At 52.3% G+C, this 70,354-nt stretch overlaps 1 protein-coding gene and 1 long non-coding RNA gene across 2 annotated transcripts in view; one reads left to right on the plus strand and one right to left on the minus strand.

The window, feature by feature from the left end:
- Positions 1 to 30,093: 30,093 nt before the first annotated feature.
- Positions 30,094 to 48,115, plus strand: SLC6A1 (solute carrier family 6 member 1). Its single transcript, XM_004443170.3, has 14 exons — positions 30,094 to 30,396; positions 30,791 to 30,922; positions 31,470 to 31,570; positions 32,385 to 32,494; positions 34,216 to 34,348; positions 37,339 to 37,473; positions 37,699 to 37,802; positions 38,095 to 38,219; positions 39,453 to 39,565; positions 39,942 to 40,073; positions 41,535 to 41,637; positions 42,710 to 42,810; positions 43,954 to 44,121; positions 45,886 to 48,115. Exons 1-14 carry the CDS (start codon positions 30,159 to 30,161, stop codon positions 45,988 to 45,990), a joined length of 1,800 nt encoding a protein of 599 aa, XP_004443227.1. The 5' UTR covers positions 30,094 to 30,158; the 3' UTR covers positions 45,991 to 48,115.
- A 17,254-nt stretch (positions 48,116 to 65,369) lies between these two features.
- The window catches only part of LOC147917138 (uncharacterized), an 8,804-nt gene continuing 3,819 nt past the window's right edge, over positions 65,370 to 70,354 (minus strand). Inside the window, exon 3 of the long non-coding RNA XR_015552302.1 lies at positions 65,370 to 66,610. This is a non-coding gene — a long non-coding RNA (uncharacterized LOC147917138). The remainder of the gene's footprint in view (positions 66,611 to 70,354) is intronic.

Genomic DNA, 70,354 nt, shown 5'->3' on the forward strand with positions numbered 1-70,354 from the left:
GAACTTCAAGAAGAGCCTGTTTCAAGGGCTCCTTTTTTCCAGTTGAAAGAGGCAGGTCTTGGTTCTTAGTAACAAGGACGCAGAGCTCTTAAATGGGCTGCTGGCATATCTACCAAAGTCACACACACACCCAGGACCAGCAATCCCACTGGAGGGATTGGAGAGACAATTCTGCAAGTGAGTCTTGGCTTCAAAATGCATGACGCTTTATTAGTGAATCTGTAAGTGTGAAAGAAAACTGCCAAACGAAATGCGTTCATATGTGCACCAAAAGGCACATATAAAAATGTTCTCAGCAGCACTATTTATAATAGCCCCAGATGGGAGAAAGCATAAACATGCATCAACAGGAAAGTACATAAATTGTAGCATATCCATACAACAGAATACTACACAGCCCCAAATAAGAATGAACTATTGTTACACCTACCAGCAAGGATGAATCTCACAGACATGATGCTGAGTGAAAGAAGCAAGACACACAAGACTATGACTCTATATGAAGTTCAAGAACAGGCAAAACTAATGGATGATGCCAGAAGTCAGAAGAGTGGTTACCTCTTGGGGTGATGTATTGACTGGGAATCTCTGGGAGGCTCAAAATGCTCTATATCTTGCTCTGGGTGGTAGTTACATGCAAGTGTGCACACGTAAAATGTCATCGAGCTATACACGCAGGATCAGTCTCTCCATGCGCTTTAATGTACACATACTATACCTCAATTTGAAAAATTACAGGGTGGGCCAGCAGGCAAGCTGTGTTGGCTGCTATGGGTGGCTACATAGGCAGGCCAGCAGGTAAGCTGTGTTGGTGGCTATGGGTGGTCCGTGGACAGGCAGGGAAGTGAGACTGGTGATATCTGGCTGCTGGTGGCTCCTCTCACCCAAGTGTGGGCAAGACTGGGGTCAGAGAGGCACCCAAGGGCCTGCAGCTGGGGAAGTGTTCCCCCACTTCCTCCTTAGAAGCAGCCTATTCCTCATAGACGTTTATCTCAAAAGCTGCACCCAAGGTGCCATAATTTTTAAAGCCACCGAAAGCCCTCTGCGGGGGCTGCCATCACGGGGAGATGGCAGCGTCTGAACCGCCACTTTGGCTGGACACAAGGCACTCAGTAGCCATCACCTTGCTGAACCCAGACAACCAGCCCAAGAAGCAGAGACACAGCAGAGAGTTCGAGCAACTCACCCGAGGTCACACAGCTGGTAAGAGGTGATGTGCTTTTTACTCCTTTCTTACTTAACTCTGGAGCTCATGCTCGCATCTGCACCACGTAGCGATGCTCAATAGATAAGGGGAAAAAAATCCTTACCTAGATGTGACACTTTCTACATCTTATGAAAATGGTTAGAAGCCCCAGATAAACTGCCTGGTTTCAAATCCCAGCTCTAGCACTTCTAGGTGTGCTCTTGGGCAAGTTACTTAACTTCTCTGTGCCTCAGTTTCCTTACTTGTAAAATGGAGATGTTAGTAGTACCTCCCTCACAGGCTCATTGGAGGATTACTGTCAGTAAAGCAGCTAGAACAGTCTCTGACACAGTACGCTCTGAGCATGTTAGCTATCTGTGCTATTCAATAAAAACCAGCATTTCCTGAGCCCTTTCCAGTGCTGCAAACCCTCCCAGCCTGTCATTCAGCTTTCAAGATGCCACTGGGAGGCTCCTAGCTCGTTCCCAGTTCACAGACCACGAATCAGAGGTCAAGAGAGATGAGTGACTCTTCCAGACAGAGGCCCCCCAGAGAGTAGGCGGCAGACCTGGGTCCAAACCAGGTCATACTGGCTGTGTGACCTTGGACAAGTCATTTGAGTCCCCAGTGTGTACAGGCTCCACGGGACAGCAGTCCCTGCCTCCACCCAGGGGAGAACGGAAGAACCTACAGAGAGGCAGGAACAAGACCTGTAGGAATTCAAGGGAAGAGGAAATCATACAGAATTGGGCAAAAGTCAGGGGAGATTCCTGGAGACGGCAGCGTCTGAGATCACCTTCGACCCTCAAGTACAGTCTTGTCGACTGGGGCAGCAGAGAGGACGAGTCCTTGCTCATGGCCCCTGAATAATAAAAGGCTATCGAGCATTCACCAGGCACCCGAGCGTTACCTGGCTTTCTCCTAGCAATGTTGTCGGGTAGATGCTCTCACTATTCCCATTTTATAGACGAGAAAACGGAGGCCCAGAATGGGAAAGTCCCTCATCCAAGGTCTGTCCAGCTCTGAAGCCTGTACATTCCTCCCAATGCTGCACGTTGTGGAGAAATGTTCATCGAGCCATCTCCAGGGGGATAGGCTCAGGCTCCACCGAGCACGGGCTGCTCCCCACTCATCTTTTGGGGGGTGCCCTTTGGAAGTGGCTGTCTGTCAAGGCGTTTAGTGTTGATCCCAGCATAGTACGACACACACAAATATTTGAACATTCAGCAAAGAGGCTGCTGCCAGGGAACTGCCCCAGGGTGACTTGGGGACAGGATAACAAAAGGATCTTCGGGCCTATTATCCCCCAAGAGGTTTATTGTGGTTTTTCAAGTGGTTACGCAAATTAATGCAGCGGCTCTTTTGCTAATGGAATTTCTGGCCCGGAGGGGGGTGTGGTTAGGGTAACAGCATCCCTTCTGAAAACAAAACATGAAGTCCTGTTTCCCTATGGGGGGGTATTTTCTTAGGTCGAAGAAGGGAGGCTTCTCGGTTTTACTATAATTTTAGAGAACTTAGAAGATGGAATTCTGTTGTCCGTGGAGACAGAGTCTGCTAGAAGCAGCTGACAGGGGTTCAGGGTGGGAGGCCTGGGCAATTTGCTGGGAGCAGACTCGGGCCTGGCCTTCCTCCTAAGCCCCTCGCCCAGCAGCCTGTGACTGGGGATGGCAGAGGGAACTGCAGGCTCTTTAATTTACAGGTGAGGAGACTGGGGCTCAGAGAGGGGGAGGGACTCGCGCAAGGTCACTCAGAGGATCCGTGACAGATCTGGGCATCCTGACCCCCCTCTTCCCACAGTATCACTTATGGCCAATAGGAGGCTGCCTGGGGAGGCAGAAGAATGAGCTTCATGGCCCAGAGCACTGCCTTTGGAGGTGGCCAGGCATGACTTGGGACCCCCACTGTGTGAGTTTGGGCCAGTGTCTTTCTGGGCCCATTTCCCCGTGTGTCAGCGATCAGCATGCAGCAAGTACCCCAAAATGTAGCTGGTAGTCATCATCTTCCTGGCTCTGCCACCAGATAGCTAAGTGCCCTCAGGCAAGTCACTGCCTCCCTCTGAGCCTCGGTTTACCTATTTTAAAATAGAACTGTTCAACTGGGTAATATCTAAGGGCCATTTCCAGTCTGGCGCCCTGTAGGTTTGTGACTCAGTGAATTACCCCAAGTCAAGGAAAGGAGAGGACTACAACAATAATATTCACAATAATAGTTTCAACCACGTATTGGTGCCTCCTGTGTGCTGGGAACCCTGCAAGGTGCCAGCCCTCCTCAAGTCACAGCTACAACACTACAGCAGCTTCCTGCTGGTCTCCTGGCTTCTAATCTGTCCCCTTCAATCCACCTGGCAGATCTGGCCAGTCTCGGCTCTCTTAAAGTCTACCTGACTCGTCTGCTCCAGCACATGCAATGGCTCCCCAGTGCCCGCCAAGGTCAAATCCCAATTCTTTAATGTGGTGGTAAGCCTTCCACGCTCAGGCCCTGCCCTCTCAAATGGAATCTCCCATCAACCGTGTTGTCTCATCTAGCCCTCCCCATGCCTCGTACTCAGAGGTGTTTTGTTGAGTGAATGAACACATGGGTGAAATGTTTCTCTAAATTAGGTTACTCAAACTTTAGTCATTTGCAAACCAGCCACAAGAGTTCTGCAAAAATCTGTGCACTGTGTCTATTTTTATTTACTTAAATATTTTCCTTTTTTAGATTAAATAAATTTATCTCAAAAAGAAACTGTACATCATACTATAACTAGAAGATCAGGATTACTTGCCAGAAATAGGTCTCCATTAAAATAAACAGAGACAAGAGAGCAATGCATTCAATTCTAACTAGATATTGTTGTCTCCCAAGGCTGGAATCCTAGTTAAAATGGGATTAGTCAGTGGTACAAGAGATGTTAAAGACAAATTAGCACCAACCTGAGACTTGCTCATGCACAGAAATCACAAGGATGTTACAGGGAGACGAATATGAAAGAGCTTTTTCATGCCAAGTTATTCTACTCTATTGAAAATTATCCTATCTACTACCCATGATTGCCAGCCCTCACTCAGGGCACTGTTCTAACAGAACCCATCACTCTAGCCCGTGGGAGATGCAGGCGAGTTCTCTGGAAGACTTTCACCTGGGCTCTTAGGAAGGACATAGAGACCCTGCACGCAGCCGCCTCAACTTTATAGTACAATGTCCCTTACCCTCAGCACCACTGCACAGGAGACAGTTCTCAGAGCTCCGCTGAGACACAGTTTGTTGTTTGAAACCACCTACCTGGTGGAATAATGAGCTCCCCAGCACTGGGGATGTACAGGCAGATGCTGGACAGTCATGGGGGTGGGGAGCAGGGAATGCTGTGGAGAGAATTCAGCATCAGATAGTCAGCCTATGAGATTGACCTGACAGCCAGAGTCTGCTTCCATCTGTAGGCAAAACACATTTAGAGCAATGATAGCAGAGGGGAATTAACTTCTGATCAGGAATATACAAAAAAAGAGACAAATTGTGAGCGAGGTTATCGAGGAGAACTGAAGGAAGAAAGGGGAATAGAAATGGTTACTATTCCTTTAAATAAGTAATCCTTAACATAAAGTAATTTCTCAATCCAGCACTGGCTGGATTTATCAGGACTATTTTGGTTTTAAGCAACATAAACTGAACTTAAACTTGCCTAAGTGACAAAAAGGAACTTAATGAGATTTAAATAACTGATCTCCCTTCAGGCATGGCTGGACTCAGGGACTCAAACAATATTCATCAGGACTCAGCCCACTCTCCGTCTCTCAGTTCTGCCTTCCTCTATGTTGGCTTCATTTTCAGGTAGAGTCTGCTCAGGGTGTGACAAAGATGGCTGCCAGCAGCTCCAGGCTTGGGAACCGTGGTGGAGATCAAGCTTCTGTTTGACAATAGTTGTAGCAAAAGTCCCAGGGAGAGTTCTCATTGACCCAGCATATGTCACATGTCCCCCCACTGAGATCAGGGTGATGTGCTCTGACTGTGCCTGGGTCACCTGGCCACCTCTGGAAGGAGGGAACCCCACCCAACTAAGGGAATGTGAGTGGAGGAGAGGAAGTTCCCAAAATCAAAATTGAGGTGCTGTCACCTGAAGAAGTTGAAATGAATGTCAGGCAAGCAAAAATAGCTTCCATTTTTGCTCCCCTCATATCTTTGCTCAGAGCTGTGCCCCACATCTCCACCAGACAGCTCCTATTCATCCTGTGGCCCTCAGCTTGAAGGGCGCTTCCTTGAAGAAGGCTTCCTCTGCCATCTCAAGCTGGACGGGGGTCCCTCCAATGAGCGCTCCTGGCAGAGCTTGTCAATCTGAGCTTGTGTGGTTATTTGACAGAAGCCTGTCTCCCATGTTGGACCAGGACCACCTTGAGGTCTGCGGCCTGTCTTGTCCACCACCGTATCCCTAGAGCCTAGGCCAGCGCTGGCAGGTAGAAGGAGCTCAGTAAGTATTTACCTGAAGTGCCAGTGGAGGGAATAAGCACATGGGAGCTAGTGCACAGTGAGGGGGAGGAATGGATGGTCAAGGAAGACATCCAGATGCCCAGTCTGTGGATGCGAGTGCGGGGAAAGAGGCAGGAGTCAGGGGCACCTGGGGGAGCACTGCGTGCTGTGGGACCCCAGGATGGCCCAGAGGGAGGGGCAATATGGGGTGGGGGTGGCAAATCAGTCAGCAAATGCCAGCCCTGGGCACACAGAGAGGAGGGGAAGGGTAGGTCGGGGCTGGAGAGAAGGAATCCTGTCTGTGAGTCCTTGCAGAACCCAGAGGGAAGGGCAGTCGTGGCCTCATTCCCAGGAGCCTTTGTGAAGGGCTGGTGGTCAGGACTTGGCAAGGAGAGGGAGGGGGGTCCTCAGACGCTGGGCTGGGATTGGCTGCCAGAGAGGCTTCTCTGGGACAATCCCTCAAACCTCGAGAACTGGAAGGAGGAAGATGTCTTGGGGATTCTGCCGCCCTCCCTGGGTATTTTTCCAGGCTGTGTTTGCCTTTTTGGTCATCTGTTTACCTACCTGTCCATCCACACACACAGCCACTTGTGTGTCCACGTCCAACCCCTGGCAGCAGACAGGGAGTCCTGCCCAGCGCGCCGCACCGCCACATGCACACACCCAACCTAGTACCAAGAGCCTGTCAGCTCCAGGTCAGCAGCCGGGTTCCCCGTGTAACAGGCAGGGGAGGCTGCCCCGGGGAGGAGAGCACAGAGGGGGCAGGAGCCACCCCCCCACCCACACTTCGGGGCCTTGTGACCCACCAAGAGAGAAGAGGGTGACAGAGAGAGAGAAACAAAAGGACAGAGCAACAGAAGCAGACCTGCAAGGCTGGAAAGAGAAAAGCCGAAAGGGCAATCCAAGTAGAAAAGGACTGAGAAACAGAGACCGAGACAGACCGACTGACGACCCCAGGCTAAGGCGGGGAAGAGGCCAACGGACTGAACGACAAGGAAGGCGAGAGTGAGAGGAGGAGGGGAGGGGGGAGCAGGCGAGAAGGATGGGGTGGGGGCTGGGAGAGGGAGGGAGGGAGAGAGAGAAGAAAGGAGAGAGAAGGGGAGCAGGAGGGGAGCGGGAGAAGGGAGAATTGGGGGGAATGGGAGCGAGAAAGAGGGAGCAGAGGGGGCGAAGGGAGAGGGGCCGAAGCGAAAGGGGAGACGCTGCTGACGGGGATGCTGCGCGGAGGCAGCTGGGGAGGGAGGCGCGCGGGCCGGGGGAGCGCAGGGGCCGGCGGGCGGCGGGGTCGAGGGGGGGCCCTCCCCGGCTGGGCGGGCTCGGGCGCAGCGGCCCCGCCCCCGCCCGCCCGCCCGCACTCCTCTGTCCCTCCTTCCCCAGCCCCCCTCCCCCGCGTCCCTCCGCCCGCCCTCGAAAGACCGAGCGAGCGGCGAGGCTGCGGGGAGCTGCGCCGAGCCGAGCGGCCGAGGAGCCGGGAGCGGCCCCGCGCCCCGAGCGCACGGAGCGGCCGAGCTGCCCGCGCAGCGCCCGCCGCGGGCAGCGCAGCCCCGGCCGCAGGTAGGAACGGGCGGCCGGCGTCGGGGCGCGGGGCACAGAGCCCGGGACGGCCCGGACAGGACGGGCGGGCACCCCGAGACTCCGACTCCCGAGACTCGCTTCGGCCCACATGCAGGAGCCAGGGGCGCCGCTCCGCCCGACGACCCGCGCTCGGGCCGTTCCCCTGGGACGCGCGGGGGATGGGGGGCGGGGGGTGGGGGGCAGGGGGACTCGCGCCAGGGTCGCGAGAATCTCGTGCCCTTTCCTCGTCGCCGGGCTCCTTGGACCCCTCAGCTGGCGCTGGCCTCTGCTGCAGCCGTCGAAGCGCCGCGTTCATTCCCCGGGGCATGGCGGGGGACCGGGACAGAATGATAGGAGCGTTTGGGGGCCTGCGCCACTTCTCCGTCTCGGGGTCAGCTGCGCCGAGGCAGAGCTGTGCCCTTGATTTGTTCTCCGAGGGCTATGGGGGACAGGCGACTCGGGAATGGGACGCCTCCTTTCTGTCCTGGGGCAGCTCAAGCTCTTAAGAAATGTTGGCTAAAAAGCCGACCACAGCTTGTCGGGCTGAGTGCACACACACTGGCGCCGCGCTCCCAACTCCTTTACCCGAGGAATGTGGGGTAAGGGGCTCCCCCAGAGGGGTTGAGGACTGGCTCTCCTTGCTACCGCGGGGACCCTTCTCACCTTCTTGCCTTGTGTGCCGGCATTTACTTCCTGGGGGTGGGGAAAAGGGGCGACCCTGCCCGCCGCGGTTACCCCTGGGGCAATGACCATCACATCTTCATGCGTGGGGTTCCTCTGTACCCTCACGTTCCCAGGGGTGGCACCCACGGATGCCCTGTTCTAGCTTGGCTTGGTCGTCATACCAGGAACTCAGACCGGGCAGCCCCCCACTGGGGCTCTGAGCTAATCTCCCCAAATAGACGTGGACCCCAAGGAGAAAATCAGATTTTCAAAAGACAAATGATAATGCCCAGTTTCTTCCCTGTGTGGGGCTGGAGCTCTCCCTGCCTCTCCCAGGAAGCTCAGCCTCATCCCGTGAAGAACTGGGGGGGGGGCTGAATAAAATGGCTCCTGAGCTTTGGTGACACCCCCAAAATCAGAGACTGTCAGGCTGTGTGATTGGACTTTGGGATCGACCTTCATTTTTCTGTGACACACAAGGTGAATGTTTGGCGACAGAGGGGCTGTTGGGTGCTGAGTATTGCCTAGATTCCCTCTTTGGAACTTTGGGGAAAATGCATCCATAAGGGAGTCTGAAAAGGCTGCCCCAACTTCCAGATTCCAGAACAAAGGAGGCCAGTGGAAACTACAGGCATCTCGCACTCTGTCTCTCTTTCTCTTTGGAGCTCTCTCGCTGGGGAGAGTTGACCCAGCCCCTGCTGTGGTCCTGGTCCTGCAGCCTCAGACCCTCCCCCAGGCAGAGGAGGGAGAGGAGAACTTGCCCTTGGAGGTGTAAGTCCCTGCAGGAGTGGGAGGGACCTTTTCCCAGAGCAGCCTGGGCAAAATGGCTGAGCTTCTCTTGAACCTCAGAAATAAATTGTCAGGCAGGCGGCAAACAAAGAAAGCACTCTCTCTCCAGCCGAGCGCTGGTGCAGTAGGAGGACAAACAGTGAGCCCCAGGCAGTGGGACAGAGCCTGGCTTGTCTAGCAGAGCATCTAGAGAGTGGGGCGATCCCTGAGAACCACACGGGAGAGAGGCAGCTTCTGTGGCAGAGATAGCGGGAACCATTCCTCCTGATGTGCGACCCTGTATCCCAGGGCTGGAGGCTTGCTGAGAAGTGGGTCCCCCAGGAACTCAGGATGGGGCTGGGAGGGGCGCCTAGGGGCCAGGGAGGAGGCAACTCAGAGGGTAAAGATGAGGAAAAAGCAAGTCCATCAAAGCTGGAAGAAGCACAATAGCTCTGCTGTCCGTGCATTTCACGTGCCTGGCAACCAGGAGCTCTGAATGCTGTGAATGCGTTTCCGCATGGCCCAGCACACAGCAGGCACTCAATAAATATCATGGAATAAAGCCTGCATGGATGCTAGCTAGCTGCAGTATCGACCTGTGTCATCCAGCCAGGAAGGCTATAAAATGTGGCCTCTGAGACGACGGCCAGGAACGAGCCTGGATGACGGGCTTTGAGCTGGGGTGCCGCCGTTTTCTGGCCAGGTGACCGTGGGTAAGATCTCGTTCCCATTGGAAGGAAGGAAGGAGTGGAGTACGAAAGCTTCCAGTGTGCCCACTTCTGATTTCTACAGTGACCTTGTGCAGCAGGAACTATTCTAATCTCCACCTCAGAGGTGAGGAAAGTACAATACAGAGGGGAGAAGTGACTTGCCCCAGGTCACACGGCTAGGAGGAGGCAGGACAGGGGTTTGAACCCTGCACTTCTGATTTCCAGACCAACACTTTGCCCCCTTGCTGGGTCTCTGGGCCTCAGCTTTCACCTCCATAAAGTGCAGTGGTGGGGTGATGGCTGGGATTTGATGATTGATAGGGAAGCCCCTCGGGCCTGCTGTCTGAGCAATGGCTGTTCCTCCACCTTCCGGCATATGCTAAGAGCAACATTAAATCAAGCACAAATGTCAGGCAGCTTCTCGCCATCGCGTAAAGACGCCGTTCCTATGCTTGGCTGTAAGCTTAGTAGCTGAGATAGAGACGTCCCAGGCCACTTGGAATTCGGAGAGGTCCTTTTCCTCCTCTCTTGCTTGTGTATGGATCACAGGCCAAGTGTGAGCCCCAGTCGATGAAGCCTTGCCTGCAGCCTCCAGCCCCTCCGCATCCCAAAGTCCATCCCCTTTGTCCTTGGGAGCAGGCGGGATGCCTGAGCCCCTCCCTGTGACCTGGCCCAGGTGTGCCTAGCTTCCTTCCCTTTGACCTAAGCCCTCTCCCTCAGCCGCAGCCCCAACGCCAAACCCAGTTAGAGCCCCTTAATCGCCTGGCTCCCCAAATGGAAACGGAGATGTGTCAGCAGCCTGTCCTGGCCGTGTCAGAACTGCCCCTTCAGTTCCGTCGTGCAGAGTTGCCGGAGCTCCCCTGTGCCCGGAGAATGGGGGCAGAGCACAGCCCCTGCGGCGATGAAAACAACGTGGTATTGACAGCAACGGCAGAGAGTGCAGAGCCCCTCGAAGTGCGGACCATCAGACGTTTGTCTGCTGCCTGGAGGCGTCCCGGCCGGCCCCTCAATGGGCCCAGCACCGGTGGTCCTTTCCCCACCTTTGCCCCATTCTCTGAAGGTCACTGGGAGGTGGAGGGAAGGAGGGTGGTACTTAAGAGGGGAAAAGGCTGAGAGGGCAGATGCGGACTCCAAAGTAGGGCTTCCCAGGAAATGTGCCTCCGTGGGCTCTGTGAACACCCAGCATCTTCACTCCACGATCATCTGAAGACCCGGAGCCCGGGGCAGGGACTGTAAAAGTCAGTGGGAAGCCGGCTAATAGCCGAGAAAATGTTACCTGGCATAGACGGTAGGTGTGAATGCAGGCTGTGATATTTGGATTCCGTCATAAACAGAAAAAAAAAACCCACTAATATTGTTCCAATGGTAATATCGATAACAGTCATAACTAACAGTTACTGCAAGTTGATGATCTGCCAGGGACTGTGCTGCGTGCTTTAGTTATATTATTGCGTTTACTTTTCCTCAAACCCTGTGAGGTACGCAGTACAACTGTTCCTGTGCGGGTGTGGAAACTGCAAGACAGAGGCTAAGGCCCTTGCTGCAGGATCGCTGGGCAAATCGGTGGCTCTCGAGCCCAAACTCAGCCATAGCATGCTGCCATCCTGCCCTGGAAAAGCCGCTGACATTGCTCTCTTGGCAAGGACCACGGCTCCCCATTTAAGGAGCTGCACGGTTAGAAAACACTTCCCCATTCATTCTGTCCCTTGAGCTTTGCCACAGCCCTGGGAGGCCAGTGACTTGATAGCTCCTGTGTGATGACTGGGGAAGCCCAGGCACAGAGAGAGGAATTTGTGCCCTGGGTGGCTCCATTGCAGTCGCAGAACTGGGATTCGCACTCAGGTGCCTCCTGTTTTGGCATATTTGTGATCTAGACTGTGAATTCATTTAAAGCTGGTGTTAATGTTGTGCAGCCAGCCAACTTTCCCTAACTCTCAAGTGTCCCCCAATTCGTCACCACCCTCTCACTGCTCTGGAAGCCGTTGAGAGCGGCCAACGAAGCCATCAGCTCCGTTTACCGTGATCTGACATGACACGAAAGTGGCATCCAATTTGATGCGAGCTGCCTGCAGCGAATGGCCTTCTATTTTTACATTTCTCACAAATTGGAAATTACAAGGAGGCCAGGTCTTGCAGAGCGATTGGCTGTGGCACTCTGCAAGCTGGGGTATGCAGCTAGGTGGAACAGGCCACATTAGGGTGCCAGGGGCCCTCTTGGCTGCAGAAGGGGCCCCTAGCTTCCGGGGCCGAATAGGATCCTGGCATGCAGGCCAGGCTGGAAGATGCAGGAGTTAGTGGCTGCGTCGGACAGTGACCTGCAGCCCTGCCCACCTGTCAGCTATGTGGTGTCTGCAAGGTCAGTGTCGCATGCCAGCTCTTGAGATAACTGAGCCCTGGCCAGAGGACGTTGGAGGTCAGAGATGCCCCAAAAGACATTGACAGCAGGTTGCTTTCATGGCCTTATTGTTTGGCGAGGAAGTTCTGTGCAGGGAGAGGGCAGCAGCCACAAGGAGGTGAACGACATTTGCTATCAGTATTGCAGTTTGCTGGGACTTAGTGCTGGTAACAATACCCCCGGTCATCAGAACGGCACTTTACAGTGTGTGAAAAAATGCTCTTGTGGCTGTTCTTTGTTTTGATCTTATATGAAGTATCCCAGGGAAAGAAAATGTGGTCCTTAATATCCTGGAGAAGAATCCTCTATCAAACAAAAAGAGACCTTGTTTTTTAAAACCGGTTTTCTCATAAAGCCCAAATCAGAATGACCTTGACTCCAATGAGGCCTCTTTGCACACATGTGAGTACACACACACTTATGGAGAATTTCACAGTCCAAGTGCTTTCTCTTCTGAAGTTTGCAACAGCCCTGGGAGCTCCAAGTGGAAATAATAATATTGCTATTGCCGTTATCATCTCCATCTTTTAGACGGGGAAGCTGAGGGTCAGGGAGCCCTGAACACCCTCCTCCCTGACCTCTGGTTTTCCAGCTGACGGGAATCACTGTGACGAAGCCCAAATCCAAGTTCACCAGGTAGCCCCTTGAGAAGGAGCCCCAGTGAGCCGGGATCTGTGGGAGACGGAACACAGATTGAGATTGCAAGAGAGCCTGGGAAGGCACAGCCACGAGGTTTGGGAGAAAAGGGCCCCGGCGTCTTGTTCTAACCTCCCCTGTGCTCTGGCCAGAGGCTAACATCTCCTCGGCCTAGAGTTGGGGGTCTGAAGTGTGCTTATTTGGTCAGGGGGCCCCCAGCAGTGGCTGGATTTGGGGGGAAAAGAGGGGACGACTGCTGTCATGCACACATGCGCTCACACAAGCATGCTTATCTAGACGGATTCCGGTGAAAATGAATCCCTGTGGGGCTGTCTAGAAGAATCTAAGGAACCAGGAAGGGTGTGAGGAAGTATTTGAATGTGAGCCTCGGGTGGTTCGGGTCCTGCTGGAGGAGGGGCTGTGTGGTTCTGAGTGTGCCCAGCCAGGAAGGTAGGGAATGAAAGCCGCTCACCCTGGCCATTACTCCTCCCTCTGCCCTTGCACCGCTGCACATGATGAAGATTGTGAAATACACGTGCGTCTCCTTCTGGGCTGCCGAGGGAGGCAGGGATACCTGAGGGTGTGACGCGTCCCTTGGCTGTGTGGCCCGCCTGGCCCCATTCACCAAGTATGGAGCATCTCCTGGGCTCCTGTCCTGGGCCTCCCGAGGCTGGTGAGAACCATGCTAGGACAGCTGCCACTGGCCGCATCCCGCCGCCGCCGGAGGAGGACCCCAAGTCAGGGGAGGTGGCATTGCTCGTCCGGGTTGCACAGCAGAGTGCACTGCAGAGTTTGAACCCAGGTCTTGCTGATGCCACCCCTGAGTGTTTTTCCACGCTTCCTGCTGCCTCTGGAAAGCGCCTGAGCAGAGATACCAGTGGGGGAGACGGGCTGAGGCAGAGTATCCGCAATACAAAACAAGAGCGCCTATAGCCAAAGACCACCGCTTCCCAGGCGCCTTCTGCGCTCGGTCTTGCTGCAGCCCTTGCAGCTGCCTGAGCCCCTTTGCTCCACGTCGGATGTTTCCAGAGCTTGAAGTCAAGGACCCACTTATGATTAAAAAAAAACGTGAGCTTGGGGCTGGGGAAGAAGTCGGCTTACTGAGAGTGCTCCGTATGGATGGAATTCAAATACAGACACGTATTACGTACACGTTTGTAACAGGCTGGTTCAGCCCGTGACACCAAAGGATCAGATCTGTGCAAACCCTGCCTGTGCCGCAGACACGTGTCGAGCTCTTTACAAGCAGTGTCCCAGGATCCTTAGGAAGGAAACTGAGGCCCAGGGAGCTCACGCCGTTGCCCAAGGTCACTGGGCTCACTGACCCTCGGCAGAGCTGGGACTCAGATCCGGGTCTGCAGGTCCAAGGCCTGGGCTTGCAGACCCGGGAAAGAAGTGGGTGAGCTGCCTGTGGGGGGCAGTGGGCAGGGGCCTCCCCCTCTCTGCTGTTGCTTTCTCAACCCATAAAGCCAAGGGATCTGAACTGGATGGGACCTTCTGCTGCTCCCGCGCCGGGCGCCAGCTCTCCCCGTAGGGGAAGGGAGGCTGCACGCCCCACTTCCTCCTCTATCTCCCCCATAATAGCCTCCTGAGACTAATGACTGGGGAAGATAAGAGCTCTTTCTCCAAATGGCAGTGAATGCCGCTAATGACAGAGCAGATGCAGCGCTGTTAATTATGCCGTGGGTATTAAGTGCAAACGCCAGCCCCAGAGGAGTTAAATAGCTGTGCTGGCAATGGCTGTCCCGAAAAGCGGTGCCATCAGCTTGGGCCAAGGCAGGAGTCCCCTCCCCAACCTGGAAGCCAGACAGGAGTCACAAAGTCTCGTTCACACTGGTCCTGTCCCCAGCACGGGGTCCGTAGCAGCTCCTTGGAGCTGGGGACACGAGTGGCTGCTCTGGGAGATTTTCTTAGAGGCCTCTGGTGGGGTCTAGACAAGTTCCCTTCAGCGGCAGATGTGGGCAAACAGCTGGACCAGTAAAAGTTTGAGCACCTACTCTGTGCCGGGTCCTAACTGTGGATCACGAAGATAAATCAGGTATTGCTTCTGCCCTTTGAAGAGCTGCTCACAGTCAAAGCCATAAATTCTCCAAGTGCAGGAATGCTGTGTCTTCTGGTGTCTCCGGCGAACAGCATAGTGGGAGACGCATAGAGGGTCCTTACTTCTTGCTTTTGATTGTCTACATGGCTCCGTTAGTGAGAGCCACAGGCCACACGTTGGGGCCAGAACAGGGTCAGCTGGGGCTTAGTGGGGCAGAGGACGGGCAGGGGCACTGGCTGTCTTCTCTTGGCACCACTAATCCTGCCTTTCTAGACGGCTGGACTTTCCACCTGCTGGGTGACCACGGACAACCCCTTTGCCATCTCTGAGCCTCAGTTTGCACATTTGCAAATTGGCCACAGTGAGGGCTGTGATGGCTGCAGGCAAAACTGTGTCTCCTAACCAACCCCAGCCCTGAACCTGGTGGGTCACGGAGATTGCAAAAATGTTTGAAAACTGACATTTTGGAGGCAATTAAGCAGAAGGAGAGAGCGTGGTCACCAAAGGCAGCTTCTGGTTCTTCTTGTGGGTTTAAAATGTCACTCAAACCTCCAACCCCTCTCCAGTGGCTCTGGTCCCCTTGCCTCCCCATTTCCTGCACCTCAAAAGCTGTTTCTCAGGTTTTTCTAGGCCAGAGAAAGTCACAAACCCCACCATTTTCAGACACCCGTGTTACAGATGGGTAAACTGAGTCCTAGGCCCATGCTAGGACCCAGAGCTTCTAACCCCTAACCCGGTGCTCTTTCCCCTGCCCCAAGCCAGCCCAGCTCCGCTGCGGAGAAATTATTAAATAGAGTTGGTGGAAGGACTCTGGTTGCCTTGACAACGGAGCCTGTGTCCTCAGAGATAATGGCGTTGCACAAGGCAGAGGGATGTGTGTTGAATGCTGATTCGGGAGCCGTGGAGAGAGCAAGTGAGAGAGCGGAGGGGCCTGTGTCTCGGGTTGGAGCTTCCCCAGGAAGGAGGCTAGGGCTGGCGGGGGTGGGGGCAGCTTGGGGAAACGTGCCTTGTCTGGTTCCATCCTTCCTACAACCTCGCCAGAAAGGGACAATGACCTTCACTTCATGGAGGCACAAAGTCAGGTGAAGGGAGGGGAGGTGACCCTTCCCCCAGGTCACATGGCCCGGCGAGAGGTGGAGCTGGGATTTAAACCTCAAACTGCTGCCCAGAGGGGAGGGCCCCGCTGGGATAGGGACGCAGACGGAAGCTGGCGCTTGAGCACCTAGACCTCTCTATAGACTGTTGAGGAGAGTGCTCATGGGGATTGCAGTGGGCCAGGAGGATGATGCCAGCCCAAGAAGAATGGGGAAACAGTAGGGCAAGGTAGCCTCAGACATCAGCTTTGGAGCCCAAGTCAAAGCCCACCCTTCTACGTCCTAGCTGTGTGACTTTGGGCAAGTCACTTTACCTCTCTGAGCCTCCATGTCCTCATCCGCAAAATGGGAATAACAGGCCTACCTCATAGGATTGTTGTAGGTAGGCAGAGCATAGAGCCTGGCTCCTGGGTGTAGTTCAATCAACAGAGCTATTATTACTAACCAGAGAGGGGAGGCTAGGGGAAGGGTCTGCTCCCAGCCATGTGTTGCTTCTAATTTGTGGTGTTGAAGGAGAGAAACCGGCTACAATAAGTACAAGAACAATAAACAACAGGGCTCTTCATTCCAGACTGGTGAATATCAGTAGAACAAATGAGCAGCCCCCATCACCAAAAATATACGTCAATATTTTGCATTCAGAAAGCATGATTGATGTACCTCCCTGCGAATGTATTGTCCCAGCGGCCTCTGCATAACCACATGGGGAGGAAAGGCGTTTCTCTATGCTAGTGTCTAAATGACCCCGCGCTACAAACCCTTTTGGAAAATAAAGATTCTCACCCACGCTCTTCATTTATCTCTCCTGCACAGCTGGTGCAATACATTTGCTTCCCCAGTCGGGGATTGGAGAGCAGGGGGTTAACACCCTGAGAACCCCAAGTGCATCATTTGCATGCTGGCAAAGATGTGCTGCGGTGAGCTGGCAGACAACCCCATTCCGTTTTGGAAGCAGCAAGAGGGTGCTGGACTCAGGCGTTCAGCTGTTTCCAGAGCAGTGGGGAGAGCTGGGATGCTGATGACTTAGTTGCAAGCAACCATTTTGTTTGTTTGCACGAACCTGTCTGAGCAAATCCACCCCCAGAGATAGCCACCTGTTCCTGGATTCCCGGAGAAGGAGGGTAATTTGTTCACTGCTGATCCTTGGGCTGGAATGCAGGGTGTGAAGCAATGAGCTGCAGCCCTGGGATTCTGACGCCTCCATCCTGTGCAGGCAGGAGAGGGGTCGGGAGACTCATTCATGGACAGTGGAGACAGTTGACATCTCACCAGGATTTACACCAATGCACTAACTGCAAGATAGGTACACGTCCACTTTGGGAATCGTGTTTAATGAAGTTTGCTCTGAGGATTTGATTTGATCAGCCTCTCCCAGGGGCTCCCACCGTGCTCTTGTACTGATTGCCTAATAGCTTAAGGTAACTGCGTTCTGCCCAGGACTTTTCCGCAGTTCTGCCCATCCCTATCATGGGCATGACAAATAAATCTCGGAACACTCTTTGGCATCCCAAACGGAAGTTATTCATGAGTTTGTTCATTGTTCATGGGTCTTAAGAAAATTTGCTCAGTAAACATCCCATTCTCCCAAATGTGCAGGTTCTTCTCGCTACGTGGGATTTTTCACTTGACAAAGAGGGGGAATTCATACTATAAAGATTCCTTTTGAAAGCTAAGTGAATGAATCAGGAACAGATGCATTGGCTAAAGTGAGCATTCATTTGAGTCTTTTAAAAATAAAATCAGCTTTCTCTTGTGGGAAATATTTGAGACCCTGGAATCTGACCCTTAATAGACTCTGAAAATACACACCCTCCTCATTCTTGCAAAATATTCTAAAGCAGTGTCTCAACATTTTTTAAAAATCCAACTGAGCTTGTCTTAAGAGAACAATAGGATTTGTTGTTTTCCAAATTTAAAATTATAATACTGAACGTGCTTTTTTAAACATCACCACCCCAGGGGTTTTGCATATCCGCTAGGGAAGGGGCAACAGTGATCTTGTCCTTCTTCTACCACTTAGAGAAAGAGCTTTCAGGAGTGACTGGATTGCACCATGTATATGAGGATTGCAAACTCAAAGGCCATCAAGGGCCAGGCAGGTCAAAGGTATGAGTAAAGAGCTCAGAGACAAGATGACAGCCATAGGGGGACTATAGTAAACTGGAAAACACATACCCACTCCCTTTCCATAAAGCATGTAAAGTCAAGTTTTAAAATTCTAAGCTGATGCCATTCAACCAAACACATATGTGCGTCCCATTCGGCCCACGGGCCACCAGTTTGAGATCTCTGGTGGTTCTTATTGTGACTTCGTGTGATCTTGGTCCAGACAGTTTATCTTTGGGGCTTTAGTGTGTTCATCTCGAGAATGGGGCTGATAAAGCTTGCAGAGTTGTTGAGAGGAGGAAATGGAGTCCCAGGTGGAGATGCCCAGGGCCACCATCACTGAAGTACCATTCTGTGACATGGAGACAGCTCTCCTTTTGGGCCGTTTGTCTGCATGCGACTTAATACAGACTGTCACCTAGTTCAGCCAGTCCCTGCTGTGTTATGTTTTTCTTTTTCCCAAATCTGAGTTCTTAAAGGTCTTTATCCTAATGCCCTCAGAGTCCTTCAAGCACATCTTGAACCGGAGAGAACAGCTGTTTAACCCCCTGGTTTTCTTACAAGTGTGTCTTAAAAGGCCCGATTGAAAGGAATGCCAGGTGGTCATCATGTCACTCTGGTTTCCTGGTCTGAATTCATCCTTTCTGGCCGGTTGAGCCGGGCGCCTCCTCAGGGGCGTCCCCTGGAGCAGAAGTCCTCTAGAATTCCCACAGCCGGCAAAGGAAGGCAGGACGGAAGATGCAGCCTGGAACAGGACTGTGAGGGCCAGAGCGGGGTTCCTGCTGTGCCAGCACAGGGGACACAGGAGACCTTCTCAGGAGGTGCCTGGAGCCCTCCGTGGAGGCTGAGACTGAGCGGCGGGCCCACAGCAAATCCAGTTGGACCCAACGAAGGAGGTCAGAGGGGAGGCCCTGCGGCCCGCCTTCCACTCACAGCTCCTCAGCCAGTTGCGACCCTGGACTCCGTGAACCACACGTTTCTTATTGCTCAGGTATAGGCTCCCTCCCTCCTTGGGTTCTCAGGAAGGTTCAGTGAGATCACAGAGTAGAGCCCATGCAGCACATAGGGAATGAACAGCACATCTGCTTCCCCTCCTGCCTGCCTTCTGTCCTAATTGTTTCTTTTTCCTCTGTCTTCCTCCTTCTGTGGTCCTCCCTTCCCCCTCCTGCGCCCCTTCTCCCTGCCACTCGGCTACTCTCTTCCTGTCTTCCTCTCTCCTCCTCTCCCTCCATTTTTCTTCACTCTCCTTTCCCTCTCCTTCTGCCCGCCCTCCTCTCTCCCACCCCTCCAGCTCTCCCCCTCTCTGTCCCTCCCACTCCTAAGCATCCTTTGAGGGGCTGGCCTCTGGCCCCCCTCCAGCTGTATCCACAGGGGTTGCAGTGTCTGCTCTGGTGCCAGCCAAGGGCGTGATGTCCTTACAGGACAATCAAGAGCCCGCTCGCAGAATGTGCCCATCTCTTCCCAGTCCTGTGACCTCATGGTGGTGCTCTGACCTGGCCGTGGTGGGAGCATTTATACCGCAGAAATCAGCAGGCCCCCAAATCAGGCCTTTTGTTTGCTCTCGAGAGCCTGTTGTTAAACACTTTCTAGCACACCATTGCTTTGGAGAGGAGTGCCATCTTCTCTGAAGCAGACAGTTCTTGAGGACTTGTAATAAGCACATCCCCTGTCACAGAGGGTGGGACTCAGGAGAGCACATATGCATCTAACACTGAGCTGCTGTGGGGGAAGCAGAGCAAGTTGAAGACCCAGGTCCCATTGGTACAGAGGTGACAGTGTAGCTGGGGAGATAGGACAGAATAGTTACTTGTCAGGATAGAAACCAAGTTGTGTAGAGTGACCAGGCCTTCCCCGTTGCCCCCACCATCGTCCCAGCTCAGTCACCATCCTCCCTTCCGCCTTCTCTCTCCCTCATACAGCTGCCAGGCTCTTGCCAAATACCATCAGATCAAGTCTCCCCACCTTAAAAGCCTCCAGTAGTCCCCAGGGCACCCCTAGTGTCTGTCCACAGTGGTGGGGGGATGTGTGGTTAGAAGCACGGGCCTAGGAATCAAGCTGCCACCTCCTGGGTCTGGGACTGTAGGCAAATTGCTTTACTTCTTTGAGCCTCGGTTTCCACATCTGTGCAGTGGGGTCTTGTGAGAGTAAATAGGATCATCCATGAAATGCACTAAACATATTAAGCATTTAATAAGCGGTGTGATTATTGTTCTTATTACAGGATACAACGCACGTCCTCCTTCATTCAGAGGCCTTTGCTGCGACTGGCCACCTCCCCAGCGACGCTCCCTATGTCACCCCTGATTCTAGCCGACAAGCCAGGCCCCACTGACTCTAAACGCACTCTGCATTTTCACTCTGTTCCCTCTGCCTGACATCAGCCAGCAGCAGTTAGGTGTGTGGTTAAGAGCTAGGATTCCAGTCCTGCCTCTCTAGCTATGATTATAAAAAGAATGTCCCTGCTTCTGTCCCCTTCCACCAGCCCAAATGCCATCCTGTCAGTTGCTTGCCTGAACCTGGCCCCTCAGCAGGGCGCCATCCCTCCTTCTCTGGCTGGGGAAGAGCTCATCACGTGGATGCTGGTTATCCATGCCCGTCTCCCAGCGGTCCTGAGAGCTCAGTGGTGGCACGACTCAGACTCGCTGGCATCTTTATCCCCTGCACCCAGCATGGGGCCTGGCTCCCTGAGGTGCACGGTCGATGCGGGTTAGATTGGATTTAAAATTGCCTTGACAAAGCGAGGTGCTCAGTTGAGCACTGCAGACAATTAGGGGCCAGAACAGATGTTAGCAGACCGCTGATGGTGTGAGCGAGACAGGCAGGATGAGAGGAGAATGAGGACTGAAGTCAGAAGAGGCTCTAGAACTCAAAGTCCAACTCCTCTCCTTGCCCACAGAAGGCAGTCGAGGCACAGAGAGGGGAAGGAACTGGCTCAAGGTCACACAGCTAGTAAAGTGTGGAGCGAGGATTCAAACCCGGGTCTCTGGGGTCTAACTGTGCCTCCTCCCCTCCCTGCAGACGTAGCCTGAGGCGGGGCTTCCGTGCTGCTGCGTGCTGGGGCAGTGTCTGCAGTGGAGGAGAGCTGGGGACTCCCCGAGGGGTCGCCGCCCCCTGGGGCTGGCTGCCTCCTGGAGGACTCTAATTAGAGCCCCAGGCCCCGGGGCCGGGGAGAGCTGCTCAGCCCTGATCCCGTGTGACCGCTCGTTGCCTCCTGGGACACCTGCAGGGTGTGCCCCATATGACCATGGGGACAAGTTAGCCTTTCGTGGAGCCAGACCTCTGAGGGTCCCGTGCCAGCAGCGTCTCTTGTAGGGGTTCACCCTGGAAGGAGTTGCCTGCTGGAAAAGGGCCATTCTTACACACCCCGAAGTGGGGCTTGGGGTTCTGCAGGCATTCCACTAGGGACCGCAGAATAGAGTGGTTGAGAGCGTGGACACAGGAACCCAGCTGCCTGGGTTCAAGTCTTAGCCCCCTAGTTCCTTGCTGGGAGACCTCTGGCAAGTCACTTTACCCCTCTGTGCCCCAGTTTACCCATCAGTAAAATGAGAGGGGGTGATAATAGCAAGTTAATATACATAAAGCTTTTCGAGCTGGCCCTGGCATGCTGGTGAGTGTGCCCAGCTCGCTTCCTTCCCACACTCCGAGCTCTTTTTCTTCCCTCTTTATTAATGAAAAGTTGGGATTTTTTTTTTTTTTTCTATGAGACCACAGAGGAGAGAGAACCTCGGCTCCTGGAGTTTATTTCACCTTTGGAGGGTCTCTGAAGCCTCTGGCTGGTCTTGTTCTCACTCGGATTGTTGGGGTGGGGGGGGTCCTCTGACCCTCTCGTACATTCTGATTTTGGAGGCGGCCTAGAAAACCAGACTTCCAGGCCTCAGAGGCTGTAAGCGGAGGGGAAGGGCTTGAGCCTCCGCTTCCTCGTCTGTCCTGGGCTGTGAGGCCAGCAGTCGCATCTCTTCCCCTCCGGAACCCAGCAGGCAGCTCGGATAGGTCACACGGCCACATCTAAAGGCTTCAGAGAATGTCACACAGGCCAGGATCTGGGGAGCACCTGCTGGATGACAGATACCATCAGACTGAGTCAGAGGGCCTGGGTTAAATCCTGTGTGACCTTGGGCAGGTCATTTGACCTCTCTGAGCCTCAGTACCATATTTGCAAGATGGCAATACTAATCCTTTTAGCTTCAATGTATTTAGCACTTGTTGGACTGGACATAGCACTAGAAAATTCAAATCCAGCCCTCACCCTGTGTGAAGTGGTTACTAGTGGCCCCATTTCCTGATGAGGAAACAAACCCTTGGAGAAAATAAGTAACTTACTTGAAAGTCATGCTGGGTTATTGTGAAGAGTAGGCATTCAGTAAATGCTATTGAGAAATGCACCTGGGTCTGCAGATTACCTCTCAGGTATGTTGAGGCAGCTGAGGGGTTTGCACCAAGATGCAGAGCTGCTCACCTTCATCTCTTGCGTGCGAGTGTGTAGTGGGCTGAGCGTTGGGGTGGTAGAGGTCTGTAAGGATCATACCGCTTGTGTGATGTGTGACCTTGGACCAGCCACCAGCCCTCTCTGGGCCTTTTTCTTCATCTGGTAGGCTGCCGGTATAGACCAGGTGTACCTGTGTGGCATAGAACAAGTCTGGACCAGGAAGGAGGCCACATAGGTCCTGGCCCCAAGCCCCACTGGCTGAGGGTCCAAGGATGAGGGCCTACCGTGTCCATTTTGCCTGCAGCTTGCACCCTGGCAAAGATTGACTCTTGGCCCCAGAGGAGACCTGAGGCCTTGGAGACTTTCTCCTGCTGCCCCTTCTCCATCCGAGCACCTTCTCCAGGGAGCCTTCCCTGACCTCCAGGGCAATGCGTGGCAAGGGCCGCCCACAGCACTGCCATCCGCCTGCATAATTTCAACCGCCCTCTAACCTTCTGCACCTGGTCATCAGCTATTAACTGGTTCTCACGTCTGTACCACGTTTTTCAATTACCAAGCGCTTCCGCGGCTATTCATCTCTCTGAATGGCAGTCTAAGCTGCTCTTTATTGAGCACTTCCTGTGTACCAGGCACTCTCTCTGTTTTCTCTGGCCTCTTTCCATGCATTGTCTCACTTCAGAGTTTCACAACAGTCCTATGAAGTCTAGGGGTCCATATGGACAGAGGAGGAAACAGGGGCCCGGGCAAGCTAAATATCTAGCTCCTGGTCATGCAGGGGTTTGAATCAAGCTCCGTGAATTAATCAGGGTCATCCCGAGCCTAAGCTTCTGAAGCTGCTGTGTGTGCCTGAATCCCAGGGACCTTGCTCAAATGCAGCTTTTGATGCTCTGGGTCTGGAGAGGGCCCACGACTCTGCATTTCTTTTTTTTTTTTTTTTTTAAGATTTTATTTATTTTATTTTTCCCCCCAAAGCCCCAGTGGATAGTTGTGTGTCGTAGCTGCACATCCTTCTAGTTGCTGTATGTGGGACTCGGCCTCAGGATGAACGGAGAAGTGGTGCCTCGATGCGCACCCGGGATCCGAACCCAGGCCACCAGCATCGCAGCACGCGCACTTAACCACCAAGCCACAGGGCCGGCCCGACTCTGCATTTCTAATAGGCTCCCAGGTGATGCTGATGCTGCCTCTCAGAGACCCACACTTTGAGAAACAAGGCCCTGAATCACTCAGCAATTTGAGACGCCTCTACAGTCGCCCCAGGTGGGCAAGCCTCAGTTTCCTTATCTGTCAGATGGGTGCAGTAGCCTTCTGCTCACAGAGATGGAATGAGGACTGGATAGTATCACACCTGTGAAGTGCCTGGCACACAATAGGCACTCAATAGATGCTGGCTCTTCTCCCTTGGTGGGAGCTGGCGTGGGTCTGGGTACACAACAGATGCTCAGTAAAGCCTTGTCCAATTGATTGAGCCTGGCATTTTTCCCTAAAGCAGAGAATAAACTGCATTATGTTTCCCCTTGGAATGAAGCCAAACCCAATATTAATTTTTTTCTTGAACCACAGAGTTTCAAAAAGAAAGAAAAGGGAGTTGGGTGATTGCAGTCTGAAGCAGGCCTCTGTAATTTCTGTAATTACAGAACGGGAGCAAAACAAAGCAGGGGTGCGTGCAGCGTCAGGGAGGGGGTGGGTCCTGCTCCCGGGCCTGCTGCTCCCCCTCCCTTCTCCTGGCTCTTCAGGGTGCCCACTCCTCCGAGTGGGTTCTGGGCCCGCCCTGGCCCTGGACAATGGCGGCTCTGAGGCTCTGGCCTCAGCCTTTCAGCCTCTGCCTAAGTCCCCACCCCACGCAGCCTCCCATCCCTCTGGTGCAGTGGGACAGAGGAGGATTGTCCAAGAGGTGGCCACAAGCTCCCCTCCCCCCAGCCTGCCATCAGGCGGCCGGCGAGGCCTGCAGGCCCTGCCTCCAAAACAGATCCCCGTCCCACGCCTCACCACCTCTGCCCTGCTGCCATATGGGTCACCATCATCTCTCGCGTGGACTCGCAGCCTGTTGATGAGCCTCCCTCCTTCACCCCTTGCCCCTCTGCAGTCTCTTCTGGGCAGCCAAAGTGAGACTCTTAAATGTAAGTAAGATCACCCCACCCCTTAAACCCTTCACTGCCTTCCTTCCCATTTAGAATAAAATCTGAACTCCTTTGCAGTCGTCTCTGAGACCTGTGTGAGCTGGCCCCTGCCCCCCTCTGACTAGATCTGTTCCCTCCCGCACTGGACTCCAGCCACTCTGACCTCCATGCTGTCTCTCAAACATGCCAAGCTTATTCCTGCCTCAGGGCCTTTGAACTTGCTGTTCCCTCTGTTTGAAATACTGTATCCCAGAAAGTCATATTTCTGGCTCCTAATTCAAACTGAAAAAAAATTTTGTTTGGGCCAAGTAAAACAAGCCCAAAGGCCAATTTTGCCACTTCTGGTCTGCAGCTTCCAAACTCCACGTTTTCTTTTTCTTACAAAGCGTCTCCTCATTCAGGATTGGCAGAGGTATTCTTTCTGCTTGGTTTGCCCCATTTTTATCAATACCTTTAGGACTTGGTCGCAGAGTGCACGCTGAGGAAGGATGTGGCATCATGGGAGTATTTTCACCACCTTCCTGCCTTGAGTCTCTTTCTTTTAACTCCATGCTTCCCAGAGTCTGCCTGAGTGAGTCGTCTTCTATACACTAATCTGATCACATTGTCACCCCCGCCCCATCCCTGCAGTTGGTCCCTAAGTTCCTTAGCCTGGCTTTTAAGGCCCTTCATAAACTGACCTCCCTACCTTCAAACCTCCCCTACTTTTGTTCATGCATTTCTTTCCACTTGGGATGCCTTTTCCCTCTTTTTGAGCCTGACGAACACCTATTCAGCCTTGAAAACCTGGCTCAGATGTCCTCTCATCTGTGATACCTTCTCTGGCTGAATGAACTCCTTCCTTCTAGGCCTACAGTGTCTTGTTCATACACTCTGGCAGCCCTTATCACAGTAGGCAGAGAGATTTCTCCCTCTAGGCTGTGACCTTGTCTCATCAATCCTTGTAACCTGAGTGTCCAGCCCAGCTGCACGTCCACGTTAGGCTCTCAGTAAATAGTTACAAAACTGAATCTTTCTGCTGGCCCCTCTTAGTTCACTGACTCAACCTCCGGTGACCAGGGTGTAGTTCAGAATACAAAATACTTGACACAGTTGTTCCATCGCCTTTTCGGTACGCAGCATGTGCTCAGTAAGCACTTGTTGAATGAAGGATCGACTGAGCGGGTGAGGGGGTACAGAGGACTGGTCACCTGTGGTTTCACATTGACAGTGCCCTTTGGACCCCTGCTCCAGTGGAATTCCTTAATATGGTGGCATATTAAGGATCTGAAGGAATGTGTAGCCAGATTCTTGGTCTGCAGGGTATTGTCACCAGATGAGGAAGAAATGGAAGACTCTGGAAGGAGGCCTTGGAAAATTGCCCAATCATGAGTTGGCGAGCCCCCCCCCCCCCCCGTGCGGTGTCAGTGCGGACTGACACCCCCGGGAGTGGGAGGGGCTGCGCCGCCTCCCTGCCACAGCCCCGCAGAGCAGCCCCTGCGCCGCCGCAGAGCACGGAAGCCTGTTCAGGAGGGAGCAGGGAAGGACTGCAGAAAAGTTGCTTCTGCTTCAGAGATCACAATTTTCTAGAAAGACAGCCGGGATCCCTAGCCGTGAACTTGCACGTGCCCGCGTGCTGTTTTGCATGAGAGAGGGAAGCGACAGGTTCACCAGCTGCTGTCAGGAATTAGAATTCCCCGCGCGTGGGCCTGAGCGAGGCGGCTTCCTGGAACTGCTCTATTTAAGCCCAGGGTCCCAGGCGTCTTCACTAATGGCTTCCCTTAGCACTTTCCTCCCATCTGTGAGATGTTTGGGATTTTTTTCTTACCAGGCTGTATTTGTTACAGAATGATTTTTTTTTTTAATTAACCAAATGTACTGCTCCCACCTTCTGATGGGCCCCTGGTGATCAGCTAGACTGCTCTGAGTTGCTATAAAGAGAGCCCAGAGCAAAGGACTTGACGTTTTTATTAGCTACTATTCCCATGGCGACTAAAAGGACGATTTCCCTCCGGCTTCTGAAAATACTGGAAGACACTGAGGGGCCTGAATAGTTAGCCCTTAATAAATGTTAGCTGCTATTATTACTATTATCATCATCATCATTATGGCCTTCTGGGAAGCCGTGAACACCAGATTAAGAGCCACCGATCCATACACAGATGGTGACGATCACGGAGGCGAGATGTCCCTCCCTGTGAGCTGGCATTCTTGCACACGCTGCACATGTGTGATCTCCTTTAATCTCCACCACAACCCTGTGAGGGAGTATTATTTTTACCCCCCTCCCGCCCCCGTTTTGCAGATGAGGATCAAAGAGGTGAAGTAACTCGCTCAGCATCCGTAAGTGTGGGAGGGGCCGAGGTCTGTGTGGTTTAGCCCCGGTGGCCTTGCTGCCTGGCACGTTGAAGGCCCGCAATCTGGACCCTCAAAGAAGCATCAGTTTTATGAATTCGTGGCTTTGTGTTGTTGGTCTGCCCATATTGCACGTCTTCTAAAAGGAAAGCTCCACATATGGTTGTGTGGCTCTTCAAGGGCGGTTATAGGCACTTGGCTGAATCTGAAATCTGAATATACTTCCCTGTATTCTGGAAATCACACACGTGTGTCTCCCTTGTGGTGAGCTCTTCAGAGCAGCCGCTGTCTCTGAGCCCTCCGAGCTTGACATGAGGAGGTGCTCCCTGTACTCATGGCGAGGGCGACGGAATAAACGTTGGCTGAACTAGAACCCTCCTTCCCCCCCGACCTGCCGACCTTCCGACCCTCCGTGTTGATGGTGAGTGGTTTCTTCAGAGGACGGACATGCCCAGTTTCACCCTGTGGAACACGCCCTGCCATCCGTCGTGCCTGCTTGCTGGGAGCTGAGCCGGAGCGGCACCTGACTGCTCGCTCTCTTTCCGCATGGTGTCGGGCGATCCCGTGGCCCAGTGCACAGCACCAGTGTCAAAAGCCCGGTAGATTTTGGAGTTTGATTCTAGTCTCTGTGATAACCAACAAGTAAGTCCAGGGTGGAGGCCAGAAGTCGTCGTTCCCACAGGCCACAGGCCTTCCTGCGACCGTGGTCAAGTGGTGGGAGGGGTGTGTGCAGGTTCAAGACTGTGGCAGGAACCCCCTGAGCCAATGTAAGCCAAACTGGGGGATTTATTTTATGACTATAGGGATACTTGATAAACTCCGAGAGCAGGAACATAGCCAGTCTTAGGAAAGCCTGGAACCGCAAAGCAGAATGCCTGTAAGACTCTCTCCCTCTTGGATCTCTGATTTCCCTCCTCCTCAGCAGACCGGCTCTCTCTGCAACTCTGAGTACAAGGTGGCAGAAGATGGCTGCCTCAGAGTCCCCACGTCGCTGCAGAGACTGGCCTTCTCAGTCCCATGCCAGGTTCCCAGGGAAGGAGCTCTGACTGGCTAGCCAGGGTCAGGTCATCAGCTTGGTCCAAGGTGATAGGATCGTTTTGAACAAACATGGCAGCTGGACCCCACAGGGTAAATCATGGAGATGAACAGTTGAGGGCATCACTGTTCTGGAGTTAATGGTTGACCCCCCAAACGGGGGCCACTGTAGCCTCTCCCCGCTTTGCTGAGGCTCTCTCTCCCCTGCAAATCCGAGACTCCCTGGTAGACCACAGAGTGGGTCTTCCTGACGATGGGAGGGCTTGCCCCCCTGAGTGCAGAGTGCCCTCTGACGGCGCAGGGCCAGGCATCCGAGACACGCCTGCGGGTCGTCCTGGAGAGCAACAGGCGGGGCTGGCGGTCAAGTTTGGATTGTCCAAAGGTGGTCTGGTTCTCCGTGAACTCCGGGAAGAGACAGTGGTGCTTGGTAATGGGGCCTGCATGCGAGGGGCCGGAGGGCGAGTGCACAGCAAGCAGGGCCCCCAGCCGGCAGAGCTGACGAGGGAGGCCACCAGGGCAGGGCCCACGCCGCACCTTGCTTTGGCTCGGCTTCCACATCTGAGAGGCCACAGACCAGTGCTTCACACATTCCCGTTTGCTGTGAGGGTTCCATAAGTTTACTCTTTTATTTTATTAACTTAAGACATTTTTATAGAAACTTAGAAATATATTTTATTTTATTTCTATGTTTTAGTGGAAATTTAGAAATAATTATAGAAATCCAGAAAAGTGCAAAAAAGAAACAAAAATCACTTATAAGCTAATCACTGTGAACATCTTAGGCTATATCCTTCCAATGTTTTAGTTATTTTTTAATGAACAGATTTGGGGGGCAGCAAAAATAGGATCATGCTAAATAAACTTTTGAAACCTGCTTTCCTCGCTCCACAAAACAAGGTGGTTTCTCCCCTGTTCTTACCTGGTCTTTGACAATATTTCTGCACGTTTGGGTGGAGGATGGGGGAAAATATTGGTTGGCTCCCGTGGGGCCCTGGAGAGCCTTGGCCCTCGGTTGATTTCTCTTTTCCTTCTGATAAAATTATGGAACATCTCCCTCACCTTGCCCTCATGCCCATCCACAGCTGTCCCGAGGCCGGCGGGCCCCGCTTCTGCATGTCCCCAGCACCCCGTGGGCCAGTGCCCTGCTGCATGGCCTGACTGTGGTCACCCTGGCTGGGTGGCTCCGTGGGGCTGAGACAGCAGAGGTGCTGGCAGGCTGCCCTCTGCCCGGGGCTGCCCGTCAGCCGCCACCTGCTGGTCCAGTGTCCCTCCTCTCCTCTGCTCTGCAGGCTCTCACCCCGGGGTTGCAGAGCGAGCTGGGCTGGAGCTGACCCGCCACAAAATCCTCAGGTAACAACAACAGCCAAAACAATCAGAACTGTGTATGAGGTTCTCTTTCTGAACCGGTCGGGGGAGGCCCTCTTACAGCCAGGAAAGCGCATTTTTGCCACAATTTTATAAGTCAGATAGGATCACCCCATTTTATAGATGGGGAAACTGAGGCTAGAGCAATCAGGAGTGGGATTTAGGGTCACTCAGCTGGTAGAAGGCAGACTGGAGACTTGAACCAAGGGCTGGTCTGAGTCCAGTGTCACACACTGTCCTCGACGCCATGCTGCCTCTGGACCTGAAGAGGTGAGAAGGGGCAGAGTGTCATGGGGACATCTGGTGACTGAGGGTCAGAGAGGCATCTAAGCCAGTGGTCCTTCCTCACCTCAGGGCTGGAGCTAGGCTCCCGGCATAAGAATCTCGTTCTGGGGAATTTGTGAAAAGTGTAGATTCGGGGCTCATCTCCTAGAGATTCTGATGTAGCTCATCTGGGGTGGCACCTGGGAATCTGTATCTTCACAAAGCTTCCCAACGACATGGAAACACAGGCAGGCTTGGGAATTGCTGATGACATAGCAACAAGTCCTCACCATTTGCCAGGCACAGGGTGCCCCACTGAATAAGGGGAGAACTACCACCTGATGAGGACGTACTGTTATCATCCTCAATTTAAAAGATGGGGGGGGGCAGAGAGGTTAAGAAGTTTACTCAAAGTCACGCAGCGCAAAAGTGGTAAAGAGGACTTTGATCATGATCAGAGTCTGCGCTCATGTGCCGCCCTCACCCATCGCCTGCAGCCAGGACACCTCCCTGTTCAGCCCACTGAAGTCCATTGCTCACCCGGCTGTGGCTATCATGGCCTCAGAGAGTGAAGGTCGAATCGCATCCTGCGAGACAAATATGAGGGGCACTTAGTATTTCTGTTTGGAAGTTTGGTTGCCTCGGGTTTCTCCTCTGAGCAGGACACATGACGGGGGGCACACGGCGCAGGTGACCCCAGTAGAAGCTGGTCCAGGAGACGTTGGCAGACCGCATCCTCACACGTGGTCTTTGGACACGAGAGGCTCCTTCCTCCTCTGGGAGCAGGAGCCGGCGGGAGAGGGGGCTTTTGGGGGGAGCCGTCTCAGCCCCAGGTGTGTTTGTGGGTGATTTGTTTGTTATTTGGGGGCAACTCCAGGAGCTTGCCACCCTTCTGTGCCTGTCACCCCAGCCCTCTCTTCTCCTAGGGTGACCGTGAGCCGCAAAACTGCTGTCCGCGTGGACCGGGGCTGACACCGCACGTCCCTCTGCCGGGACCCCTGCGTCCAGACCCCGAGACATGGCAGCCGACGGCAGCAAGGTGGCCGACGGGCAGATCTCCACAGAGGTCAGCGAGGCCCCTGTGGCCAACGACAAGCCCAAAACCCTGGTGGTCAAGGTGCAGAAGAGGGCGGCGGACCTCCCGGACCGGGACACGTGGAAGGGCCGCTTTGACTTCCTCATGTCCTGCGTGGGCTACGCCATCGGCCTGGGCAACGTCTGGAGGTTCCCCTACCTCTGCGGGAAGAATGGCGGCGGTAGGTGCCGGCCTGGCGGCTCCCGGCCTGGCTGACCCCCGGAGAACGTCCCAAGCGGGCGTCTTCCAGGGCCACCTTAGGGCAAGGGTCCCATAAAGACTCCAAAGGAAGGACCAGGCTCTGTTCTGTTTCTCGTCTTTTCACCAAAGGATTCCCCAAGGGTGATCGTCCTTTGTCACTGCAACCTACAAGTGCCCCTCTCCGTTTTGCAAAGTGTGGAGATGTAGTTTGAGCCAAGGATGTCCTTGGGCCTCAGTCTGGCTGTGGTGCTGCTTTAGAGGCAGAGTGTGAGGAAATCGTGGCTGGGACCCCAGAACGCCCCGCCGCGATGCTCCCTCCGACAGGGGTTTCTCCAGAGCCTCGGGGCCACGAGCATCTCTTCTCACCCCTGCAGGGGCCTTCCTGATCCCCTACTTCCTGACGCTCATCTTTGCGGGGGTGCCGCTCTTCCTGCTGGAGTGTTCCCTGGGCCAGTACACGTCCATCGGGGGCCTGGGCGTGTGGAAGCTGGCCCCCATGTTCAAGGGTGAGTCTGCAGGGTGGGCCGTGGGTGCTGCCCACAGGACGGTGGTGAAGCCAGGGCCTTCCCGACACCCTCGCCCCTCTGGACAGAGGGAGCTGCTCGGTCCACATCTGAGCAGAGTGGAGCCCTTGCAGGCGCCCAGGTGACAGATGACAATGCCTGTCAGAACCTAGGGCGTGGAGGTGGAGAGGAGGACCCAGTCCAGAGCCCCGCATGCGCGTCAGCCTGCCCTGCCCTGCCCTACCCTATGGGCTCATTTCCCCAGCCAGGGCTGGCTGCCGCTTTCTCTGCCTCCTGGCTCAGTGCCGGACAGGTGGACACGTAGAGGTCATGCTTACCTGGCCCCCACCGCGACCAGCCTGTGCTGGGCCCAGACACAAGCCTGGCTCCCTCACATGCCAGACGTGTGTGACCTTAGCCAAGCCCCTGCCTGTCTCCATGGTCCAGTGAGACTGTAGACAATGTGGAAAACAGTAACAATGACACGAACTGGGCAGTTATTCTTATCACTCTAATAAATGAGTGTCGTGCTGGCGTGCTCCACTCCCAGGCGTGGGCCTTGCCGCTGCTGTGCTGTCGTTCTGGCTGAACATCTACTACATCGTCATCATCTCCTGGGCCATCTACTACCTGTACAACTCCTTCACCACGGTGAGTGCCCTGGGCCCGCCCGCCAGAGGGAGCCGGACCTGCATCCCACCCTCCACGGCCAGGGCCGTGCCTCTGGGTGGGGGGCCCGGCTTGTCTTCAGTCACCCTGTCTCCCCCAACTCCTAGCACTATAACAGCACCCGCCCAGGCCAGGCACTGAACCGGGCTCTTCGTGTGGGCTGACGTCTAATCCTCATGACACCCCTCCTAGGTGGGTGTCATTAGCTCATTTCATATGGTCCCAGACGGCCTAGGTTCCAATCCTGACCCTAGTACGTACCAGCTGTGCAACTTTGGGAAGAGACTTAACCTCTCTGAGCCACAGTGCTCTCATTTATAAAATGGGGGTACAAGTGAAACTCGCCTCTTAGGGTTGTTGTGAGGATTAAGGAGTAAATATGTGTAAAGCCCTTAAACCTATACCTGGCCAAGAACAAGCCCTGTAAGTGTTCACTGTTAACATCAGTGTGCAGAGGGTCAAATGGGCGAGACCCCTTACCCAAGGTCACGTAGCTGGGAAGTGGCTCCAGGGTGGACACACCAGACCTTATGGTACAGCTTGGAAAGCTGCGTTTCAGAGTGAAAAGTCTGAAGTTCAAATTTCAGCTCTGATACCTAAGAGCTGTGTGATCTTGAGCAAGTTGCTGCCCCTCTCTGATCTCTAAAATGGGGATCACAACATGCCCTGCATCCAGGAGCTGTTGGGAGGGGAGGTGAGATAATGGCTTGAGGACGCTGGGGGATGTGAGGGTGCCTGAGGTGTGCAGGGGTCGCTGTTGCCAGCCCCTGGGGGCTCAGTGGGGTTTGTCTTGCAGACACTGCCATGGAAACAGTGTGACAACCCCTGGAACACCGACCGCTGCTTCTCCAACTACAGCATCGTCAACACCACCAACATGACCAGCGCGGTGGTGGAGTTCTGGGAGTGAGTGCGGGGCCAGCCGGGTGGTGGAGTGTTACCCAGGGCCCGCGGGCACAGAGGCGGCCTCAGGGGGTGATGGGCGAGTTAGGTAAAGCGCTGTTTGTGGAGCCCTAGTGGGCTCAGGAAGCCACAAGGGAGGGTGAAGCCCTTTCCTCCCCCAGAGGGAGCTGGCCTGCGGAAGGGCCGCTAGACACTTGCCCTGACCTTCGGTAGAGAAACCCAGCTCCAGACGGAGCCACGTCCAGTGGGGGATACATCCCCACTCCCTCTCCTCCCACCCCTGAGCTCCTGCCGTTGGTCAAACCCTCTAGAAGCAGGAGGGCGAGGGAGCCGGTGCCGCAGCCACGGCGCAGCAACTGGGCCCGGAGTAGGTGGAGAAGGGTGGACAGTGAGCCAGCGGAGGGGAGCACCAGTGCAGGCCGAGAGGAATCACCAGGAGAGGCCGACAAAATCCCGATTCATCCTGAAAACTGCTTAGAAAACTCCTGGTCTACTTAGAAACCCAGAGTCACTGGGAGTAAAGACACACACACACACACACACACACACACACACACACACACACACACACACACACACACACACACACACACACACACACATGCGCGCGCGCGCACACGCTGTCCATGGTGAAGGCCACGCTGACTGGATCTTCAGGGGACGCGTCATAGAAGACGTGTGTTGGGGGCATTGATTTTACAAGATGAGGTCCTGGGACCCAGATCTCTTTGGTATGAAGGAAGCATCTGTGCTGGGCAGTTCAAAGGGGTCTGGGAGCAGCCTGGAGGGTCCAGTGCACCTTGGGTAAGCTCAGGGGGAGCTGTCCTCAGGAGGTGTCGAACACGTGACACCAGTCGCTGTGCTGAAATGTCCTTAGCTGGGCTGTCTCCTTACAAACAAAAATCAGATTCTGCTCCGGCTGGTTCTGCTTTCCAGCATCTCCCACATGCAACCCTTTTGCACACATTCAGGCTTTTCATTCAGCCATTTATTCAGTAAACATTTCTTGAGCACCTACTATGTGCCAATCTGCCTAGAGACAGGGATGAGCAAACAGGCAATGACACACTGGATGGCCAGCGCTCAGAGGGGGGACACGCAGGAGGCTGTCGGGGCCTCAAGGAGGCGCCTGGACCAGCCCAGGTGAGGAGCGGCATCTAAAGATGAAAAACAAGGCAAGGAAGACAGGTGTTGGCGGAAGAAAGAGCATCGTGAGGGCTGGGAGCAGGCAAGAGCCAGCACGGCCCCGGTGAGGGGCTGAGGGTGTGAGGGGGCTGCGCTGAGAGCCGAGACTGGAGAGGGATGCCAGCTCGTGAAAGCCCTGCGAGGTCAGCCTGGGCGGTCTGGGCTTCCTTCTGAGAACCACAGGGAGCTCTTCACTGTCGGATTTTAAGTACAAGAGTGACGTGGTCAGACTCGCAGTTTAGAAGGATCCCTGGGGCTGGAGCGGGACAGAGCAACAGTGAGGGCAGGGGTCCTGCCAGGAGGCTACCGCAGCCATCCCGGTGAGCAACGATGGTGGCAGGTCCCTTGAGCAAACAGCCCTTTCTACCCATTAGTATAATGGCCCTGCAGTCCCCACCCAGCTCTTGCATCTCAGTGATCACAGCTGTCAGCACAATCACAGTGGAGGGTGTCACCCATGTCCACGCCCTGGGCACCCCCGGTCACTCCAGCTCCTGCCAGCCCCACGTGACTTTCTCCTCCCTCCACTGTTCCACCAGGCGCAACATGCATCAGATGACAGACGGGCTGGACAAGCCAGGTCAGATCCGCTGGCCTCTGGCCATCACCCTGGCCATCGCCTGGATCCTTGTGTATTTCTGTATCTGGAAGGGTGTTGGCTGGACTGGAAAGGTAAGGATGTGCACAGTGGAGACTGGAGAGGGACAGGTCTACAGAGGGATCTCTGCCCTGGGCAAAGAGTCTGCACCTCCCAGGAACCCCATCCAACCTTGAGTTAAGCAGGTCCCTTCATCTCTGCATGCCTCAGTTTCCTTTCCTATAAAATGGGAATGAAAACATTACCTACCTTCTGGGCAGTTGTGAGGATTAAAGAAAATAATGCAAGTCAGGCTCTTAGCACAGTGCCAGGCTCACAGTAAGTCTCTTGAGATTCCCCTGGTCCTGACAGAGCCATCAAAAAACAGGGCAGTTGTTGCTCATGGACCATTGAGCAAACTGTCCTGTTGCAAGTCTTGTTGTGGTATGGGTGATCCAGAGATGAACGCTTCACATCCCAGCCTTTGAGGAGCAACAGAGGTGGATTGATTAATGATTAAATACTTAGGCTCTGTATTCAAACAGCCCTGAGTCCAGATCCCAACTCGGCCATTTATTTGGCTGTGTGACCTCGGACAAGTCACCTCGCCTCTCTGAAACACAGTTTTCTCCTCTGTAAAATGGGGCTAATAACTATGCTTATCCATCGGTTTGTTGTGCCAATCAAATGAGACGGAGATTTGGAAAGAACTAGGCAGCTAGCAAGGGGAGTTATTGTTTTTGTTTTTATTATGGGCAAGGGCAGAGCCACGCCAAGCTGGGGTGTCCAGCCTGGGGACATCTGGGGAACTTGCCGATCAAATTGTGGGGAGAGGAACTGGCCTCACCCCCACTTCTTTCCCCCTTCAAGCCCCACCCCAGGAGTCCAGGGACAGAAGATGGCGAGTCGCTCACTGGCCCTGGCCTGAAGGAAACTCAGGGCAAGTGTGTTGTCTGAGGTCTTACGAGGAGGGAGGGAGAGAAGGGATTTGAACTGAGTGGGGCTGGAGACAGGGAGGTGCGGACTGCCTAAGAAGCTGAAACCAGCAGAACAGAACTTAGCGAATTCCACCCTCAGGCATGGGCACACCCTATTTCAGTCTGGTGGGACCTTTGGACCCATCCGGTTCTCAGATCCAAGGTTGGTGTCAAAACCTCTCTGCTCTGTCCCTAGACCAGGCTGGCAGGAGGAGGGCACAGGTGTCTCCCGGCCCAGCTTTAGGAGGTGGAAGAATGTAGCGCCTAAGGGCTTCGGAAGAGACAGAGCTGAGTTTGAATCTCAGTGTCCTGGTTCCTAGCTGTGTGCGCTTCGGCAAGTCATTTCACTTCTCTGAGCCTCAGTCTCCTCATCTGTTAGATGGTCACGATAATAGTACCTTACAGGTTCGCCACAAAGACTGAAGGGAATAATCTATGGAGAGTATGTAGCACATGCCCAACACATAGTGGGCACTCAGTACACGACATCATAATCATTTTTGTGGTGTCTTAAGTTCCTGCTGCATTAGGAGACTGACTGCTTCGTGGAGACAGAAAGTGAGGTCCTTCTCATTGTGTCTTTTGACTGAGTCAGCCAATCCATCAGTAAGCTTTACTGAGCACCTACTGTGTACCTAGCTTCATGATGAACATAGAAGACACACTGAAGCGCAAGACCTAGGCAACATATATCAAGCATGTTGTATGTGCTCATACAACCAACCTTTCTGAGTAGCAAGGCTGATTGTACCCATCTTCCAGACAAGAAAAAGCTAGGCTCAGAGAGGATAAGAAATTGATCCAATGTCACATAGCTTGTAGGTGATGCAGATGGTTCTGAATCTCCTTTTTCTAATGCCAAGTACAGTGGTTTTTCTACTGGACTGTGGCTGCCTTTCCTAACCTTGAAGAATCTCAGAGCCAAGTCAGGGAGATGAAACTAACCCAGAGAACAATTCATACTGACCAGGAAATGGGGTCAAATCAGACTCTGAGAAATAAAGGTCATTGAACTTGAAAATTGCTCTTTCGCACTAGTGAGCAAAGAAATGCAGTTTCAGACAATGACATCAGTCTTTTGATTATCAATGTGGCAAAAAATAATGTTTAAGATAATTACACTCAGTGCTGGCATCTTTGTGGGAAAGGCGCTCTCTGTAATGCTGGACGAAGGTCAATTTCTGGAAGGCAATTAGACAATATGGATTAGAAGCCTTTGAGAAGTATATTCCTTTTTACCAGTGATTCCACTTATAGAAATTTTTCCCAAGAATGGTATAATAATTTTGTAGACAAATTTTTTATACAGGGGTTTCCAGTGTAGTATTATTAAGATTCACGTAAAATTAGAAGTAACCTAAATGGATTACAGTGGGGAAACTTTAAAAAGGATGGTGAAACCTCCTGAGGGACTATTTTGTATAATTAAAAATCACATTCTTACAGAACAATAAAACAACGTTTAGTAAACAAAACAAGAAACAAAGCTGTATGTGCTGTGTGTTTTTTAACTTTAAATATGTTAAATGAAAAGTTAAGTACATAATTTGAGCCTCATTTTCTAAGAAAATGTTATCATATGTGCAAAGGAATATCTCAAAAGAGGAATATTAAAATATTAACATCCATGCATTTATGTATTTGTCAGGCATTTATCGAGTGTCTACTATATACCATGGACTGTTCTAGGTGCTGGGAAAACAGAGAAGTGAACAAGACAAGGCCTGTCCCTCATGTAACTTACATTCTAGGGGCTGTTGAAAGGAACTTTAATTGTGTGTGTGTGTGTGTCTGTGTGTGTTCATATGTGATTTTAAAATTTTCCTGTCACCACATGTATTACTTGAATAATTTAAACAGAAATAAAAAAAATAGGAGGGGTAAGAGAAGAGAAAAACCGGGGGCTGAGCTGGTTGGTTCAGACTGTAAGCAGCGGCTTCAGAAAAGTGGCCAAGCAGAGTAGGTTAGGAATCCAGGAAGGCCTCCTGGAGGAAGATGAACTGGAACCAAGCCCAGCGCCTCAACAGGTGCCTGTGCAGGTGAAGTGGAGGAGGGAAAAGCATGGCCCCGCTGGGGGGGCCTGACCGCGCCGCCCGCTTTCCTCCCAGGTGGTCTACTTCTCGGCCACGTATCCCTACATCATGCTGATCATCCTCTTCTTCCGCGGCGTGACGCTGCCCGGCGCCAAGGAGGGCATCCTCTTCTACATCACGCCCAACTTCCGCAAGCTGTCCGACTCCGAGGTGAGCGGCCCTCCCGGCCCCGGTCCTGGAGGGCACCGGCTGGGTTAGGAGCACACCTGAGGCTTGAGCCGTTAACCGGGTTTAGGATGCGTTACGGCGCCCGTCTGACCCTCGCTTGTAAACTGGGATTGTGGCCACGGAGAGCTGCTTAGCACATGTAAAAGGCGCTGGGGCGCTGTGGCTATGATTGTAATTTTGACTAATTTTTGAACATTCTGCCTATAGGTGTGGCTGGATGCGGCTACCCAGATCTTCTTCTCCTACGGGCTGGGCCTGGGATCCCTCATCGCGCTTGGGAGCTACAACTCTTTCCACAACAACGTCTACAGGTGCGGGAGCTCAGGAGCCCCGCCCCTCCGCGGCCCCGCCCCTCCGCGGCCCCGCCCCTCCGCGGCCCCGCCCCTCCGCGGCCCCGCCCCTCCGCGGCCCCGCCCCTCCGCGGCCCCGCCCCTCGCTGAGCCAAACTCCTTCCGATTCCTTCCTTTCCCTGCGGTGGGGGTGCTCGCCAGCCACGTACCGCCGCTCCCAGGTACCCTCCTCCACCTTGCCCCTCGCTAACCACTGCCCGCTAGCCACCTTCGTGCCGGCCCCACTGTCCCTGACTCCCCTTTTTTTCTGCAGGGACTCCATCATTGTCTGCTGCATCAATTCGTGCACCAGCATGTTCGCAGGGTTCGTCATCTTCTCCATCGTGGGCTTCATGGCCCATGTCACTAAGAGGTCCATTGCTGATGTGGCTGCCTCAGGTCAGCGCCGCACGGTGGAGGGCTCGGGCTCCTGGGAGGGAGGGGCTCACCGCGCCGCGTTTGCGCTGTCGTCATGTCACCAGCTTGGCGCGCTGGCATCGAGCGTCACCAGGTGCCGGGCAGCGCGCCGAGCATGTACGCGTACCGTATGCCTGAATCTTCCCAACGCTGTGCGGTCGATGCTGTTGTATCCCTGTTTCATAGATGAGGAAACTGAGGCCCACTGAGGCCACCTGCCCAAGTTCACGGAGCTCGAGAGGTGGGGGAACCTTGGAGTCCAGCCCAGACCCGGCTGATTGCAAAGCCTGGCCACACTGACACTTCCAGCACAATCTTGGACACCTGGGAGGACAAGACCCACGCTTGCCCCCTGGGATATAAACTTTAGTCCAACTCAGACAGGCTCACTGCCACGACACAAGAACCCAAATCAGTGCTTATGTCCCAGTTCCACCAAGTAGGCTGTGCCTACTCTGCTGGCCACACAGGCATTGATGCCACAGGGTCCAAGGAAAAGCCCAGGCAGCCCCCCTTCCCCTGCTCAGCCAGGAAAGCAGCAAACATGAGGGACCCACTGTGTGCATGCAGAGACCATGAGGATCAGGGAGGCAACGAGACGAGATGTGTCCCTTCCCCATCGTGGAGAATTGGGCTGGTCCTGAGGAAAGGACCCTTCTCCGCTGAGGTCCACATCTCCTCTACACGGGCAGCCCACCATCTCATTGCTCTGGAACTCGTGAGCCGCACCCCTCCTTTCCAGAGCCAGACTCCTGGGAGGTTACAATCTCTCTCCTTCTTCCTCCAAGGCTTTCCCTGATCTCTTGAATACCTGCCCCCCAGACACTCAAACAGCATGTCCCAAACTGACGTCCTGGACCCTTCCCTCCCCTGCAGCCACAAACCAACCAGTACCAGGACCTGCCCATCCTGCCTCCTGAGTACCTCTCCATCTGACCACCTCTCTGTGTCTGCACTGTCCCCACTGCTGGCCAGGCCACTGCAGTCCCTCATCTCATCTCACTGGTTCCCCTGCCTCTGGACCCAACCCTACAGCCTCCCACCCCAACACACACTCTGTTTCCTCATCTAGAATAAGGGGCTGATAACACTCACCCAAAAGGTTACTCCGAAGATGAAATGAAATAAAGCTTAGACAGTGGGTGGTGTCCTGGGTATGCTGTCAGTGCTCAGGGCCTTTTCTTTTCTTTGTCTTTTTTGCCCTTCCCTCCACAGGCCCCGGGCTGGCGTTCCTGGCGTACCCGGAGGCGGTGACCCAGCTGCCCATCTCTCCGCTCTGGGCCATCCTCTTCTTCTCCATGCTGCTGATGCTGGGCATCGACAGCCAGGTGAGGACACCCTCCCTGGCACCTTGAGGAACCCCCCACCCAGCCTCGTTGGTCCAGGAGCAAGCAGGGAGAGGAGCCCATTGTCTTAGGCCCCCAAAAAGATGGCCGAGAGTTTCCGACCTCTAGAATGTTCCACCACATGAGACTTCAGGGATCAGCTCAGCCACCTTCCCCATTTTCCAGATGTCCCAAGGGAAGGGACTGTCCTGAGGTCACAAAGGGAGGCAGAGGCTGAATCAGGCACGGCTCCCGGGGCTCTCCTGGCCCTGCTGTCCCGATGCTGCTGGGCCTCTTTGGTCTTCCCCAGAGGGTCAGGCTGTGGGTGGGTTGAGGCTGAGGGCTGCTGCACCTGGCTGACCTCCGTTGCCCCCTGAAGTTCTGCACCGTAGAAGGCTTCATCACAGCCCTGGTGGACGAGTACCCCAGACTCCTCCGCAACCGCAGGGAGCTCTTCATCGCTGCCGTCTGCATCGTCTCCTACCTGATCGGCCTCTCTAACATCACCCAGGTGAGCTCAGGCGGCACCTGGCACACCTGTGGTGCTGCCTGCCCCGGGACCACTCCCAGCTCCTCTCTGCCCCAACCTTGTCCTATCCCACTGTTCGTCTGTTCATTGAGCACCATCTCTGCGCCAAGCCCTGCACACACAGCAATGAGTCAGATGGGGTCCCTGCCCTCAAGGGGCTCCCAGGCTGGTGGGAGACACAGACACTGGCTAGAAATGATAAGACACAGCTAGAGAATACAGCCCGTAACCCAGCCTGGGGCACCAGGGCCTGCTTTCTGGAGGAGGGGATGCAAAGGCTGAGGTCTCAAAGACTCAAACCTCAAGTTGGAGTTGGGCCTTTAAAGTTGACACTGCCCCTTCCTCTCATTCCCACTTTTTTTTTTCTATCAGTATTAACGAACAATGCTCTCTTCATTCAAGGCCCTCCCAGTCTGGTCAGAAGATAGACACAGAACTGATGAATTGTACCATAAATGTAGATGACCCTAAAGCCATGGGCTCAGCCCTATGGATCTGGTTTATGATCCACAAAACTACCCTTGGATCCAAAGACAATTCAGACCCAGAATCATTGCTCATTCATTCCTTTGTTCCTTCGTAGTTGCTGAACACCTCCTATGGGCCTGGCATGACACTGGAGATTCAGCAGTTAACATGACAGACACAGTATCTCCTCTCCTGGAGCATATATTTTGGTGGACAGACTGACATACAAATTAGATCATCTCAGAGAGTGTTAAGTGCCGTGAGGAAAAGAGGATAGTAGGACAGAGAATGACCCTGGGGGGGTGAGAGAGATTCTACCTCAGACAGAGTAGTCAGGAGCAGTCCCTCTGAGGTAGTGACAGTTGAGCTGAGACTCAAATGACAAGGAAGAGCCAGCCAGGGGAAGCTCTGGCTAGGGGAAGAAAGCACAGCAGGTGCAAAGACCCTGAGGTGGGAATGGGCTGGGCAAGATTGAGGGACAGAAAGAAGGCCAGTTGGGGGGTGGGGGTGCCGAGGGAGTGAGAGGATAGGTAGGGAGTACAGGACCAGAACATGCAGGACCTTGCAGGCCCAAGCATTTGGATTTTATTTTATTATTCTATTTTATATCTCTGTACTTATTTGTGTGTTATAGTATTGTCTATTTAAGCCATGGAACATTTTAAGCAGGGGAGAGACATGACTGATTGAGCATTGTGGAGAGATGGCTGTGGTGACCAACTCCCCTTTCTGCCCCGAGCCTTACCAGACATGGGGCATTTCCCTCTGCCACCTGGACATTGTCTTCCCAGTCACCAGGGAGTCAGTGACCACATCCTCCATGGTCATTAGGCCCTCAGTGCTTCTTCTAATCTACCCTCAAGCCTTCTGCTGCAGTGTAGCCTGATCAGATTCTAAAGCCCTTGTGGACTGTGTTCTGAAGGCACTGGGCGCTGAGGGAAGGTGGACCCACTCTCACGTCTTTTCCTCTTGCAGGGGGGCATTTACGTCTTCAAACTTTTTGATTACTACTCTGCCAGTGGCATGAGCCTGCTGTTTCTCGTGTTCTTTGAGTGTGTCTCCATCTCCTGGTTTTACGGTGAGCACCACCCCTCCTCGCTCCCTCCCTCTTTCCTTTCTCAGTCATCCTTCAACAAACCCAACTTGAACCCCAGGCCCTTTCCATACAATGATGTATTTAGTCCTCACAGCAACTGGAGGAAGTTAGCACAGGAGGTCCCTTGTTTACGATATACCGTAAGAAGAAAAGTTAAATAAATTCATTTAAAATGGGAGCCAAAATTTCTTCATAAGTTTTGAGATTAAAAAGGTTCGTTTGAGATTTTATGTAGGAAAGGGAAACCAAAATTACCAAAAAACATTCTGAAGCTAAATATTGAACAAAAGCTGAGCTATAATTAACAGTATGCACTACCTGAGAATGAAGGAAGCAGTGATTTTATCTGTTTATTTTGTGGCCACGTTTCCAGACCCCACTGCGGGACAGTCCAAAGGGTGCCCTTCCCTGCACCTCGACTCTCACAGCCAGGTGATGTGTTCGAAAGGTCCTCCAGGGTCCCTCCTAGTCCTTGGTTCTCATCGTGCCTTCTCTGCTGCCTCACCCTCCTTGTCGCTCCCCTCCGCCCTCTCTAACTGAGCTAAGGCTGTCCGGTCCCCACGGGCAGTGACTGCTTATAATTCAAGCCGTGCCCAGCGTCACTCTCGTCAACTTCACGACGTCTGTGGTGTTGTTGCAAGATCTGCAGTTCTTTGCACTCTACTGCCAGTTGCTTTTAGCATCGGGTCATCAGGAAAACCACCCCGTCCAGCAAAGCTTTGAAGGAACGGCGGGGATAGGTGTTGAGTGGCAGGGACATTGAGAGTGGTGGGGACATGTTTTGTAAGTATATCCTTTGAGTGGTAGATATTTTCTTGTGAAGGTGACTTGTTTTCCTACACAGCCCACTTGCTGAGGGGATTTGGTTATTGAATACTTAGATCGTGAGGACCCCCCCGGAGCATTAGCCCCATGTGACAGACGAAGAAACCGAGGGTCAAAGAAGTTAGGTGACTTGCCTGTGGTCACACTGTGAGAAGGCGGCAGATTGGGGCTTTAAGCCTGCAGTCCCCACAGCTCATCTATCCCTCCTGCTCTCCCTCCGATGTCACAGGTGTCAACCGATTCTATGACAACATCCAAGAAATGGTTGGCTCTAGGCCCTGCATCTGGTGGAAGCTCTGCTGGTCCTTCTTCACCCCAATCATTGTAGCGGTAAGGACAAGGCTTGACCAGCCCTGTTAGGATGAGTCCAGACCAGGCCCTGGGGCGACTCGGCCAGAGACAAACCTCTGGAGGCAAAGGCGGGTGGCAGAGGCCCCAGATCCCCCTGTTCTCTAGTAATACTGCCGCCTCCTGCTTGTTGAGCATCTGCTCTGTGCTCTGCGTGGTACCAGACACATTACAGCATCCTCACAAACCTCTGCAAAATAGGCCGTATTGCCCCCTTTTCCTGCCGGGGGCCCCGGGGCTCACCCAGCCAGCGTCATGCAGCTAGCTGGCGCTGCCCTCGACCCAGGTGGGCCTGATTCTGAAGCCGAAGGCGTTCGCGTGGGGAGACCTCTCATTCTCAGCATCCTTCGTTCCCTCCCACCAGAGGAAGCTGGGCCTCAGCGGGCCTGGCGCGGGGCTGTCCCTTGGGGTAGGGACTGGGCCACTGCATATGTTGTGTCCTGCATAGGGGCACCCAGCTGGTGGTGGCCCGGGGGCTGACATCCAACCCTTGTTCTGCTTGCCAAGCTGGTTAACTTGGAGGAAGGGATGCCTTTTCCTATTGGTCTGCCCAGAGGAGCCACCTTTTTCTATTGGTCCTCCCGGAAAGGGTGCCTTTTTCTATTGGTCCTCCCAGAGAGGGCACCTTTTTCATATTGGTTCTCCCAGAAGGGGTGCCCTTTTCTATTTGTTCTTAGGAGAAGGAGGCTTTTGCTGTTGGTCCTCCCAGAGAGGGCGCCTTTTCCATTGGTCCTCCCAGAGAGGGCACCTTTTTCTATTGGTCCTCCCAGAGAGGGTACCTTTTTCTATTGGTCCTCCCGGAAAGGGTGTCTTTTCTATTGGTCCTCCCAGAGAGGGCGCCTTTTCCATTGGTCCTCCCAGGGACCTTTTCTATTTGTTCTTAGGAGAAGGAGGCTTTTGCTATTGGTCCTCCCAGAGGAGGTGCCTTTTTCTACTATGCAGGAAGGCACGTTACGTACTAGCAGTGGCCTTGGGTGCGGGATTGCCAAGATGCTGGGCCCTTGTGAGGGTCAGCCTCAGGGCAGGGGTGGAGGGTGGTGGACCTGGCAGCTTCAGGGTCTGGGGGGACCTTGGTTGTCCAGTCTGGATGACTGACTGCTCTCGTGCCCTCCCCACCCTCCCCAGGGTGTGTTCATTTTCAGTGCTGTGCAGATGACTCCTCTCACCATGGGAAGCTACGTTTTCCCCAAGTGGGGCCAGGGCGTGGGCTGGCTCATGGCTCTGTCTTCCATGGTCCTCATCCCCGGGTACATGGCCTACATGTTCCTCACCTTAAAGGGCTCCCTGAAGCAGGTAGGTCCCTTCTCCACCCTTCAAATTGCTAGTCCCCTTCCCCCACTGAGCTGGGCACAGCCCTTACCCTGTGGAGTGCACAGTCTGGGGAGATAGACAAGTCAATAACCAATGATGATAGAGTGTTAGAAGCACCATGATCAGGGTAAACCATGGAGATGGGTTAGCCCTGCTGGGTTGAGGAAGGTTAGGAAAGGCTTCTTAAAAGAGGGGATAGCTAAGGAGAGGCCTAAAGATGAGTCAGTGTTAAAAGTAGAAGCAGAAAGAATGTTCCTAGGAGGGGATGGGAAGCATGTGTAAAGGCCCAGGGGTATAAACTGCATTTGGTGAACTGAAGGGAGATCAGTGTGGCTGGAAGGTAGAGTGGGGAGGGGTTCAGAGTGGGTGATAAAGAGATGAGTTTGGGAATATAAGAAGCTCAGGCCAGATCACGAAGGGCTTTGAAAATCAGAGTAAGAACTTTGGACTTTATCCTAAGGGCAATGGGGAGCTATCAAGGGTTTGAAGCAGATGAAGGGTGGGATCAGATGTATTGAGGGCTTACTCTAGACCTCATTTGTGGGCTTGATAAAGAGAAAATGTGGTCTTACCCTCAAGGAAAGGGGTAGGGGGTGGGGTTGTGTGCAGCTCCTGGGCCAGCCTTCTCCTTCACAGATGGAAAAACTGAGGCCAAGTGCGGGAACCACTTACCCATCCCTTGCAGTAAGTTATTAGCAGAGCTGGGGCTCGCAGCCCTTTCTTCCAACTCCAGGTGCAGTGCTTTCGTTTTCCACGATCCTCTGCTGAGCCTCAAAAGGCAGACAGGTCTTAGAGTGGCAGAGGCAAAGGGGTGCATTTGAGGAAGGGAGCATAGCCTGTGCAAAGGCCCAGCAGTGGGAAAGGGCAAGGCACATCTGAAGATGGTGCGTTGTCCAAAGGGGCAGGGTTTCAGGGGATGTGTGTAGGGAAGGTAGTGGGGGATCATCCACTCAGCGAATATGTATTGAACACCTACTGTGTGCCAGACAGTACTGTCAGTGCTGGGGACATGGCCATGAACAAAAGAGGCAAAAATCCCACCTTGATAGAGCTTACATTCTAGTAGAGGAAAATCAACAATTAAAAACATGTTAGATGGGCATGAGTACTATGGAGAAAAATAAAGTAGGAAGGAGGTTTGGGGAGTGCTGAGCGAGGCTTTGCTGAGAAGAAAGCACTGAGGCAAGACTTAAGGAGGTAGAGATCGAAGTAGGTAACTATCTGAAAGGAAAGATGTCTCGGACAAAGGGTACAGCAAGTGCAAAGGCCCTGAGGCAGGTGCATGCTTGGTGCGTGTGAGGAGGCCATTGTGGCTGGAGTGGAGTAAGTTGGGGGGGGGCTTGGTGAGGGGAGGACATCGAGGTCTGAGGTGACGGGGGCCAGACCATGTGGGGTCTTGTAGGACTTTGGTGAAATGGGAGCCACTGTTGGGTCCTGAGAAGTAGAGGGACGGGATCTGACTTTGGTTTTGACATAAGCCCTCCAGCGGCTGTGCTGAGAGTAGAATGAAGGGGTGATGGGCAGGAGTGGAAGCGGAGGGTTGGTGGGAGTCGCTACAATGACCTGAGCGGAGGAGATGTGGCGCGGCCCATGCGGGAGCGTGTGAGGGTCTGGAGAACGCGGGGACGAGGCCGGAGTCTGGGTGCCGTGTGAAGGTAGAGCAGACAGGAGAGACTGAAGAGATGCTGGGGGAATGGAGCGGTCAGTCCTCCCCATCCCGGCCCGAATTCTCCCCGGTGCCCACAGCGCGTCCAGGTCATGATCCAGCCCAGCGAAGACATCGTTCGCCCGGAGAATGGTCCAGAACAGCCCCAGGCCAGCGGCTCAGCCAGCAAAGAGGCCTACATCTAGGGTGGGGGCGCTCGCAACCCACACTCTCACCCCCAGCCTGGCTGACCACACCACCACTTGACGTCTGAGGATACCGTCGATCTCAACCTACCTCGAGTGGCGAGTCCAGACACCATCACCGCGCAGAGAGAGAGAGAGGCAGGGGACAGTCACCCCCCTGGGCCTGCCGTGGGCAGATCCCCGACGGCTCCAACCCCTGAATCCAGCCCCTTAAGCACCAAGCGTTGGTGACTGCCAAGGTAGATCACTTTTATCCCGCCAGCGAGTGTGACGGGAGAGGCCGCGCCCTCCTGGCTTTTAGTGGTATTCCCGACTGTTCTCTTACTGCTGAAACCCACGACTGTTATCTGGACTCTGCGGGAGCTGGGTGCTGTGGGGACGCTGCTCTGTGCGCGTGGAAAGGGCATTTTGTGTAGCGGGGATTTCCAGGGAGAGCTCGTTCCTCAGTGAGGGAGCCCGGAGCTCTTTCAGTGTTTGGTTTTCTCCTTCCCGAGGCAGCTTGACAAAACGACCCCCAAGGACCCCAGTCCGTATCCCCAGAGCAGCTCTCTCGAGCAGCCGGTGTGAGGTCCTTCCTCCCCGCCGCCCAGCTGATCGAGCATCTCTGTAGCTAGGCTTTCCTGGCCCTCCTCGCCAGGCCGTTCTGCTTGCACCTGCCCAGCAGCGAGCGTTCCAGACGGGCCCTGCTCTTTGGAAAACTGCCACGAGCGCAGTTGATCTCTCTGTCGCCATTCCGGGGGCCTGGGATCCCGCTGGGGAAACGCCCTGATCAGGAGCCCCGGTTTCTCTGAGGCGGCCCAGCGTTACAGAGCACAGGACAGTTGCAGAGGACATCAGGTGACGCTGTGTCCTTGAGCGGAATGCCCCGGTTCCCTTCAGGCCCTCTTGGGCCACTGCCCTCACTGCCACCCCATCAAAGCTGCTGCGTCTCACCTTTGCAGTTCCTCCCCGGGATCTCCTCACTGCCGCTGACCCAGGAGCTAGTGTTAGTGCTTCCAAGATCAAGCCTGCTTCCTCACTGGGAAGTAGTATTTGTTCCCTTCCAGAATTGGGCTCCCTGGTGCTGGTGGCAAATCGGGTGAAGACAGTTCCTTGCAAGCTCCGGTAACTCAGCGTCTCTCCTTTGCCAGGAAGATGGGTTCCCATGTAGCGAATCGTCTCTTGTGCCCCGTAGCTCCTTAGCTAGTTAGCTCACAAACTGTGTTTTACGACTAATCCTTAAGAACTATGGTAAATAACTGTGACTGTGGGTTTTTTAATCTCTTGTCATCCTCATCCGAAAGTGACCAGCATACCAGCTCTTGCAATAAGTATTACCCTCAGAATATTAAGCACATTATTGTAGAGAAAACAGAAAGTACCTGTACACGTGTAAATGCACACACATGTCCCTTCATCCTCACGTGTGGTATGTAGTTTCTGTAGGAAATCTGAAACCTCTTCCTGAGGTCATCTGTAAAATAGGCTCATTGCTAAGGCATCGCAGATGCTGACCGGTGACTCCATGATCAAAATGCATATGTGTTGTTACATAATAGGGTTTAGGATGGGAGGAACCCTTCACTGTGCCACGGTCCCACCCCCATCCTGTGTGAATTCCTCTAGAATAAGGGCAGAAGACGTGTCTTTGTTCTTCAGTGTGAAACTAGACCAAGTCTTTCTAAGACAAATGCAGTGTATTTAATGTTTGTAAGCAAATCTAAGTGAGATGTTTGGCAAGAAATCCCGTAACTGATTTCCATCCAAACCTACTTATATAGCACAATATTACACATCGTACAATTCCTGTGAGAACTGTGAATATGTGTCACTTTTTTTAGTATTTGCCCTGGGGGGGAATATATTGTATTATCATATATGCTGTCTTTTTTGCAATAAGGATTTATTCTCAGATCACTAAGTAAATTTATCTCTATATTAAAAAAAATATGTAATATATACATATTCAAACTATATACAGAGCCTGTTTAAAAAAAAAACTACAGTATTATTTAGTAAAATTATCTATTCTATGGACCAAATGTAAAATATTTATAAATGAAGATGCATTTTAAACGTCTATAATGGTGTCATAACTAGAGCACGGGCATTATGTACGTTTCTAAGAATTTAGAGGAAAAATAATAAAGGTTCTATGATATACAATATCAGACCTTCAGTTCTGTGGGGTGGGGGCACAATAGCCTCTTTCATCAGAACAACGCTTACAAAGCTTTTTTCCCCAACACAGAGAGAGAGAGAGATTTGGGCTCAAAATCCAGCAAGATGGAGCTGGACTTCCCCAAAAGTATTGGAATGAGTGGATAGAAAATGATTCTGAGCCACGTAAGAGGTGCTTTCTCTGTTCTAAGAAACTTTAATGTGGTCAACTAAATAAAAGTCTAAAACTAGGATAATAGGAGCACATTTAGTTAACACCACCACTCATTCATTCACTCGTGGTTCATTCTTCAAAATATTTAATTTTTAAATTTTATTTATAAAAATGTGAATTCTCCAGAGAGGTAAGAATGGTTCAGTGGGCCGGCCCCGTGGCTTAGCGGTTAAGTGCGTGCGCTCCGCTGCTGGCGGCCCGGGTTTGGATCCCGGGTGCACACCAGCACACCGCTTCTCCAGCCATGCTGAGGCCGCCTCCCACATACAGCAACTAGAAGGATGTGCAGCTATGACATACAACTATCTACTGGGGCTTTGGGGGAAAAAATAAATTAAAAAAAAAAAAAAAAAAAAAGCATGGTTCAGTGGACACCCAGATTCACCAGTTGTTTTTTTTTTTTTTTTTTAAAGATTTTATTTATTCAGTTCTTCCCCTCAAAGCCCCAGTAGATAGTTGTACGTCATAGGTTCACATCCTTCTAGTTGCTGTACGTGGGACTCGGCCTCGCGTTGGACGGAGAAGTGGTGCCTCGGGGCGCTCCCGGGATCCGAACCCGGGCCGCCAGCATCAGAGCGCGCGCACTTAACCGCTAAGCCACGGGGCCGGCCCACCAGTTGTTGACATGCTGCCACTGTAACTCTGTCTGTCAAGGTTCAGTCTGGGAAGCAGAACCACTCTGATTAGTATGGGTATTTTGGAATAGGGATTTATTACAGGAACAAGACCTTACACAGTGTGGGAGAAGTTAGGAAGTAAGAGTCTGAAAGAGTTGACAGCTCAGAGCAGTCACTAGCCAGGTGAGCAGAAGAGGTGTGTGCAACGTGCATGTAGCATTCGTGATGCCCCAGGAACACAGAATCCCAGGGACCCACAACGTGTGGGAGTTGAGTGAGACGCAAACCAGCACAAGGGAAGCCTGTTACATCTACAACTGAGGAAGCAGGGGCTCTGAGAGGCCACCCTCTCTATGTGAACCAGAACTTGCTTCCAACTCAGAAAGAGTCAATTGTGTTCTAAGAGACACCCAGCGCCCAAGGAGCCCTATCTTATCCTTTCTTACTCAAGTGACTGCCCTGTGTTAGCCACCACTTAGACCGAAGACGATGGCAGAGGAGGACGGAAAAGATGCGGCCACCTGTACTTTCTGTTCCTCACTCATCAGCCAGCTGAAGGCAGTGAGTATTGGCAGAATGTGCGCATATCAGGATGTGAAATAACAACAACTTAGTTTTGTGCAGGTTTCTGCTGTTCTGGGAGGAGCGAAACGCACATGCACGGACAAGCTTCCACACACACGTTGTGTGATTCACACATGGGTTAAATGCTTTCATGTTCAACTATAAAGATGAACAGTAAAATTTATGCTAAAGATTTAGACTTTAAGTTTTCCTCTACTTAGAACAATATTAAATAGCAAATTAAAAACCACCATGACCAGTGGAGAGAAAGACCATGGAAGGGAGGAACAGCATTATAGTTTAGTACCTTTAACAGCGCTTTTCTCTGGCCTTCTGAACAAGGGGCTCTGCATTTTCCTTTTGCATTGGAACCTGCAAATACAGTAGCCAGGCCTGGGGAAAGTCTAGGCAAGGCCGTTGCCTCTGCGTAGCTGCCTCGTCTGTCGGCATGTCTGGTGGACCACCTGGAGCCACTAGCCAGCAGGGCGCAGGGCAGGGAAGGCGGGGACCAGCCAGACCCCTCCCGCCCCTCTGCCAGCACGCAGGGCTTGCACTGCATCTGACCCTGAAGACCTTCAAAGAGTCATGGCTCCTGTTTCACTGCTGCCTCCCAAATCTTGGGCAAATGTTGCTTTTGGCCACCTCTCACCCAGAATCTATCTATCTATCTATGGATCTATCTCCCCCTCCCCCTCCCCCTCTATCTCTCTCTAACACACACACTAATAATAAGATGATGATGATTTTGCTAAACCGTTGAGAGTAAGTTGCAGACATTTGGACCTGCTTCTCTCAAAAGGTGAGCACGTCTCCTCTGTGAACAAGGACCTCCCCTCACAGAACCACAGTACATTACCAAACTCGGGAAGTTTCACACCGCTGCACTACTATAATCTGCAGCCCACAGCCAATTTCTCCACTAGTGCCCTTGCTGGCAATCTTCGTCCGATCCAGGATCTCACACTGCGTTTAGTTGTCGTGTCTCCGGGCAGACACTCAGGAGCGCCTCCTCCCGGCCAAGCAGAGACGACACGCCAGCCCCTCCTCCCCGCCCAGCACCTCTCCTCTCTGGACGAGTTGTCTCTACCACCGCCTGCTCTCCTGAGAAACAGCAGCCGGGGTTTGTTACGGGCATCTCAAACAGAGCGTGTTTTCCCTCGGGAGAGCAGAAAAGCGTTCCATTAAGGAGCCAGCTCCCGGGGGCGGGGCGCCAGCCGCCTCTCGTCGCCTCTCCCCTCTCCCCTCTCCCGTCTCCACGCGGCCGGCTGCCCCCCTTCCCGGCCCTCCTTCCCTGAACCATAAGCGCACACAGGAAAAGGGAATCCGAAACGTGAGCCTCGCCTGTCAAATGTGGCCAGGGTGACCTCCTTAGGGTCCACCCGCTCTGAGCCCTACCCCACTGTGCTATTCCAGAACCCTCCCCGGCTTTCTCCTCCGCTCTTCAGAGGGAAGATGGAAACAGGTCAAAGGGCTCAGGATGGGGAAGAATCTTAAAGGTCATCTGGTTCTATCTGAAGTTTGAACTGTTTTTAAGGACTCACTTCTCCAACTGCAATGTGCACACAAATCACCTGGGGGTCTTGTCAAAGTGCGGATTTTGATTCAGTAGGGCTGGGGTGATGCCTGAGATTCTGCATTTCCAATAAGCTCTCAGGTAGCCGATGGGCCTTCACCAACACTTTGAGTAGCAAGGATCCAAAAGCCACCTCGCCTCTTCTTAAATACTCACAGAGAGTTTACCACCTCCTTAGGAAACTGACAGAAACTCTAATTCAAATTTGTCTTGAGCATAAAAGAGAGTTTGTAGACTCATAAAAATTTCCAGAGGGGGCAGCTTCAGGCACAGCTGGATCCAGGTGCTCAAAGGATGGCATCAGGAATCAGTCTCTCTCCACCTCCCAGCTCTGCTTTTCTCTGCCCAAGCTTCACTCTCAGACTATCTCTACTCTTAACGGGGGTAAGGGTGGCTTCCAGCAGCTTCAGGCTTACGACCTACCAGATTGGCAACCGTACCATAAAGTGAGTTCTTGTCCTGGAAACTTCCGTTGCAGTCCTGGGACTAGATCTCATTGGACCAGCCTAGATCACATGCTCATCTCCTAACGGATCAGTGTGGCCAAGAGGGTGGAACGTGCTGACTGGCCAGGCCTGGGTCACCTGGCCACGTCTTGAGTTGAGGAATGGACCAGTAGCCCCCAAACATGTGAACTGAGGCTCCGGGGAGCGGTAGATCCCCACAGGAAAAGGGGGAGCAGATGCTGGGCAGGCGAACACAGCACAGGTCCGCTGGAGAAAGCCACGGTCTCTTCAAATAACCCTTTGAAAGCCCTGTCTTTTTTTTTGTTGTTGTTGTTTATTGCGGTAACATTGGTTTATAACATTGTAAAAATTTCAGGTGTACATCATTGTACTTCTATTTCTGCATAGATTACATCATGTTCACCACCAAAATACTAATTACAACCCATCACCACACACATGTACCAAATTATCCCTTTCACCCTCCTCCCTCCCCCCTTCCCCTCTGGTAACCACCAATCCAATCTCTGTCCCTATGTGTTTGTTTATTGTTGTTATTATCTACTACTTAATGAAGGAAATCATGCGGTATTTGACCTTCTCCCTCTGACTTATTTCACTTTGCATTATACCCTCAATGTCCATCCATGTTGTCACAAATGGCTGGATTTCATCGTTTCTTATGGCTGAGTAGTATTCCATTGTGTATATATACCACAGCTTCTTTATCCATTCGTCCCTTGATGGGCACTTAGGTTGGAAAGCCCTGTCTTGACATGAGTCTCCCAGCAGAGGCGCCCACCTGCTCCAGTTTCTAGTGCAAGTCCTTTGTGCTGTGGACCAATCAGGAAGGCGGATGGAGAGGAACCGGGCATCTCCCAGCTGGGCTGAGACAGGCAGGGGTGGGACTATTGTTGGGTAGACCCAGAGGTGGAAGTCCTCGGGAGCGCTGCCTCCACTCATCCAGACCACCATCATCGCTCAGCTGGACCACTGCAACAGTCTCCTGACTTGTCTCCCTGCCTCCAGTCCTGCCCCCTAGAATCTGTTCCACAGTAGTGGCCAGAGTGATCACTTGAAAATATAAATCAGGTCATGTCATTTCCCTGCTTAAAATTCTCCAATAGTTTCTCCTATCACATTTAGAAAAAAATTCTGTCTCCCTAGTGTAACCTATAATGCTCTCCATGATCTGACCACTGTCTAACTTTCTGACCTCAATGCATACCACTCACTTCCTCATTCACGACACTTGGCCGTCTCTGTCCCTTGAGCCCTCCAACCTTGTTGCTGCCACTGGACCTTTGCACTTACTGTTCCCTGTGCTTGGAACACTGCTCAGGAGGCTGCGGGGTCACCAAGGAGGCACTGATTCAGCCTGGAAGGACAGGGATGACTTGCTGGGGAGGGAGCCGCGTAAGCTGGGAACCAAAGGCTGACTTAACCATGGAACTTGGGTCCAACTATGGTCCGACGCCTGCCCAGACATGAAGGATGAGGAAGACTTGGTGAGCGGGACAGAGGGGACAGAGTAAGCAAAGCCCCAGGGCCTTGGAACACAGAGGCCTGGGCAGAACGCACCTGCAGTTCCCTGTTAGGGAGGCCAGGGATGTGTTCTGCCTCTGGTCTGCTCTTCCTCCAGATCTCCTCAAGGCTGCTTCCTTCCCTTCATTCAGGCCTCTGCTCGAATGTCACCTCCTCCCGGAGGCCTTCCCTGACCACCCTAGCTAAAATAACACTCTCCCCCGTTCTCTCTCTGTGCCCTAACTCGGCTTTAATTTTCTTATTCTCAGCACTCATGTTTATTAATTTATTGTCTGCCTCCCTCCGCTATAAAGGAAGCTCTGGGAAGACAGGGGCTTTTTCTAGTTCACTGCTGTGTCCTAACTGCCCAGAACAGAGCTGACACACAGAAGGAGCTCAGTAAGTACATGACTGAATGTGTGATGAATGAATATGAATGGACAGGGATGACAGTGTAACAGCTGTCCAGGGCACTGGCTTTGGGGTCAGACAGCCCTCAATGTGAGCTCTGGCTCTGCTGCTCACTCTCCAAGCAACTCTGAACACTGTTACTTAAATCTCTCTGTGCCTCAGTTTCCTCACAAAATTGTGGTTAAAGTGCAATGAGTTGAAACAGGGAGAGGGCGGAGCGCAGGGCTTCCCCCAAAACGAGCATGCAAAAACAGCAAGGTTACCACAGCCGTGGGCCCCGAGGTGGCCCCTTAGGAGGACCTCTGTAATCAGGGCCGTCCCCCACCAAGAGCCCTGTGTCTGAAGGATTTTGTCTACCAAACTGTCACTTAATAATGAAGCCCTGCTTTTTATCAATCTGCCGGGGCTGCTAATTAGAGCTCCTGACTAGCATAGGAACCAGAGTGGCGGCCCGGAGCTGATATCATTGGAGACAAAGCACAGCAGTGTGGCACTCTGGATCCACAGCTCGCCTGACGGTGGTGATGTTGTGATTTCCTCTGAGCTCTGGGAAATCCCGATGCCCACTGGCCTCTCCAGGACCCTCCCAGGCCCAGGGCCTCAGGCGGGGTGCGTATCTCCATCAGCTCACAGAATACTTGGCTGCAGACCTGGCCTTTCTCCTCTAAAATCACAGCCGCACAGGTTGCTTGGAGGAGCAAACCTCCAGGAGGGGACCACAACCCCTGATCAAGTTAGTAGAAAAGATCACAAAAACGGCTCGCAGTCTTGAGACTCAAGTGATGTGCAACGCTCCCTTCCCTTCAGATGAACTCGCAGCAGGGCAACTGCCCAATCGGCGTATGAGGCCGCTCGTACCTGCTGCAAAGTTGTCTTCCAGGAACGCTGAGCCAGTTTTCATTCCCCCGCAAGTATGCGGAGGTGACAAAGACCCCACGCCCTTCCGGCCCAGGGCTGGTTATTGTCAAAAATCCTTCCCGTTTCACAGCCAGAGATCTCCACGTTGGAGCTTCTATTTCTTTGAATTTCACTGATGCTGGTCTTTTTCTCGTGTTTTCTGGACTTCTGTATTTATCTTGTGAATCTACACTCCAGAGACATTTTGTTTTTGTATCGGCCTTATTTGATAAGAAGAGTTTTTTACATATGTTGAGGATATTAACACTTTATCTTATGTATGTTGAAAATACATACTAAATCTTAGGTAGCTAAATCACAGGATGTGGATGCAGGTGTAGATGTGTAGGTGTAGGTGTAGATGAGTAGGTGTAGATGTGTAGGTGTAGGTGTAGGTGTGTAGGTGTGTAGGTGTAGATGTGTGGATGTAGGTATAGATGTGTAGGTGTAGGTGTAGATGTGTAGGTGTAGGTATAGATGTATAGGTATAGGTGTAGGTATAGATGTGTAGGTGTAGGTATAGGTGTAGATGTGTAGGTGTAAGAGTGTAGGTGTAGATGTGTAGGTGAAGGTGTAGATGTGTAGGTGTAGGTGTGTAGGTGTAGATGTGTAGGTGAAGGTGTAGATGTGTAGGTGTAGGTGTGTAGGTGTAGATGTACAGGTGTACGTGTATAGGTATAGATGTAGATGTGTAGGTGTAGGTGTGTAGGTGTAGATGTGTAGGTGAAGGTGTAGATGTGTAGGTATAGATGTGTAGGTGTAGGTGTAGATGTGTAGGTGTAGGTATAGATGTATAGGTATAGGTGTAGGTATAGATGTGTAGGTGTAGGTATAGGTGTAGATGTGTAGGTGTAAGAGTGTAGGTGTAGATGTGTAGGTGAAGGTGTAGATGTGTAGGTGTAGGTGTGTAGGTGTAGATGTACAGGTGTACGTGTATAGGTATAGATGTAGATGTGTAGGTGTAGGTGTGTAGGTGTAGATGTGTAGGTATAGGAGTGTAGGTGTAGATGTGTAGGTGTCGATGTATATAGGTATAGGTGTAGGCGTAGATGTGTAGGTGTAGGTGTCGATGTATAGGTGTAGGTGTAGATGTGTAGGTGTAGGTGTCGATGTATAGGTATAGGTGTAGGTGTAGGTGTGTAGGTGCAGGTATGTGGATGTGTAGGTGTGGATGTGTAGGTGTAGATGTGTAGGTGTAGGTGTAGATGTATAGGTATAGGTGTAGGTGTAGATGTGTAGGTGTAGGTGTGTAGGTGTAGATGTGTAGGTGCAGATGTGTGGATGTAGGTGTAGATGTGTAGGTGTAGGTATGTAGGTGTAGGTGTGTAGGTGTAGATGTGTGGATGTAGGTGTAGATGTGTAGGTATAGGTGTAGGTGTGTAGGTGTAGATGTATAGGTATAGGTGTGTAGGTATAGATGTACAGGTGTAGGTGTAGATGTATAGGTGTAGGTGTGTAGGTGTAGGTGTGTAGGTGCAGATGTACAGGTGTAGGTGTAGATGTGTGGGTGTAGATGTGTGGGTGTAGCTGTAGGTGTAGATGTGTAGGTGTTGGTGTAGATGTAGGTGTAGACATCTTCTCCCATAGAAGACTTCTTCCTGTTTACCCGTTCCTGGCTTCTCCAGCTTCCACCCCTTTATAGTTTGAGATGGGCATTGAGCTAAAAATTAAGAAATCATTTCCAGCCACCTCCTCTTCCAATCCTGTGTGGGTCGAGCCCCTCGCTCAGGTGGGAATGTGAGAATAACTGCCACCTCTTGCTGCACCTTCCTCGGGGGTTGAGGATTAATGACTTAATAGGTGTCAAATGCTTAGAACAGGGCCTGGTGCATTTCAGCGCTCAGATCTGACCGTTCTGGTGACTGGCTTTCTGAGACCCCAAGGTGGCGCCAGCGGACGACTCCCCTCTCCGTCCTCACAAACCGTCCTTTTCACGATCCTCTGAGAACCTTCCCTGGGACACCCTCAGGCTCGTGAGCTGTTGTGGGGCAGCTCACAGAAGCTGCCCAGTTGGCGTTGGCGCAGTGGTGGTGGTAACAACAGTGATGATAATGAGCATTGGTTGAGGCCCCGTGAAGTACAAGCCCCTGCACCAACCACCTCCCAGCACTTCCTTGTTTAACCCACAGGACCCCCAGGAGGCATAGACGAGCCTTGCGTCAGTGCTCCAGCCTCAGCCCCGGGTCCCTCTCCTGTCTTTGTTTTGTGCACACTGGCTCCCCTGAGCGTTCACACCGATATCCAGCACCTCCTGTCTGGGCCGCAGACACATGCATTGCTTTTTATAATGGGAAATACGTAATAAACTGTATTTTTTAAAAACACAAAGCCACGTGGGCTTGCCAACATGAAGGAGGACAATTTACTGACAAGAACATGTCATTATGACGCACAGACAGTTAAGGACCGTGCATATTTTGCTTTTGGAGGAAAGTCTTCTTGTGCTAAAAAATGCTAACGGGGACCTGGGCAGGGGCTCTGAGAACATCAGCATGCTGTCTAAGGAGAAACCGGGGGCTCCAGAGACTTCCTGGGGTAAATGCCTTTAAATGACATGGGGAGGAAGGGCAGGAGCAGGCGGGGAGACACTCAGGCCACAGGGCTGTCACACACCTACAAGGAGAGGGTGAAGGAAGGAGGCTCGGGGAGGAAGCGCCCTGGGACAGGGGCACCAGACCAATGCAGAGCCCCACTGCAAAGACTGCCATTAGAGGAGTGCCCCCCGGGGGCCTTCTGGGCCCCAGGACCTCCAGCAGGCTCAGTCCCTGGCTGGGCCACCAGGGAGCGTGTGGACTTGTTCAAACCTGAGGTGGATCCCAAAGGCGCTGCAGCTGGAGGCCGCCAGCCGACTGCACTCTCCATAGCCGTTCCCAGAATTACAGGAACGCAGGGACCGGGAAGGACATCCACATTTCCTGAATGCCTTCTACCTGCCCAGCACTTTCTCTGGAACACTGTTCACACCCCACCACCACTTGCAAGAGATGCAGGCTATTATTTCCATTTATAGGTGAGTATCATGAAGTTCAGAGAGGGAAGGCAACTCTCCCAAGGCCACACAGCTATAAGCAACAGGACAGGACATCACAGTGGCCTCCATGCACAGAGACACGCACAGGGCACCAGGCAGAGTCAGGGCAAGAGGGAGATCAGGAAGATCCCATGGCATGGACGTCATGGTCTTCTGCCCCTTGTCTTCTGGGGCCTCAGGGACTGGCCCTACCTCTGCCACCAGCCTCTCTGGATGTAAGGGTCTGCACTGACCCAGTGAGTCTGCAGGGGGCTCCAGGGCAAGGAGTTTACAAGAACCACGCCAGGGAGCACCAGCCCAGAGGCGCAGAGCACAGAAGAAGAAAGCTTTAACCCAGCGGTGCACATGAGAATCAGAGAGGGTGCCAGACCAAAAGTTGATCCCAAGGCCCCAACTCAGACATTCTGATGCAGGACGTCCTGACTGGGACCCACAACTGGCATTCTAAAAAGCACCTAAGCCTTTCTGATGGAGAAAGTTGACAGCCGATCACATCGAGAAACACTGTTTAAAACAATCCAGGAACCAAAAGCGAGGGACATTTTACACAACAGCTGGCCTGTGAGCTTCAAAAACGTCAAGGTCATGAAAGACAGAGACGGAAGAATTTTTCAGATTAAGGAGACATGACAACCCAATGCAACGAGTGATCCTGAAAGAGTTTCTGGCCCAGAAAAAAATGTTTTTCTTTTGCTATAAAAAACTTGATGGGACAATAGGTGAAATTTGAATAAGATATGTATATTAGATATTAATATTGTATCAGTGTTAATTTCCTGATTTTGATCAATGCACTGTGGTAAGAATGTGGTAAGAGAATGTCCTTGCTTTTAGGAAACACATGCTGAAGTACTCAGGAGTAAAGGGATAACGTGTCTACAATTTATTCTCAAATGATTGAGAAAAAATAATAATAAACTCATATGTAGTGTGTGTGTGTGTGTGTGTGTGTGTGTGTGGTGAGAGGGAATGATGAGCAGGCAAATGTGGAAGAACACTCAAGGAACCTGGGTGAGGAGTCTACAGATTTTTTTTTTTACTAGTTTTGCAATTTCTGAGTGTGAAATTATTTAAACGAACACATAGTCTAGGAAGAGCCTGGGTGTCACCTTCCTTGGATGAGAGCCATCAGGGCAGTGGGGATGGACTTTCTACAGGGGTGAGGGGAGCCGGGAGGTGGACACACAAGCTTTGGTTTGGACCAGGGCCACTCCTCATTCATCCCCGCCCCTGTCCCTGCGCTTGCCCCTCTTCTTCTGGAAAACTCCTCCTTCAGGTCTAAGCTGAGAAGTTATGTCTCTGGAGCCCCTGAGGATCCCCACTGCCCAGGCCGTGCTGGGTGCCCCCGTCCTCCCGTGCCGCCTCACCCTGTCTGCTCGCGTGTCTCCCCCTGGCCTGTGAGCCTCTTGGGCCGGAGGGGAGTGGACTGTGTCTCATTTGTCTTTGCGTCCCCAGTCCTGGCATGATGGCTGCCACATGCCAGTGCTCAAAAGAGATCAGCTGTTGGCTTCCTCTTCCTGAGGTCCAGCATTTTGTAATCCACACTCACTGACTAAGCCCTGCCTAACCTCTGTCTCATTAGTACCATAAACACCCATAAGGTAGAGCCGTTACTCCCATCTTATGATGAAAAAATGATGCTTAGAGAAATGAAGTGACTTGCTTTTAAAAAATTTATTGAATGAACGAATAAATAAATAAATAAGACAGAAGGTGCAGAATGTTCTGTGACCCCAGGGGGCCAAAGGTGTGTGACCTAGGGGTGGGAGGGGGACCCCAGGAGACAGACTCCAGATCAACCGAAGGAAGCACGTTCTCATGGTCAGGACTGTGCAACAACAGAATGAGCAGCCTTGGTAGTGAGTGAGGTCCCCATCCCTCAGGTGTGCAAGCAGAGGGCCCCACCTCGACAGAGATGAAAGGAAGACGAGAGGTGGCTGCACACCCGGGAGGGGCCAATTCTATGATTTTCCTGGCAGCAGAGGGTTTCTGAGCTGGTCCAGGGGAGAAGGGACTTGGGACACGGAATCCCTGAAGATAAGCACGTGACCTCTTTTCCTCACCCCTGCCTAACCCCCACTCCAAGAAGAACACTTCTCTGAGGGCACGTGGCCAAGGCCTGGCCCATTAAAACATTAATGTAAAAAATGGGCCCTTGCACTTAGAATATTTTTAAGCTGAAGCTTTGCAACTAAACAATGGCCTCATTAGACTTTATTTAAAGCGAGGAAGCCGACCCCCAATGAGACTAATAGTGGTCACGTGGGGCCTGCAGCTGGTCCCTTCTGGGGCTTGAGAGCCAACTGGGACGTTCAAAATCGCATCGTCTCAGCCTCAGCCAGAACCCAGCTCCCAGCCTCCACCCCCAACCAGCTCTCGAACCCCAGACCCCCATGGGCCCTTGATGTGGGACCCTTACCTGGGGGTTCCCCCTTCCAAATATATCTCACTTCCGGCCTCTCGTCTCCCCCGCCCTCTGTCCAAGCCATCACCGTGGTTCACCTGGCAGCTGCAGTGGCCTCCTCTCTGGTCTCCGGCTTCTACTCTCGACCCTCCAACCCATTCTCCACACACAGCCAGAGAGCTTTTCTAAAGCTTAAGTCAGGTCGTGAGACTCACCTGTTGAAAACCCTCCAGCAGCCTCTGCTGTGCTGAGAATCAAGTTCAAAGCCCTCACTGTGCCCTGCAAAGCCCTGTCTGACCTGCTCTCCTGCCTCATCCACATCCGCTGCCCCAGTTCTCTGCACACTCCCCTGGCTCTTCTCATCCCTGGCTTTGCTGGTGCCTGCCCTCTGCCACATGCTCCCTGTCCTGCCCTCCCCTCTGCTTTGTGAACTCCTGCTCATGCTTCAAAACCCTCTGGAGCAACGTCTTCCTTCCCCAGCCGGGCCCCTCCCCATGCTCCTGAGGTCTCTGGACCTGTCTGGCTGTGCACAGATGCACCATATTGATATCATCTCATCCCTCAGCTAGACTGTCAGTCACACGAGCACAGCGACTTGCTCATAGTTTCCCCAGCACCGAGCACGTGCCCGTCATGTTGTAAAGTCTCAATAACCATGCGTTGATTCAAATGGGTAGATGGATGAACCAATGAGAATACCAGAAGACAGATTAAACAGTACTCCCCATGGAAACAAACTAGCAAATACAAACGAACGAACAAACAAATACAAACTTAAATGAATGATTAAATGGATGAATACATAAATGCAAGTAAATAAGTGACAGAACATTCCCACAAAACATTTCAAGCAATGGTTCTCACAAAACATTTCAAGCAATGGTTCTCAACCCTGGCTACATGTTAGAACCACCTGGGAACTTTTAAGATCTCCCAGCCCGGGCCCCATCCCAGATCAATTAATGCAGAATCTTCAGTGGGGAGGCCAAAGCTTCAGACCGTTTAAAGGCAGAGCGGTTCCAACATTCAGCCAGGGCTGAGTAGTTCCCGGTGTGGTCCCCGGACCCGCAGCGGCCGCTTCCCTGGGAGCATCAGTGTTTCTCAGGTAACCCCCCAGTTCAGGAGGCCTGGGGTGGGCCCCCATCATCTGCATGTCCAGCAGGGTCCGGGATGCTGCTGGTGCTGCTGGTGGGGTGGCACCAGGAGGCCTTTCTCTCCAGTCCTTTACAGAGAAAGGACAAGGCTGGGAGGGGTGGCAGATCATACTTGCTGGTTTGGGGGCAGGAAGCGCCATAAGGGTGGGACAGAGATTGCTCTATTGATTTTTCTCCTTTTTCTTTACTTTCCCATTTTTGGAGATGAGGAACCCGAGGCCCGAGGAGGAGCAGTAATTTGCCCAAAGCCCGAATCAAATCTTTTTTTTTTTTTTTAAAGATTTTTATAGTTATTTATTTTTTTCCCCCCAAAGCCCCAGTAGATAGTTGTGTGTCATAGCTGCACATCCTTCTAGTTGCTGTTGAATCAAACCTTTTTTAAAAGGTGATTTAATGGAATATTCATTAAAACTTGCTACATGCCAGGCAGGCTTCTTAACCCAGCCCTGCCCTCTTCTGAGTTGACACCAGCACCCCAAGTTCGGAACTCTAGGGATGGGAGGTCCCTGTGGGGGCTCAGCTCCAACTCGGGGGGGCAAGGGAAGGCAGGGGCTGGGCCAGGCTTCCTGCTTCCCCCGTACCCCAATGGAAGAAGAAGCAGATCCGTCCCCTGCTTCTGAGCCCCCAGGGGTTGCCAAGACCCAAGGGGAACATAATGAGGGGCACACGAGGCAAGGCAGCCAACTAGAGGCTCCTGGCTGGCAGCAATATTCGACGCTCTCTTCCTTCGGGGATGCTTGGGTTCCACACAGCCTATTTTCCCGTCTGCCAAAGTGGTCTCTGGAGACCATGTGAAAGACTTAGTTGACTGCTGAACCAACAGCCACTCCCCGCTTCCTCCTCAGTACCAACCCCTGATCTGGTTCAGGTATGAGGCGGCTACAGGGGAGGCGGGGCTCTACCTCAGCCCAGAGGGTAAATCTTGATTGGTCTACGTCAATCACGTGATACGATCTCCTGGGCAGTGATTGGTGGAGTCAAAGGCATGGGAGCAATTATAGCCAATGAGGTGTGAGGAACAGACTGGGGGACGGATGGATAAATGGATGGATTGATGGCGATGTGATAAAGCGGGTATAGTAAAACTTTACTGGCAGAATCCAGGTGGTGGTATACAGGTGCTCACTATACTATTCTTTCAACTTTTCTGTATGTGTGACATTTTTCATAATAAAATGTTAAAAAAAAAAAACACATGAAGCCTGACGATCTGCTAAAGCTGAATACATACTCTAGGACCCAACCATTCTACTCCCAGGTAGAACAGAAATGCATAATTATGTTCACCCAAAGATGTGGATAAGAGTGTTCATAGCAGCATTATTTATAATAGCCCAAAACTGAAAATGATCAAATGTCCATCATCAGAAGAATGGATAAACACATTGTGGTGGATTCACATAATGGCATACTGCACAGCAATGAGAACTAGGTAACTACAACCACACACAACAATGGGGTGAATCTCACCAACATAATGTGGGGCAAAAGACGCTAAAGGTACATAGTGTACAGTTACATTTCTAGGAAGCTCATAAACAGGCTAAACTAAACTATACCACCGCGTAGTTACTGGAAGGGGGTGGGGGCACTCCTAGGGTGTTGCTAATGTTCTGCTTGTTGATCTGGTGCTGGTTACAGGAAAGTAACTGAGCTGCACTCTTCTTTTTGTGCACTTTTCTTCGTGTATTCTTCAATTAAGAGTTTAAAATGCATGTTCTTGAGGGAACCTCCCCCTGGGCTGACTCTCTATGCAGCTGGAGGAGGTGGTGATGCTTGGAGCTTCTGCCGTCATCTTATGACCACAAATGGACCAGCCAACCCTCCAAGATGGCAGAACAGAAAGATGGAAAATGCGTCTTGGACAGCATCTTTGTTGACCTTGACGCTGACCTTTCTCCAGGCTTCTCTGTAAGACTGCAAATGGCCTTTGCTGGTTAAGCCCTTTTGTTGAGTTGCTATGAGCATCCTAACCTTCCAGACAGGGAAGCTCAGGTCCTGCAGACACTCAACGGGAGCAGAATCTGGACAATCCCAGCAGGAAGAGCTCTCGTTTTACTGTGGGGGAAACTGAGGCACAGAAAGTGGAAGAGTGTGCTCCACACACAGCAGGGTGGTCTGGGACTGGGGCCCAGCGCCCTTCTCCTACACGCCAGCACAGTTCTCCCGAGGCTGGGAGGTTGCTCTCTCCTCCGTGCAGCCACCTCTGAGTCACATCCATCCAGCATCTCGTTTGTTGACCAGCCCACCTCCTCCTGCCCAGGCTGGGATCTCCTGAGGGCAGGGAGGGGTACAGCAGGTGCTCAGTAGATCTTGATTAACTACCAGGAACAATGTGGGGCTGACCCTGAGGCTTGCCCACCAACAGCCATCCCCCCCACCCCCTGCCCCTTGTTAACAGAACCTAATTGTATTTGGACAGCGATGGACCCGGTCACTGGGAACAGATCACTACTGGTCGAGTCTAGAGGTTTTCAACTCTGGCTGCACATTGGAATCATCTGAGGAGATTTTAAAAACACCCAGCCTATGCCTCATATGCAAAGGTTCAAGTTGGTCTAGTCGGAGATTCAGGCATCAGTATTTTCTAAAAGCTCCCAGGTTATACTGACGGGCAACCCGAGCTGAGGACCACTCGTCTGAGCCAGTCATGTTGATCGCATTCCCTTTGCCAAATATTCACTTTCCCAGCCTCTCTTGTAGCCAGAGATGTGCTTGTGCCACAAGCACATGTTCAATGTTCAATGAGAGTGAGAAAGTATCTGGGGGGAGGAGGGGAAAAGAGCTTCTGGGAGAGATGTTTCTCCCCGAGAAAAAGACAAGAGGGTGCTCCTCTCCTACTCCTTGCTTTGAATACAGTTGCTAGGGGATGTGATGTTGGGCGATGTGGCAGCCATATTGTGATCAGGAGGTGAGAGGACAAACTACAAAGGAACCTTGTGCTTGATGACATCATTGAGCTGTTGAATCACATCTGCCTCCTGAGTTCTTATTATGCAAGATAATGAACTGATTACACTGTTTGATTCTCTATTATTTAGGTTTCCTGTAACTTGTAGCTGTATATATCCCAACCGATACCAAAAAATAAATAAGAGAATGAGTGAACAAATGAGTGTTTTTTCCTATCAGCCCCCTTCTAGAACCTTCTACCCAGCCAGAACCATCTCTCCTCTCAGATCCCCCACCCCACCCATATATCTGCTCAAAGGCCCCTTCTTTCTTTCTGAGAGTTCTGGGTAGCCCTGTGCCAGACCCACATGCGTTCAAATCCCAGCTCTGCAACCCATTGCTCTGTGACCTTGGAAATATGACTCCCCTTCTCTGAGCCTGTTTCTTCAACTGGACCACCTTGTAGAGAAGCTGTGAGAAACAGACAAGGTGACGCCTATGACGCTCAGCATTCAGCACACAGGAAGTGCCCAGGAATGAGCTGTTACCATGATTACTTTATGTCATCCCCCCCGAGACGGCTCCCATCCACCTTCCCTCCATCTTTCCTATGCCCCCTCTCAAAATCTCCACCCTCCCTTCACATTAATAATAATAATATTCATTTGACAATGGTAACAACAGGCAGGCATTGTTCTGAGGCCCTAACACATGATCTCATCGAATCCTAGCTAAAACCATAAGAGGTGAGTACCGTCATTATTCTCGTCTTATCCCCCAGGACACTGAGGCCTAAAGAAAAAGCTTAGGAAGTCCCCACCCCACCAGGGAGTTTACATTCTATGTTTTCCGGGGCCGGGAGTGGGTAGGGGTGCAAAACAGGAATTCAACAACAGTAGAAGAGATGTCTCACGGATGAGGAGCAGGGAGAGCTCTGTGGAGGGGGACGGGTGGACTCCTTGAGCTGGGGCTCTGGGAAGCCTCCTGTCACACATCACTCTGGCAGGCTCCCACCTCTTCTCTCACCAGTCGCTGTCCCCCATCCTATGCTTAGCTGCACTGAGCCCCCCCACCTTCTGATGCTCTCCCACTTTGGCCTTTGCAAAAGTGCTGTTTGCTCTGCCTGGAGCCACCTCCTCGTCACGTCCAGCTGGCCGGCTCCAACTTCTGTCTCAAGTCTTGGCTTTGGTGCCCTTCCTCCAGGCAGCCTTCCTGGACTGTCTGGGCCTCTCTGGAATCTGAGACCCATCAAGCAAGAAGAGAGGCTGTGAACCCTCACATGTGTCCAGCTCTCTGAGAGGCAAGGCCTCATTCAGTTCTTCCCACAGCCTTCCGAGGCAGGCAAGGCAGGCATTCTCAGCCCCTAGACAGAGAAGAAACTAAGGACCAGACAGGACATGAGACCTACACAAAATCACACAGCATCCTTTCCTTCAGAAGACAGGCCCTGAGTTATGCATGTGGAATTTGGCAACAATAACAACAAAGATAATAATTTGCTGAGGTTTATTTGACACTTATCAAGAAGGGCTCTAACAGGTTTATACGTATTAACCCATTTAATCTTCGAAACGACCCTGTGAAATAGATATTACTGTTTTCCCCACTTTACAGGTTAGGAACCAGCAGTGCAAAGAGATGAGAAACTCGCTCTTTCAACTACCAAACACTCACCACCAAACACCAGAACACTCATCTTTTCCCCCAGTAACCAAGGCAACTAGAGATCTTCCTCATCCATTAAATCTGTGAACTTTAAAAAATCATACACGGCAGTAGCAGCAAGGATGCAGGGAATAAACATACTCACAGATGGAGGACAGATACCTACATTGATTTTTTAAAAATTTTCTTGACATAATTTGGCAATAATATACAGTAAGAATATTTGTTCCTTTTGTCTCAGCAATTCCACTTCTAGGAATCTCCTTCTTAGGAAATACTCAGAAATGCTGGACAAAATTTGTATGAAAAGTTTTCATTTCAGTGTTATGTATAACAACAGCAACTAAAGAAAGGAATTCACCTAGAAGGTCAGCAATAGGGCTGGTGGGAGAAACAATGAAACATGACTTAGCCATTAAGAGCGATGTTATAAAAGAAAAGTAAATGTCATTTTTCTAAAAATGTCCAAAATTCAGTGATGAGTAAAAATAAATAGGATACAAAATTATGTATACATAGTATCATTTGTATTGTATTGTGTTGCATTGTATTGTATGATTACACACCTGGAAGGGAATCTCCCGGAGGTTAACACTGTGTACAACAATACCGGCTCAATCCATCGAGCAGGTGAGGCAGGGTCTCGTTCCTCCCCAGAACAACCCCTGCCACTGCCACTACTGTGTGACTCTCCTTCCACAGATGGGACTACTGAGGCGCAGGAAATTCAGCCCCTCACCAAGGCCAAGACTGGGCGACTCCAGAGCCCACCCCCAGGCCCCCACCTTCCACACTCTACTTCTCTAGACACAGTCTCCCCGTGTGACATTATGGATAGGTGGTTAAAACTTTCCTATGTTTTTAAAAACTATTTTCCAAGCTGCCTACAATGAACATCTATCACTTACATAATCAAGGGGGAAAAGGCAATAAAATCATTTGTTTATGCAACGTGTCCAGAAAGTTCCGGAAGGCTGTACACACCCAGGTGTTAGCCACGATTATCTCCATCCGGCAGGAGGACTGGAGCATCCTGGGCTCTTCATTTCCCTCGATTTTGTTGTTTTTCTGCAGAAAGTGAGCACACGAGTTATTTAGGATTCAGACATGTGCAGCGTCCGGGGCTTCCATAGGCTCTGCAGGGGGTGCCTGCTCTCATGGGGAAGGTGGCACCTCCAGACCCCTGCCCGGCCTCTGCCCACCAGCCCGGGACATGGCTGCTCCCTCCCCGCGGGAAAGCGAGGAGCCAGCACCAGCTTGTGTCTCTCCAGTTCCCTCCCAGGAGGGCCATGTCCTTGCTCATCTGTAAATTTCAATCAGCCAGGCACCAGGCTCCAGCTCGGGCTGAGCAAATGTTCCAAGGAGGAAAAGAAAAACCAGCCCAACAACTCCGGGAGGACATTCCGTTTAATTAAAGTGAGGATCAGGGGGGCTGTAAACCCTTTCTGATGAAACGTGGAGTCGGCCAGGGCAGGCAGGGGTGGATGCCAGAGGGAGCAGTGGGTGTGGGGAGGGAGCCGCCTCCTGTCCTGGCAGTTCTGCCCTGAGGCCCCCGCAGGCCTGGGGTCTTCTAACTGCAGTGAGGAAGGGTGCTGACCTCAGAAGCCAGGACCCTGAAAGGGCCCATCACCCCAATGGGATTATTGCTAATACCCCCGCTATTAGGCGGGTAGGAGAGGTGGGGAGAACATGTGTGCCAACCAGGGAGCGGGGGCTCCGGGCTCGGCCCACGAAGAGTCTGCGTCTAGGGCTGGCTCCCGCACTCCTCCTGCTCCTCTCGCCCACCTGCCAGGGAGCCCGGCTTCTCAGGTTCTCCGCTCAGAGGGAATGAAGGGGAGGAAGGACCCTGCTCACGGCTGTCCCTCCTCTTGAGCCAACTTTCCAGCGGCCGGGCAGCAGGGCAGGAGGCTCAGACGACACTGGAAGATGCGGTGGCGGTGGCCACTGCAATGATTGCAGCCAACACTTATTGAAGGTCACTGCCGCCCCTGGGAGTGCATCAGTAAGAGCTCAGCCTGCGCGCGTTTGAATCCTGCCTCTGCTCCTCCCTCGCTGTGTGGCTGAGGGCAACTTAACTCACCTCTCTGGACCTCATTTTCCTCATCTGTAAAATAGGGATAATGGTGAGGCCTGTCTTACAGGGCTGTTGTGAGAATTAAATTAGTAAATACGTGTAAAGCATAAGAACAGTGCCTGGCACGTTGCCCATACTCAATAAATGTTAGCTGTTATTAAAACACTTTATGTTTATACCGGTTGACTCATTGATCCATCCCAATATCCTGCATGGTAGTCACTTTCATGATCTCTTTTGGCAGATGCAAACACAAGGCACAGAGAGGCTAAATATCTTGCCCAAGGTCACACAGCTCATCTAGTAAGGAGAGGAGCAGGATTCAGACCCAGGTCCTGAGGCTCTATAGCCAACGTGCTTAGCCATCATTTTATGCCATTTCTCAGTAAGGATGTGTAGATGTGGAAATGTAGGTGTGGATAATACTTTGTAGCAATTTTTTTTAAGGTGATGAATATTAAGGGAGTGATTATCAGAGTTGAAAGGGCAGGGGGTCAGGGGTCAGGCCAACTTGCATTCCAGCCTCAGTGTGGCTGCTTTCTAGGTGCAATAGAGTAAGAGGCTGTGCAAGAACAGTCCCTGTGCCGGGTCATGGGATGGGGTGGGGAGGGGAGGGGCACCAGGAGAAGGACCTGTCCCCTGTGGGTCCTGGACCCCTGCTCCTGGAAGGGTCTCCTCCTCCTTCCTCAGCTCCCTGCCCCTCACAGCAGCCCAGAGCCCACAGAGCAGCCAGATGCAGACCCCAAACCCCACAACTACCACCTAATGGCAACTGATGAAGCCTGAGGCCACATCGCATCAGATCCCAGCAGGGGTCCGGGGGCTGGGCTTAAAGGAGCTGAGGGCAGCTGAAGACAGGAGGAGGCCAGTGAGAACACCCCCATGTGGGGCATCTCAGCCCTGCCCCTTCCACAGAAGTGCCTGTGGCGCGACTCCATCACTGGGAGCCTGGACCACCACGATGGCTCCTCCCCGGCTCTGTCCTGCAGGCCGGCGCCCCCCAGGCCAGCCTCCACCCCGCAGCAGAGGGATGTCTGTCACCGACTAGGTACCTCTAGAAACTCAAAGGTGGGTTTGGAAGCAATTAACTGTTTTTCCAAGTTGTTTCTTTTCCTTTTGTGTGTTAAGGAGATGTAACCACCAAGCATCCTGAAACTGACCAAGCCTCACCACATAACCTTTGCCTTACTTTTAATGCTAAGATCTCTGCGGGAGGAGCTTAGGCCTCATTATGTGGAAGCTTGTTCTCCAACTCAGTCTGTGTAAGCAAATACCCCCTCTCCCTTTTGAATATTCATTCCCCCACCAAAATAAAAGTTCCTGCTTCCCTTTGTTTGGGGATGCCATGACTTTGGAAATGATTCCTCATGGCCTCCTATTTGCTGCAAATACACTCTACTATGTGAGACAACTTCCACGGGTGTCGAGTCTTATTTAACTCACCAGGAGGCGAGCCCACTTGGTTCCGTAATATGTCTACAATGCAGATCTGATCTGAGCTTGTCTAAAACCCTCCCACATCCCCATCATCCTCCACAGGAAGTCCAAACTCTTTGCCATGACCCTGAAGCCCCATCCATCCGGTCTGGGCTGTCCCTCTTCCATCCTTTCTGGCCGCTGCCCTCCCCAACTTCAACCACTAAGCTCCGACCATGCTGAACATTTCTTGGTACCGTGCTCTCTCACCTCTGCATTTGATGGTGCAGCTCCCTCTGCATGAAGCTCCCTTCCTGCCGGCCACTCCACTCCCCACCACCAAAACTGCTACACTTATCCATTGCTTCCTTGAGCAAATCACCCCAACACTCCTCTAACTCCAGGCTAAGTTAGCTGCCCCTGCTAAGGGTTTCCACAACCTCCTAACTTCCCTCATTGAGCATTTATCATACTCTGTTGTAATTAAAAGTGTGTCTCTTCCATTGGACTGAGGGAACTCCTTGAGAATAGGGACCAAGTTGGAGTTGCTTATTATTGAAATTATGGTGCCTGGGATAGAGAAGGTGCTTCACCTGCTGGATGGGTGAAGGATGGCTGGATGGATATGTAGGTAGAAGAGTGGATGCTTTGGTGAATGGGTAGATGAATGGATGGATGGACAGACACATGGATGGATGGATGAGTAGAATGAGTGAGTGAATGAGTGGATGAATGAAAGGGCAGATGGATAGATGAATAGACAGGTGAGTGGAGAGAGAGAACAATATATTGGTGGATGAATAATGAGAGGATAGATAGATTAATGGATAAACAGAGGATGAGTATGTTACCGAAACAAGTGGGCTCACCTCCTGGTGAGTTAAATAAGACTCTACACCAGTGGAAGTTGTCTCACAAAGTAAAGTGTATTTGCAGTGATGGTGCTCAGGGCAAGCTGCCCCAGGAAGCACCACTCTGGTATGCGGATTATTTCGAGCTGAAGACAATAAGGATATTTGACCTCCCCCACTAACTGCCTAGAGAATCTGGCATGGTGGCTCATTCCTGGAACAGATCTTCTATCATGATGGCTATAAAGATAATGTAAAATAGATGTTACAATGGAAGGGGCACCAAGCACCTTTTATCAAAAAAGTCTATCTCTCCCTGACCAAATTATCAATAGATGACCCTGAAAAGAATTGTCCTTCTGCCCTCTGAAGTCCCAGGCCACTACCCACCCCCAACACGTTCCTTCGCCTTTAGCTGCAATACTTAAGCAAGCAGCTTAGACAGAGGGACGAGTTGCTCATTTCTGAGCT

Source organism: Ceratotherium simum, chromosome 5 (assembly GCF_057802395.1).
Source record: "Ceratotherium simum simum isolate JZ-2026a chromosome 5, ASM5780239v1, whole genome shotgun sequence".
Taxonomy (NCBI): domain Eukaryota; kingdom Metazoa; phylum Chordata; class Mammalia; order Perissodactyla; family Rhinocerotidae; genus Ceratotherium; species Ceratotherium simum.

What these genes read in the sequence shown, in the direction of transcription:
- SLC6A1 (XM_004443170.3), top strand. Translation starts at nt 30,159, where the DNA reads ATGGCAGCCGACGGCAGCAAGGTGGCCGACGGGCAGATCTCCACAGAG. An exon ending in GCGGTGGTGGAGTTCTGGGA is followed by an intron (nt 32,495 to 34,215) that starts GTGAGTGCGGGG and finishes CTGTTCCACCAG; the next exon opens with GCGCAACATGCATCAGATGA. An exon ending in GTGTTGGCTGGACTGGAAAG is followed by an intron (nt 34,349 to 37,338) that starts GTAAGGATGTGC and finishes CTTTCCTCCCAG; the next exon opens with GTGGTCTACTTCTCGGCCAC.